General features: G+C 42.9%; 3 protein-coding genes across 16 annotated transcripts in view; 1 reads left to right on the forward strand and 2 right to left on the reverse strand.

The window, feature by feature from the left end:
* The window catches only part of HGS (hepatocyte growth factor-regulated tyrosine kinase substrate), a 13,615-nt gene extending 12,245 nt beyond the window's left edge, over positions 1 to 1,370 (reverse strand). For 3 of the 5 annotated variants that reach the window (XM_042452439.1, XM_042452438.1, XM_042452435.1), the window contains exon 1: positions 1,216 to 1,369. In XM_042452439.1, the coding sequence (XP_042308373.1) occupies positions 1,216 to 1,363 (148 nt within the window). In that variant the 5' untranslated portion in view covers positions 1,364 to 1,369. Of the gene's footprint in view, positions 1 to 1,215 lie in introns of all 5 variants that reach the window. The other 2 variants (XM_042452437.1, XM_042452436.1) reach the window with 1 other exon arrangement.
* Positions 1,371 to 5,121: 3,751 nt separating this feature from the next.
* Positions 5,122 to 11,627, forward strand: ARL16 (ADP ribosylation factor like GTPase 16). Its single transcript, XM_042452651.1, has 3 exons — positions 5,122 to 5,398; positions 6,558 to 6,673; positions 6,887 to 11,627. Exons 1-3 carry the CDS (start codon positions 5,351 to 5,353, stop codon positions 7,050 to 7,052), a joined length of 330 nt encoding a protein of 109 aa, XP_042308585.1. The 5' UTR covers positions 5,122 to 5,350; the 3' UTR covers positions 7,053 to 11,627.
* Positions 11,628 to 15,603: 3,976 nt separating this feature from the next.
* Positions 15,604 to 60,434, reverse strand: TMC6 (transmembrane channel like 6). 10 transcript variants are annotated; one of them, XM_042452367.1, is made up of 22 exons: positions 53,956 to 54,164; positions 53,763 to 53,845; positions 53,260 to 53,570; positions 50,396 to 50,520; positions 47,564 to 47,695; positions 47,200 to 47,358; positions 45,578 to 45,683; positions 45,084 to 45,177; positions 42,555 to 42,809; positions 41,159 to 41,352; positions 38,944 to 39,088; positions 38,315 to 38,470; positions 37,175 to 37,347; positions 35,099 to 35,180; positions 32,322 to 32,419; positions 31,306 to 31,401; positions 29,350 to 29,425; positions 28,702 to 28,835; positions 27,091 to 27,267; positions 18,364 to 18,442; positions 17,877 to 17,957; positions 15,604 to 16,348 (listed from the first exon to the last, which is right to left on the reverse strand). In XM_042452367.1, exons 3-21 carry the CDS (start codon positions 53,313 to 53,315, stop codon positions 17,901 to 17,903), a joined length of 2,394 nt encoding a protein of 797 aa, XP_042308301.1. In that variant the 5' UTR covers positions 53,316 to 53,570; positions 53,763 to 53,845; positions 53,956 to 54,164; the 3' UTR covers positions 15,604 to 16,348; positions 17,877 to 17,900. The 10 variants fall into 10 exon arrangements, with proteins under 10 accessions (XP_042308301.1, XP_042308304.1, XP_042308298.1 ...); XM_042452370.1 differs by lacking the exon at positions 18,364 to 18,442 and having other exon boundaries at positions 42,555 to 42,620; positions 53,956 to 54,166; XM_042452364.1 differs by lacking the exon at positions 18,364 to 18,442 and having other exon boundaries at positions 53,966 to 54,165.
* Positions 60,435 to 63,766: the final 3,332 nt, after the last annotated feature.

Below are 63,766 nucleotides of genomic sequence, written 5' to 3' on the forward strand. Positions count from 1 at the left end.
CACAATAAACAAATATCTCAGCCCTTGTTCAGTAAAAACGCCCTTCATCTGTCTCTCTCTCTCTCTCTCACACACACAAAAATAACTGAAAAACTCCCCGAGATCTTATTTCTCTTTTTGGCAAATATCCAGTCTAAAACCAAGGGAAGTGCTGCCTTTCTGGATGGACGCAAGGCTGGCAGAGGTCAGTGAGGGTCAAAGGCATTAGACAAGCCAGCTTACAGACGGAAGAATGAATGCACTTTGGCACCGCTTTAACTATCAGGGGTCCATCCGTCCTATGGATTTGTAAACCTGAGGGCAGGGAAATGTCTAATTAACCATTAGTAAACCGCTCTAAATAAAAAACAATAACACATTAGTAGTTTGCTGGGGCACCTGAGCCCCCTGAGGAGGCTACATCCTCACTGCCAAAAACGACCCACCACCAACTGCCGCAGCTCAGTGCTGTGGGGTTATGGGGCTTGTAGTCTTGTGAGACATTTAGCCTTCTCCATGGCAGTTAAAGTGAAAAAGCACTCCAGTGTGCATGCAGCCCAAGAGAAGGCCAAACAGCTCCCCAAACTACACATCCAAGAGTTAAACAGTACTGAGTTGTGGAAGTTAAAGCGGGTTCAAACAGGATGCTTTCTGAAGCGTGGATGCACCCAGAGGAGGCTATGGGCCTGAACAGACAGACAAAATCAGGCTGCTTGGGGTCACTTTGGAGGTGTGTTGTTTAAATGACACACGCCTCTTAAGAGGCCAGAAGCCACGCCAAAGCCACTCTCTAGTCCTGAGGACTGAAGTGCAGCTTTGGCACAGCCTCTGGCCTCTTAAGATGCGTGTGTCATTTAAACAACACACCTCCAAAGTGACCCCAAGCAGCCTGATTTTGTCTGTCTGTTCGGGCCCTGTACAGCTCCCCAAAACGTCAAACCCCAGGTTTCCCGGGCGCGGAGCCTTGGCAGTTGAAGCGGTGTCAGCCAGGGTTAATCCTGCGGTGCGGAGGCTTCAGCCTGGCGACGTCTGGGAGGGCAGAAGGGGAGTGCTGTGAGCCCCGCCCCAAGGACGCCGATGTTACAAAGGACGGCGGGGGACGGAGAGGAGAGGCAAGCAGCCGCCTCCCGAAGCCCCTGGGAAGGAGGGGCGCTCCCAGAGATCGCGGCCTCGGGGCAAGGAAACCAAGGCCGGAGCCGGAGGGCGCTTCCCGGGGCCTCTCTCCCCGCCCGGTACCTAGAAGCCGCTCGAAGGTGCCGCCTCCTCGTCCCATGGCGCCTCTCGATCCCTCTCTCTTTCTCAAGCTCCTTCGCTGACTCTTCTTCGCAGCCCCGAAGCCGTTTCCGCAACCTAGGCCCCACTTCCGGCTTCCGGGGCGGGACATCCGGCGCCAGGCGCAGGCGATTGGCGGGCGTGCCGACGACGAGGCAGAACGTTCCGCAGCGCCTCCACCAATCACGGAACAGCGGGCGGGGGGCGGGGACTGGGGAGAGTCGAGGAAGGCCCGCTCTCGGTCGGCATGGCAACGGCGGCGGGACGAGGCGGCGGCGGCGGCGGCTCCTTGTACCTGCTTTTGGGGGCTTCTGGGGCCGGGAAGACGCTGCTGGTGAAGCGGCTGCAGAATATCCTGAATGTTCTCCACTGAGGGGAAGGGGATGAAGCCCAGAGGCGGAAGAGACATCCGCACTGGAGACATAACCCGGTTTGGCACCGCTGTAACTCTCTGTCGGGCTCAAGGCTGTGGAATCTGGGAGTTGGAGTTTGTTGTGGGCCCAGAGCTGGGGCACCAGAGCCCCCCGAGTTAAAGTTAAAGCGATACCAAACCGGGTTATGTCTCCAGTGTGGATGCACCCATGGTTATGCTCACAACGGAGGGCATTTAGGAACTCCTCCTGGGCAGAAGGTTGAAATGTAGGATGTGTCTGGGAAAAGGAGGACATGTCCTCCTGAGGTTTTTGGGCTTCACTTTCCATCTGGCCAGAGCTGATGGGAATTATAGGGAGAGGTAATGGAAGGCCCCAGTTGCCCTCCCCAGCTCTACCCAGCCAGGCCCCTCGTGTGTTCAGTTGTACTGAATTGTATTGTGTGTTGTTGTTGTTGTTGTTCTGAATCCAATAGAGCCCCAGCACTGCCTTCCTTAACGCTCTCCCTTGCACAGCTGACCTCCAAGAATGGCGCCAAGGAGCTTGGGGAGCCACCAGCCACGCTGCCCACGGTATTGTGTACCTTATTTATATCCTTACTTCTTTATTTGTAGAGGAGTTATACTCTGCCCTTTGATCCAAAAGGTCCCCAGGTTTGCTTGTCTCTCGTTCAGTGACGCCGGGTTAGTTAATGTGGTTCAGTGGTACAAAAACACATGCAGGTCTCCAGTGAGGAAAAAGGAATAATCCCGGGCAAGAACTACTCATTCAGAGTAGAGCCTGGTGTCGACGATACTGAACTAGTGAACCATTGCCAATAACATCCAAACAATGATACTTTTACGGGGCCAACCAAAGAGCACATGCTGCAGGCTTTGGAAATTACACTGGTTTCTTCGTCAGGCAAGCAGGAGAAATAAATTGCAGATGTTAGCCGTAGGCCTGCATTTTCTGTTTCTGGTCTTCTGGTAGGGAGGGCTATCTGGCACCTCCACCTTTGGCCATGCAGTCACTGGTAGGTTTTCAAATGGCTTCACAAAGGGAGGAGACATGCTGGATTCCAAGGAAACACCTTCTTTGAATTGCCAATGGACATTAAATTTCCTTGACTTTGAAAATCTCCCAGTGACTGCATGGCCAAAGGAGGAGTGCCAGCCTGCAGATAGCACTCCCTACCATCTGAACTAAGGCCAGAAACAGAAAATGCAGGCCTATGACTAACATCTTCAATTCTTTTCTCCTGTTTGCCAGATGAAGAAGAAGCCAGTGTGACTTCGAAAACTTGCAACTTGTAATTGTGCATTTTGGTTGGTCCAGTAAAGGTATCATTGTTTGGATGTTGTTGGATTTGCTATATGGCTACCCCTAGATGGTTATTATTATTATTATTATTTCAAGATGCTGCATTTTATCTGAACCATTGGTTTGGCTCAGTATAAGGCAGTTCCTTTTGTGCAGGATGCCATAGACCCATATTAGACATGACTGGGCCACCACTGACTGGTGGGTGCATCTGAATCTGTGATGGAGACAAATTGTGGTAAAGAGAAGGGTATTGCCATTGACAGTGGTTGTTACCCTTTTTGGAGGAAGTTGATAGTCACTAATGAAACCACATTTCATTCATAATAATGATTTTTTGTGTTTACAGCCTCTTTCACAGGTTGTTGCTTGAACACTAGATGTTAGTAGTGGGCCATTGGGGACAGGTTGTTCTGCCTATAGTAGAAAACAACAGAAATAATCCATCCTGAGACTGTTTTAACTGCCCTGGTTCAATGCTAGGGGGTTCTGGGAACTGTAGTTTTGTGAGACATTTAACCTATGTGTCAGAGAGCTCTGGTGCCACAATAAACTATAATTCCCAGGATTCCCTAGTACTGAGCCAGGGTAATTAAAGAGGTCTCAAACTGGATTATTTTTGCAGTGGGTTTTGGACCTTGGTAGCTCTCCATAGAGGATCACTTCTGCTCCCTTGTCTCTGGGCCAAAACACTGCAGAAATAACCCAGCCTGAGACCTCTTTAACTGCCCTGCCTCGGTGCTAGGGAATCCTAGAAATGTAGTAGTTTTATTGACAGCCTCCTCTGTCAGAGAGCTCTGATGCCACTACAATTCCCACGATTCCCTAGCACCAAGCCAGGGCAGTTAAAGCAGTCTCAAACTGGATTATTTCTGCAATGTTTTTTGGACGCCTATCTGTCTGCTGGAATTACTTTCCATTGCATTTTCTCATTCTATTTTATTTACTTGATTTATTGATTTATTTGACTCTTATTGGTGCAAAGGAACATCTCATTAGTGCATGTGTGTGGGTGTGGCCTGCCATGGCTGCGTGTTGCTGTTTCTGCTTATGTTCTCATTGAGTATTGCAAAGGAATATTATGCTCCCTCCCAAGCTGTCTTTTTTCAAGTATTTTTAAAATTAACCCTAGCGTTTTTAAAACTGGCTCAGAAAAATCTAACATCTGGAGAAGCAGACGCTGTAACATTTAAAAATATACTTAAACTCCATGACATGTATAGCATAAGACTAGTGTAAGGATTGGAAGTTTTTACCATCAGGGAAAACTAAAATCCCTTGTGGCAGCTTGAAAATGCCGGATTTAGACTATTGGGACCTCCTTTAGCATTGAGGGCTGAGACACATAGAATATCCAGGAGCCATAAATAGAAGCTAAGGCATAGCTATCTGTCCATATACATACATACAGATTTTACTTTCCAGTTCTCTGTTGGAAGTTACACTCCTCCTTTTAAACTATCACACTGCAATATTCTACATTAATCCAAGAAAAAAAAACCCGCATTAAATAGGTGCTCTCAATTACAGTAGTAGTGCAAATCCCAGCTTCACCATGTGAATTGGAATTGTGTTAGCATCAGACTCTTTTGGCGTCTTAATTTTAGATATAACATAACAATAGCTACTGAATTCTGCTGGGATTTTCTCCCAAGAAAATATGCATAGGACTGTGCTTTCAGGATAAGTCAGCTTTATGGATACGTAGTGATATTGGCTGGATTTCACTGAACTGTCTCAAGCTAGTCAGCTTTTTCTAAAGTATGAGTAGAAGATTGCCATTCATGCTTAGCTCCTGCACTATGTACAAGTCTCCTTCTCTGGAGGTCTTTAAAATAAGGTTGGATGGCCATCTCTTGGGGGTGCTTTTATTGTGAGTTCATGCATGGTAGCGAGTTGGACTGGATGGCCCTTGTGGTCTCTTCCAACTCTGTGATTCTGATTCTAAGGCGGGTTACATACCGCGAGAAAGTACGCACAGAGCGCGTACTAGGGTTAGGAAGGGGCAGCGCTTCCACACTCCCCTAACCCTAGTACACGCTCTGCGTGTACAAAATGGCAGCAGCCGTTCTGCACGGCCGCCGCCATTTTGACGTCTTGGACGCATAGCGTCCAGACGTGTCGCAGCGGAAGTGACACTGTGAAAGTGCGCCTTGCGCTTTGCGGCGCCACTTCTGGGGCCCAGGAAGGAGCGCAATTTCCACGCTCCTTCCTCGGAGCATCCGGGAGCCCCACGGTTTGGCCGCTGCGGCTCCTGGACGCTGCAAGCGGTGGCGGCGGGAGACCTCTGCAACCCAGCGGTTTGTAACCCACCTAAGTCATCACTGTAGCAGTCTAATTGATTACTATCTTTTTTTCAGGTGGGCACAAATCTTACAGACCTCTCATTAGCAAAGAAGATCACTTTGCGGGAACTGGGGGGATGCATGGGTCCCATCTGGTCTAGTTACTACAGTGACTGCTGTTGTGTCCTGGTAAGAGCTCCATTTGTATGCATATTTCACTCCTACCTATGTGATTGGCCCCTTACTTTATTTCAGATAAGAACACACAAACTTTATGCAAGCCTGTTATGTTCCGAGAATGTTCTGCACTGATATTGACTAGTTCTTATACTTGCATTTTTACACTGTTGTAACTCTCAGTTATTCCAGAAATGACAGGATCTAGACATTTGTACAAGGAGGATACCACCCCGCCCCCATGCAAACCATTTTCCTATTTGTGGAGCACTGTTCCATCCCATCCAAACGAGAATGGCCACCAGAACATTCTTGGAATGTACTTTGCAAAATTTGGATAGTTGCCTCTGTCTGTTTTAACTAGTGGAGCATTATGCTTCACTAGTGTTCGTCAGGATCTCAGTAGGTGCTTTCACATTTACAAAAGAACAAAACAAAAATCCTCAGCTTTTAGGAAAACCTTCTCTGGTTCTAGAAAGAACTAGGTTGTCCACAGGCTGTGCTACATCAGTACAAAGTACACCATACAAATTGTGCATTTCTGCCTTTCCTTGCTGTGCTCAGAACTGGGAAGCCATAAGTCCCTTACTGCTTGTTCCTTGTATCTGAGTCTCTAATAATAATGACGACGATGATGTTTATAACACCCTTTCCACCAAAGGGAGGAACATGAAACATATATAATCAAAAACAGACAACAAAATGCTAAAATATTAAAAGAATATACAGACATACTAAAAACAAACTCATCAGTCACTACTCATCTCAGCCACTTTAGCAACTCAATCTGGCAAATCAAAGAGGAAGGCCTTCAAACCTTTATGAAAGTGGGTAAGGTCCTTCTCTAGCCAGAGGTGCAAAGGAAGACTTTTCCACAAATGTAGAGCCAGATCCTGAAAGACTCATAGTCTTGATAGAGCTGTACGCATTGGTAGCACAGCCAGTAATCCTTTGCCTGTAGATCTTAAGTTCCTAGATGGTACATACCATGCTAGCTGAGCTGCCAGATACTGGGGGAATTAAAGCACAGGGCCTTATATACCAGGACCAAAAGCTTGTAATGAGCCTTGGCCCGAACAAGTAGCTAGTGGAGGGCTATATCCACTGTCTGTCTGTCTGTCTGTCTGTCTCTCTCTCTATAGATATATATAATATCTCTGTTTTTCTGCAGTATATGATTGACGCTGCCAGGCCTACCCAGATTTCTTCATCCTGTGTTCAGCTTCTGTCACTCCTTTCTGCTGAAGAGCTAGCATCCGTTCCTGTCCTCATCATTTTCAACAAGATGTAAGAAATGCTTAACTTGCATTTCCATGCAGGAGATGGGAGATTTGGGAGGAGGGGGAAGAACAGTATATTAGGTTTCAGTAATTACTGGTAGGAAAACCAACCCCAGAGTGATGGAAGAGATACTTCAATGTTCTGTTGGGTCTTCTTTTCAGAAACAGTTGAGCAGGCTGATGGGAGTGTATGACTATTCTCTTTCTCCTCTGACTCTAGTGATCTACCATGTTACATGTCCCTCGTGGAGATGAAGTCATTATTCCGAATCCAGGATATCATTAGCTTCGCCAAACAGCCCATCACTATTTTGGAGACTAGTGCACGTGATGGCACAGGCTTGTCTAATGTGTTGGAGTGGTTGAATTCCACTCTGCGTGATTAAAACTGACTCTCCCAGGAGCTGGAGCTAGTTCTCAACTCAAAGACCTCAGTTACACAAAAAGTAGAAGAAAGAGAGCTGATCAATAGGGCTGCATCTGCAGAAGTGAATAGGAAGTACAAGCCAAAAAACAAACCAAAACTCAAAAAAAACCTCACTGTCCCTTGAAGGCAGTGGGAATAACATTGCTGCCACAGACTGATAGTTTGAAACTGAGAATGAATATTTTTCTATTGAATCAATATATTTCATCTTTTGTGTGACACATTGCTACTAGGTATCTGGAACAGAATGTTTTTATGGAAGGGAAGACCAACTACCTCTGTATTCATTGTTTTATTTAAGGATTTCATCTCTCAGAATCTAAGTGCCCACCAGGTCAATACCCATCTCAGTTTTTTCTTAGATTATGTTTGCATGATGTTTAAGTCATGCAATAGTATAGTTTTCTGTGGTATCCAAAGTTCTTCCATTATTAGCACTTTGTGGTTTCTAAACAGTCTAAGTGCAATTATAACAGAATATGCAATTGTTCCTTAATTATTAGCAGAATAGTTGCAGCAGGCACATAGATTGTGTCACTTGATTAGGGGGGATTGCACATTTTTAGAATGTTGGGGCAGAACCACTCTGCTGACTTTCCTGAGTTGCAGCATAGAGTATTTAAGAAAGAACATAAGTATGTAATAACTGACAACAGACATACAAATATGTCTCAAAGGAATGGTGGTCTGAAAGCAACTGAAACAAATCAGAACTAAGTAAGGTACACATGTATACTTCTCTGTGCTGGAATAGACAGGAAGGTTTAAACCTTCCCTTCCTACCCACCAAGTTTAGGGTAAGGGGCTCAGATCATTGTTGCCTTGCTGATATTATAATTAAAGAAACAATGATCAGGAATCAGAATCACTAAGAGGCGGCCAAAGGGCCCCCCTCCCCCCATTTGCCAGCTGTTATGATATAAATTGTTATATCCTTGCTGCTAATAGCTAACAGTCACTTCAAGGAGGTATATCTTTCACCTCTCCTGTAATTCTGATGCACATTGCTGTTTCCTGGCTGCTAATAGCAGCAGGAATGCCAATCGATATTCCTGAGCCTCACCAGTATTTGTGCTTGTGCTATTACTCTCAATAAGTCTCTCAGGTCCTAGCTGGGGTATTCACTTCCCCAGTTCGTGCCTCTTTGCTTTCTTCAGAAAGAGATGATTTTGGCCAGAGAAGTCCACATTATTGTTATTCTGAATCACTTGTTACTCCCGTTCTCAAGGACAAAGATGGTGGACAAGGCCACTGGAACTGTTTTTAAGGTGGGGAGGCTCAACATGGGTAGACAGTTTGTTATTAATTTTGCCTATTTGTAAGTATATTTTTTGCAAAGGTCAAAACACAGAATGCATTGCATTACAATGCCCACCACCAGGTGAAGCAGGAAAAATTCAACTACCATGAAAGCAACAGCAAAATAAAAGTTACAAAACTAGGTAAATAAAATTAAGCAAATAAAAATGAAGTGAATGCAAAGGTGCCTATAAGATCTACATTTGTCTCTCTGCTTTGCTACTTTAAAAGCAAAAATTGTGGAGATAAGATTGCACACATAATGTTCTTAAAGCAAAATGCAAAAATATATACGTGTACCAAGCCTGAGGTGCAGATGTGTAGAACAGAAATAGAAAGAAAATTACTTCTTCCATGCATTATCATGTAACCATTTTGTATAATGTGTACTTAGATGTCACCCTGATGTGTTTGGCTGTAGCTCACTTGCAAGCAAGAATGCATAGGCTCAATTACATGCAACCTGTTATTCATGGGAGAGCTCAACTGCAATAGCTATCTCAAATTGTGTGTGTATGCTATTTATCATTGGGTATACTTGTGATTGGTAATTGACTGATTGATAATCCTGAGATTTATAGTTTGGTGAGGTATTCAGTGCTCCACTGCCTTACCAAACCACAAATCTCAGGATTCCACAGGATAGAGTCATGGCCATTAAAGTAGTGTCAAACTATTTATTTCTACAGTCTATCCCTGAGTTAGGAAGAGAATCTTGAAATGGTCCAGCTGAAAATTTTAATCATTGCTTGATTTTATTTGATTGCAGGTTTAGTTGATTGTTCACTTTGCTGCTGTTGTGTGCCTTCAAGTCATTTCTAACTTATGGCAACCCTAAGGTGTCCCCATCACAGGGTTTTCTTGGCAAGATTTATTCAGAGCAGGTTTGCCTTTGCCTGAGGGTGAGAGAGTGTGACCTGCCCAAGGTCACCTAGTTTGGTTTTTATGGCTGAGCTTATTTAACCTAAAATATTTTTCTCAGAAATTACTTATCTAAAACTAAAATTTAATATGGCTTTAAGTTTAAACACACAACAACAACAACAACAACAACAACAACATTTGTTTTGGGAAAAGTATTTGAAGCCTTGTTGGTAACTCCATGTATAAGTGTCATGCCACATTAAGCAGGCATAGCTAGAGAGTTGTCTGGGTCAAGGGCTCTTTAGTTAAAACCAGAGGAAATAAACATCCACTTGATGGCAGCAGTGAGGAACAAGAAGTAAAGCCTCTGATGGTGTCCATCCTATCACACTTACCGGTTACACTGATAATTTCCTCTCAGCAGTTCCATTCCCTACACACATTAATCAGGCTTTTCAGGAAGAACAATAATATACATTATGCTCAGGGATATATTGGATTTTTGACATTCATCTAAGTTTTAAATTAAATCTCTGCCTTTTAAACATATCTTGGATTTCTTTTACAAGTTCTTGTTCATTCTAAAAGAGGAGATAAACTTTTGATAGATAAACAGTAAACAATGGAATATGCCTAGTAAGGATGTAGCAGAAAAAGTCATTCTTAGTAAAACTCTGCTGTAAGATTATTAAACAGTATGGAAGCCATTTATTTCTATTGAGTCTTATGTCCCTTTGGTTTGTTCATAGTCCCACACAGAAGAGTTCACACTGGGAAGAATGTGAACTGACCAAGATTATTTTGGTCACTTACAATGAACAAAAGTGGACTGAATAGTGGTGCAGTAAATAAAGAAGACAACTAGGATTTGGAAGGGCAGTGATGAAGGAATGTGACAAGATTATGAACTGTAAAAACATACTGTATCTTTGAATACTAAAGTTAGGATTGTCCATGGCATCATAGTTCCAATTTCTATGTATGGTTGTGAAAGCTGGGCAATGAAAAAGCTGGTAAGAAGAAAATTAACAAATTTGAAATGTTTTGATGTTCTATGGATACCATGGCCTGATAAAAAAAACCAATATGGGTTCTAGAACAAATCAAGCCTAAGCTCTCCCAAGAACCCAAGATGATTACACTGAGATTCTCGTACTTTGGACATGTCATGAGAAGACATGACTCACTAGAAAAGAGAATAATCCTTGGCAAGGTAAAAGGCAGCAGGAAAAGAGGAAGACTGCATTCCAGATGAATAGATTGAATCAACAAATTCACAGCCATGAGTCTGCAAGACCCGAGTTGATAATGGGGTGACCTGGAGGTCTCCGATTCATAAGGTTGCCATAAGTCAACATGATGCCAATTTACAGCAAATAAATGCCAGCTTACACATTTTATAAACTGATGTGTGTAATGGATGGATAGGCAATTGTCAAAGTTCTACACTGGGGCCACTTGCAGGAGTCCTGGTTGGCTGAGCCAGTGATGAGGAATGCTGGAAACTGCATTCAACAACATGTGGAGGGCTTCTTAATTCTACTCTAGTCTACAAGGTTCCACCAAACAAATATTCTCAATAAACCAATCTATTTGTAAACATTTCAAGAAAGAGCAGAAGCACAGCCCCATTAGTACTCAATAAATTAATTAATTTTTAAAACTGAGTAATTAATTCAACTCCATTACTTCTCAAAAAAGAGCAGTAGGACAACCCCATCCATTCTAATTTTACATGCTATGTTGAATGCCTTCAAGCCCCTTCTGACTTATGGGGAACCCAAGGAAAACCTATCATCAAGATTTGTTCACAGGGATGTTGCCATTACCTTTATCTGAGGCTGAGAAAGTGTGGCTTGCCCAAGGTCACCAAGTGGGTTTCCATGGCTGAGTGGGCATTCAAACCCTGGTCTCTCAGAGTCCTCGTCCAGTACTTAAATCAGTACACCACAGTAGCTCTTTTATATGCTATGCCACCCTTAAATCTCCACCTGCCAGGCTCCTTTTTGTTGTTTGTTGTTAACTGCTATCAAGTTAGCATTGATTTATGAATGAGACACCTCTAAGTCATACTATCAGGTCTTCAGGACTGTGGTTTCCTTCACTGAGTCTATCCATCCAGAATGTGATCTTCCTCTTTTCCTACTGTCTCTCACTTTAGCAAGCATTATAGTATTTTCTAATTAGGTATGTCCCATCATGATATGGTCAAAATAGGGTAGTCTCTGTTTATCTTCTATCTTCCTGTTTTTCCAGTTCTTACTACCACAGTATGAATAAAAAGTAACAATGGCCTGATACAGACAGGACAAAATAAAGCTGCTTCGAGTCACTTTGGAGGTATGGTGTTTCAATGATGCATGCATCCTAAGAGTCTGAAAACTGCACCAAAGCTGCACTCCAGTCCTTACCTCCAAAGTGACCTGAAGCAGCTTTATTTTGGCCTGTCTGTATAAGGCCATAGATACATTAGCCTCCCTTATTCAAATCTCTTAGAGTGCAGTGTACATTCAAACTACAATCACACTGTGATAAATAGATACTGTTAAACACTTGCAGTCAGTTTTCAGTGAATAATAGAAGCTCTGTCTTCACTGAAACATGCAACATTTCTCTGAAAGCTAAGAAGAATAATGTATTGTTCCATAGTGCCTGGCCATATTTCACTAGATGACTTCATAAGGCCCTGTTACCACTCTAAACAGGGGAGGGGAGGGGCAGGGAGACAGACAATTCTTTCTCTTACTACGTTAAATAATAACTTGTTAACAGTTGCAGAGTGCTAAATATGTCTTTGTTGTTGTGTGCCTTTAAGTTGTTTCCAATTTATAGCAATCCCAAGGTGAACCTATGATGGGGTTTTCTTGGCAGGATTTTCAGAGAGGTTTGCCATTGCCATCCTCTGACACTGAGAAATTGAAACTTGACCAAGTTTATCCAGTGGATTTACATGAGTGAGCTGGGATTTGAACCCAGGTCTCTAGAGTTGTAGTCCAGTGCTCAAACCACTACATTGCACTGTCTCTCTAAACATGTCTACTGAGATGTTATTTTCATTTAGTTCAACTGATCTTATTTCCAAGTAGGTATATACAAGATTACAGGTAACAAGATAACTTGTTGCTTCTTTCTCAGAAGCATTTCAGTTCTGAACTCAAATTCCTCTTGGTGGGCAAGAGGACTGCAGGGTTGGGAATCATGTGGCCCTCCAGATGTTGTTGAGCTACAAGTCCCAGGAATTCAAGTCAGCAGAGTCAACGATGAGACATGCTGGGAGTTACAGGTCAGCAACATCTGGAAGGTTAATTGGTTCCCATCTTTGCTACTAAGAACATATTGTCTAAAGACACACACCCCGCAGGTGATACTGTCATTGTTGCTTTTCCTCTTGTATGATAGACTATTACTCTGTTACTCTTTGAGTCCAAAATTGGTAATTTCCTTATGAAGACATTAGTTTAGTTAGACTAGCTGGAAAACCATACAAACTATCCATGCCTGATGTTGTTATTGTTAATTTACCTGCCTCTTCCCATGGATTAAGGCAGGGAACAACTACAATTAACAACATCAAGTAAAACACATTAATTAAAAAATGCAACAGTTCAAAAGGACAAATAAGACGTAGCACATTTTAAAACAGTCTACATTTAAAATTCAACATCTTAATTCACAATTTAAAATTATTTGGATAAGCCTGCCGAAAGAGACTGATCTTCAAAGCTGTTTTCAATTTGGGCAGTATATTCAGCTGTCAAATCTCTTCTTACAGTCCACAGTCTAAGGGCAGCGGAAGAAAAAGTCCTCTGGGTGACAGTTGCCAACCTCTGGAGTAAATGTCCCCCTGAGGATCTGAGTGTATGGAGTGGATTATATGGGAGGAGCAGATCCCGTAGGTAACCTGGGCCCGAACTATATAGGACTTTAAAGGTAATAACCAACACTTGGTACTTTGCCTAAAAACTAACTGGTAGCAGAGTGATTTTAACATCGGTGTAAGAGGGTCACTCTTGTATGTCCCAGTAATCAATGTGGCTCCTGCGTTTTGAACTAACTGATATTTCTGAACTTGGTATAGAGATAACCCAATGTACAGCGCATTGCAAAAGTTCCCTGTTGCCTCCATTTGCCAGTCCAGATCTTGAGACTGGGATAAAGAGGGAAAACTTTTCCAGCTTCATGCCTGGAGGCTGACATATACACCACTGTAGAGCTGGAAAACCTCTTCAGTACATATATTTGAAGTAAATGTGTAAGAATCCAAGAGGTAGTTTTAAAAGTTTCTTATCAGCAGGCAGCCCACACCTGACCAGTCAGCTGAGGAAACTGCTTCAACATGGTTTTTTGTGGGTTTTTCGGGCTATGTGGCCATGTGGCCACATAGCCCGAAAAACCCACAAAAAACCATGGATGCCAGCAATGAAAGCCTTCGACCTCACTGTTTCAACAGTTTTCATGGAGCACACAGACTTCCAATACCTAGACTTAAACAACGCAGACACCATAACCCTTCCTTATTCATTGAATTTTGCATGCCCCTCACTGTAGTCCTTCCTTGTTTTTTCTATAGCATCTTTTAGAAAACTGACTGTAATCAGTAGAAACAGATGGGATAGTTTCACACTGGCTTCTAACTGGAAGCATGAGATATCTTCCCTCTGCAAATGTCTTAGGCACAGAGTTTGTTTCAATGCAGCTTTCCCTCTCTTCCCACTTCTGGGGCAAAAACAGGAATGCTCATTAGAATAAAGAGAGAAATCCAAGATTTTAGCATATCTGTTACTGAGCTACAGGATATTCACCCACTAATAAAAGGTAGCAAGAAAGACAGGCTTTTCTATTCCATTCTACCGGTTTTATTTCATTTTTTGGGGGGAGGGGGGGCTAGGTCAGACATTTAAAAATGCAAGACAGCAATATAGAAATCAGAGTAGCACAAAGCTTCTGCATGTGCACTGGTCTTCAGCTGCAAGAGGGATTTCTGGGAACTAAAAGTTAAACAAATTAAGTACTTTTTCACAAGCACATAATTAAAGCTGCAGAATTCATTTACCACAAAGTGTAAGTGTTATTACTAGCTCAGATGGCTTTGGAAATTGATTAGAGGACATAATAGCCAATTGACACCTTCATGTTTTGAGGCAGAACATGTCTGACTACCAGATCTGGCAGCTAACCAGCTGACGATAGCTTTCATTATCATGTTCTATTTATGAGCTTGCCAAAGCCACCAGAGCTTCCTAGAGACCTTTAAAACCAAGTAAGAAGCATATATATTTGAAATAAATAAAAATCTAGCTGTCCATATGTGAGTTAGAATCCTGGACTAGAAAGCCCTTTTTACACCAGGAAAAGTAACTCTTATGCCAAAATCCAAGTTGATTCAGCCAATGCTGAGTCTGGATTATGTGGAAAGAGGTACACTGACTGCACTACCTTTCAACAAGCTCATTTTGCATGAAGGACAGTGATCTATGTAAATGGCACAGCACTCTGAATTTTACCATGGAGTCATCTTAAATAACATTATCCTGGATCATAATAAATTTGACTTGCAAATAGTGTGATGTTGTGGTTTGAGCACTGGACTATGGCTCTGGAGACCAGGTTTGATTCTACACTCAGCCCTGGAAATCTAATGGGTGACCTTGGGTAAGTCACACACTCTCAACCCCAGAAAATCCCATGATTGGTTCACCTTAAGAGTTGCCATAAGGGAGAACCAACTTGAAGGCACAAAACTACAGTGATGCTGAGGCAAGGCACTCATTGAGACAGGAATGTAGAAGTGTACTATGTTCTGACACTGGATAACATCAGGGCTTAACTGAGGTTTGCCAAGGTCCAAATCCAAACACGTAAAATGCTAAGGAGAATTATCTCTGACCACACATGGGGAACAAATCCATCACCACAGAGTTACATGAGCCCATGCAAACCTAAGTACACAAAAGATGATAGGAGAGAGCCACATCCAGTAATCTTAAGCCACACATCTTGTATTTTAAAAACAAAATACTGGGTTTCATATATGCTCCATGGAAATTGGTGCGATGGCTAGTGAGAGAGAAGGTACATATTTGAAATTCTGTAATTCATAACCCCAGCCCCACAGTAAAGAGTAGCTGGCCCTGACTCAACATGTAAGAAAACATAAGGTAGGAAGGGTTTAAGCCATTCTCTATGGCCTGTTACAGACAGCCAAAATAAAGCTGCTTCGAGTCACAGTGGAGGTATGATGTTTCAATGATGCATGCGTCCTAAGAGACCAGAAGACACACCAAAGTCACGCTCTAGTCCTTAGGGCTGGAGTGTGGCTTTGGTGCGACTTCTGGACTCTTAGGACACATGCATCATTGAAACATCATACCTCCACTGTGACTCGAAGCAGCTTTATTTTGGCTGTCTGTAACAGGCCTATATGTGAAATGGTGCTCAGTGTTGAAGAACAGTCCTGTTCACAGCTATGAGGTAAAATGCAGATACATCCATGTAACTGACTTGATTGTGGTGTTCTTCACAAGAACTTCACAAACCAAATCAATATGTATCACTGCTTAGTCATGATACATCACATTACCAGCAAAGGAGAAAATGAAATGGGAAAAATATATAGATGGGAAGTTTCCGGAAGAGTGCTTTAATAGCGTCAAATCATGATTTCTTTGATGGGTGCTTGAGCAAGCCTCTTCCAATTTTCACATTGTATTCCCATGACTCCATAAGTCCACTATAGGAAGCCCACGGGCCATTTTGCCTCTTAAAAGTTCCACTGGTTTGGTTATTCTCTTTTTAAAAACCCACTCACCATAACTTTCAAGCAGTTTAGGATCTTTTACTCCAGCGCAAGGGAAATGTCCACTTGTTTGTCCATGGAAGCTGAAATTGCTCTTAAATGTTAAAAGCAAATGCTCTTGCATTGAAAGCAGATGACAATCCTGTGTAATCTTCTAAATCAGCCTACTATGAAAGCTGATGTTTTCAGAAGCATGGGGCTGTTCCTCAGAGCAGGCCTAGCAAGTCCCACATATATTCTCCATCTCCAAAGAATCTTCTTGAGCAGAGAATAAGGATTCACCCTCCAAATATAAACTATTAGATTGAAAGAAAAATCTGAGTTGTCATTTTTATTACAGAACTATTACAGAAGTATTTTTCTTTGCTGTCTGGATTCATTATTCACATTCATTATTCTGTGCCAAGAACCTAGGTTTTCCCAACCTTTCTATTGTTTCCTTCATATTTCTCATTCCATAATGGATGTGAATGAAACACCCTCCACCATTATTCTTGTTTGTAAAATTTAGTCTCAAGAGTGTGCTAGAAAGAATTAGTGAATCCTGTGTTCTGTTATCCTGTTCTGGGAACACAAGAACTAAAATTTTCTAATGTGTAGGGCAAATAAGATGTAACAGTGGCATCATCCTGTTATTGTGAGGTTTATGCTTTTGGGCCAAAGTCATTTTAGGCAGGTTGGCAATGATACAGGGGTAGAGCAGAGATGCTGAACTCTTTTCCTTCCTGTTCTTCCCCAAATTACAGTACCTGTATCTTTTTCACAGCCACTTCTTTTCTGGGACTGCTTCCAGTCTCAGAACCTTGTCAAGAGAAAATAATACCGACGGGATACTTTGGCAGGAAAGGAGGCATGTCCAGAGTTCAGCAACCCACCCACTTGCCTATAGTGCAGCTGTCACTCCTTCACCTTACTTCACAGAAATTTGTCAGCAGTCAGATTCTAACCTGCAAATCTGTCATGTTCAGTTTACTCCCTCTTCAGATATACAACTTGCATCAAGAATATTTTTAGCAGACAACTTTGACATAAAAGTGGGATTCCTTTCCTTTCTATGTGTCTGTGCAGATGTGCTCATGCACTGGGAAAAATAGGGACACTTGCAACAACATGACTCACAGTGAAGTTTGCTTCTTATCTTAGGATTCTCAGAGTAAAGTGAGGGAGACTCCCTGGTACTTACTCAACTGCCTTGGGGAGCCTTTAGCTACTGTTAGTATTTTCTTCATTGGAAAGAAGGAGCAGGAGAAGAAAGAACTGGTGTCTGAAAGGCTCATCACTGTGTCATCACTGAAATGCTCCTCTTTGCCATGGAAGCAGTCAGGCTCTCAGGATTTAACAACACAGGCAGAGAGAGACACAGGAATCATGGACTCAGTGCTAAGGCTTTTGTTCAGGACTGGGGAACTGGAAGCCTTACAGGTGTTGTTAAACTCTAGTTCCCATCAGACCCACTCAGCATGGCTACCAGTGAAAACTGATGGTGAGGTAGAAGCCTTGGTGGTGCCATGGTTAAATGCAGCCACTCACAGCCACAACATTGTGGGTTCAATCCCAGCCAGGGCTCCAGGGTCCATTCAGCCTTCAATCCTTTCATGGGTCAGTAAAATGAGTACCCAGCTTGTTGGGGGCAATTAGCTTACACATTGTAAACCACTTAGGGAGTGTTAATTCACTGATAGGCAATGAATTAACACATCCCAAGCCTCCTTTTGCCCATACAGTATGGCATATGATAGAATGCCATGTATTCTCCACAGCCTCTCCTTCTCTGAGCTGCAATCTTTTCATGTAAGTCTTCATTGTAGAGCTCCAAGGCCTTACCTTATCTTCTGCTGCAGGGCTCTCTCACTTCCCATATATAGTATGAAGTTTCTGAATGAGAAACATCTTGTCTTCTCCTTCCTGGAACAGAGATATTTAAGATGAATAACAGGAAAGTGCTAGTGATGTTAAGGATAGACCATAAGGGTGAAATTCATATAATCTACATTCACTTGATTTTTAATCTGTTGTTGAAAGCGTCAGTGCAAGAGGTATTTTTTTGTTTTTTACTGTTACTGAAATGCCTCGCTACAGCTGGCAGAATCTGTGCCAAGAGGGTTTAAACACTGCACAAATCCAGCATGGAAAGTGCCTTGTACCTGTAGTGGAAGGTACCACCAAGTGCATCCCTGCTGCAGTATTTTTGCTATGTGCAGTTGTTGGACTGCAGCCATTTACTTTTGTTCCAATAAAACCCAAGGTTTGAGAGCTTGATGTTCTGTAGTTCTCAGTGACAGACTGGCCCTGTTTTGCATTTAGCACTCACGTTGGCAATCTGCTCCTTCAGGAGAGTGATGATTCTACGTTGCCCCTTCACTACTTGAATGTTGAGGTAGATCACAGCTCTGCAGATCATAAGGGTGTAGAATATAAAGATTATGTTGAGGAGTTGAGCGACACATGCTCAAAAAAAAAAACAAAGCCAATGTGCACATTAAAAAGGCTGAATGGATCACCAACAGAAATAATGTTTCAGTCTGAATTCTCACACAGAGAACACAGGAAGGTAGTGTTCCCCAGATACTGAGTACACCTAAAATACTCGTTTGGATTAGTATTTCAGATTCTCAGCCACTGTGAGCTACATGAAGGCTATTCACATAAGCTTGTATAACTGGACATAAAGCTACACTATGATGAGAAGAAACAAATATGGATTTTTAGAACAGCCTAGGTGGCACTGAGCAGACTTTGGGTTTGCAGGATCTACTTAGGTTTTCAAGAACTCCCAGGATCCACCAGCCCAAACCAAGTACAAAATAGTGGATGAGGAAGGTGGGAAAGGAATTGTACAACACCCTGAGCAAATATTTGGTTGGTTTACAGCACTAAGAATATGAGTTCACTCAGAGATCAATCATGCCTTGTTGCCCTCAAACCTTGAGCATTCCAATATAGGAGGGGTATGGCAAGGATTTTTTCCCCCTGAATTTTTGTTGTGTGAGAGTTGGAAGCACTTGCTGTGCTATTGCAAGCCATTCCTATCAGTAGATCAAGATCTACTCTGTTCTTGACCTTTGGCATTAACTGTACAGGTGAAAAGCTTAAAGTACCGGTATGCACCTATCTTCTATTTACTGGCAATACTTCCTGTGTCAGTAAGAAAAACTTGTTTTAGCAAGTTCTAGTCTAATTAAAATCTGCCACCAAATACAGTGGTGCCTCGGGATACGAAATGATCGGGTTACGAAATTTCCGGGATACGAAAAAGTTGGATTGGCAAAAACTGTTTCGGGTTACGAAATATTTTTCGGGTTACGAAATTCATTTCGGCGCGAAATTCAAATGCTGCAAAGTGCAGCTATAGGCTTTCCAGTGCTAACGGAAAAGTGTTTCGGGTTACGAAATTTTCGGGTTACGAAAGGAATGGCGGAACGAATTAATTTCGTAACCCGAGGCACCACTGTATGGAAAACTAAACAATGACCTACAGATTGGAAATGATCAATATACATCCCTATCCCCTAAAAAGGAGACACAAAAGATTGCAGTAACTACAGGATTATTGCATGAATTTCCCACACAAGCAAAATCACACTCAAAATTACGTAGCAAAGGCTCCTTCCATATATGGGACAAGAAATGCCAGAAATGCAAGAAAAGGATGAGGCTCTAGGGACCCACTGGTCTAGGGACCACTGGGTTCAGGAAAGGAAGAGGCTCTAGGGATCACATATGCTGGATAATGGCGTACACCAGCGAATTCCAGAAGAAAATCAGCATATACTGTGGGTCCTTGTTATCCGCTGGGGTTTGGCTCCAGGATCCTCCGTGAATAACAAAATTTGTGGATGCTCAAGTCCCATTAAATATAATGGCAGAGCAAAATAGTGTCCTTTATACAAAATGGGAAATTAAGGTTTACTATTAGGAATTTATACTTTTTTGGAATATTTTCAAGCCGTGGATGCTTGAATCCATGGATTAAAAAATCTGTGGATAAGGAGGGCTGACTGTACTGTCTAGACTACAGCAAAGTCTTTGACTGCACAGATCATGAAAAACTATGGGTTGCTTTTAAAGAACTAGTAAATTTGACTGTACCATTGAATGAAGTGTGCCATCAGAAAGGCTACCATTAGAAAAATATTGAGAAACAGAATTGCCTCCAACTGGAACAGTAGCCAAAGGCAAGGCTGCATTCTATCACCCTATTTATACAGCTTGTATGCAAAAAATGTCATATGCATAGCAGGCTTAAATTCAGAGGAAGGAGGAGTGAAGATCAGAGGAAGCAATATCAACAGTCTAAAATATGTAGACGACACCATACTACTAGCAGAAAATAACTAAGACTTGGAACAATTACTAAAGGCAGACAAAGAATAAAGCGCAAAGCAGTGCTTACTGCTCAACATTAAGAAAAGAAAAATAATGACCACAGAGGACTGACATAAATTCAGTATGGACAATGAGGAAATTGAAATAATTAAAGATTTCCTATAATTTGGATCAATCATTGATTAGAATTTATTTTTTTATTATTATTAAAAAATACTCTTTACATATATATATACACAAAAGAAAAAGAAAAGCAACATTGATACATCTCAATCGTAATCTTAGTTACATCTCTTCCCTCCCCCCAAAAACAAACAAACAAAAAAAGCCTCCGGTATCGAATCCCTTTGCTTAATCACATAGTAATTTGTTCTTCTATCCAGCTTATTAATTTATAATTTCATTCCTCGGTTCATAGCTTTCCCTACTACATCTCTCTACAATGTTCCATTATCCATAACTGTTTGATTGAACGGAACTATGGTTTTCACATCTCAGTCCTATTGATTAGAATTTAAATTGTAGTCATGAAATCAAAAGAACACTAGGACTGGGAAGGACAGCTATGGAAGAACTAGACACAATGCTGAAGTGTAAAGATATAACATTAAATACTAAAGTAAAGATTGTCTAAACCACTGTGTTTCACATCACCATGTACAAATGTGATAGCTAGACAGTGAAGAAAAACGAAAGTTGGTACTTACCTGTGATACGTTCATTTCCAGCAGACAAGGGTCCTAGCATCCTGTATTCTGGGTTTAGCTCCTCCTATTTGCTCCTGTAGGCAGGGACAACAAACAAAAGACCGGCCCCTATATAACCCCCCTGGGCCTCAGTCAATAACAAGCCAAGCGACTAGTAAGGTAAATCAAGGAATTGAACTTTAGTAACATCAGCTAAGGGTTAACTAGAACACCTTAGAAAAAACTAGCCCAGAACAAACAAGAACTCAGAAAAACCAATCCAGCAACAAGAAGAACAAGGCAGGTCCACCAACAGGCAAGCAGGGTCAGAGGCCGCAGGCAGCACCCGGGTGGGCAGGATGCTAGGACCCTCGTCTGCTGGAAATGAACGTATCACGGGTAAGTACCAATGTTCGTTTTCCCAGCAGACAGGGTCCTAACCGCCTGTATTCTGGGATTTACAAAAGCCCTCTCGAACTGGGAGAGAAGTGGTGCTAGGAGACTGTGGCCCCCGACACAATCTGTTGGAGGACCCTCCTTACAAATGACGCCTCAGCAGACTGAGACACGTCCAGTTTGTAATGTCTTATGAAGGTTGAAGGCGACTTCCATGTGGTCGCCCTGCAAATGTCTGACAGGGAGGCGCTAGTGGCCAGGGCCGCAGAGGTCGATGCACTCCTGGTTGAGTGCGCCATCACCCCCTTGGGGGGAGTGAGATCAAGAGTTCGGTAGCTCTCTTGAATACTAGACCTGATCTACCTACTCGAGGTGTCGAGTCGAGGCAGATACCTTGCACCCTAAAGAGCCCGGGAGAAAGGAAATGAACAACGCCTTGGATGACCTGAAGGTTGAAGTCCTCTTGATGTAGATTTTGAGGGTTCTGCGCACATCCAATGTGTGTCAGGTCTTTTCCAAGTCCTTCTTAGGACCAGGGCAGAATGAAGGCAGGAGAATGTCTTGCGATACCTGAAAGGCTGAGTTGACGTTAGGCGTGAAGGTAGGATCTGGACGAAGGCACATTGAGACTGGCCTAAAAATACACAAGTCTTTACGTACTGACAGGACCCCAGCTCTGACACCCGTCTGATGGAGGTAATGGCTGTGAGGAATATGACCTTGAGGGAGAGGTGTTTGAGGGAGGCCCCCGAAGGGACTTGATCGACCCAACCGTCAGCGCCTTTAAGACCGTGTTCATGTCCCAAGATGGAAAACGATGTCTGGTGGGCTGGCCCTGTTGGAAACTCCCCTCAACAGCCTCTTAATGTGAGGATGGCCACCATTCTAGCTGCTCTCATATGGAACAGAACCGACGTGATGGCAGACACCTGCCTTATAACGATGTTGGGTCTTAGTCCCTTTTTAATGCCATCTTGGATGGACTATAGCAGGTCAGCCACTGAAAACCTGAAGCAGTCGATGAGAACTTGTCTAAAAGGTGGATTATGGTGGATTATGTGATCAATCAGAATAGAACCTGATCTAATCTGGACCTATGGCAGCTTCCACCCTATCACTGATCACCTGGTCAACTGGTTATAGCAATGAAGGTGATATTAAGGTGATTTCATGTGTAGCAATTAAGACTTACCACTCTGAAGGAAGAATGTTAATGTCTGACCACCAACTAATATTTCAAAACAATGTGCAGTTCTTTACTGGAACATCTGTGAACCTGTGTAAAAATAAGACTAATTCCATGGTTAGGCAAGGGAGACACTGGATTAACCTTTACCTCGCAGACATTGGTGAGTCCATGCAGAAGCATGGATGCACTCTGTGTTAACAGGGCCTGTGGTCAGAATTAAGTATGAATTCATCTGAGGATGAACTTGTCTAGAGGCTTCAAAAATCACCCCACCTCCATGTAGCAGGCTATCATCACCCTGTATGAAGGCTGAGGGGTCTCCCGGCTGAATGAACAGCTGATTAAGGAGTCAAGAAATGGGAACAGAGGGCTTGGCAAGGAAAGCCCTCTGGTATCTAATTTCGAGGAGAGGATTTTCTCCACAAAAAGGATCTGTCAAAGGAAAACAAACCTAAATTTTAAATAGTATAGTGGGCCCTTGATATGTACTGGAGTTGGATTCAGGACTCTGCATGGATACCAAATCCATGGAAGCTCAAGTCACATAAAATATAATGGCATAGTAAAATGGAGTCTCCTATATAAAATAGTAAAATCACAGTTTGTTGTTGTTGTTTTTCTGTTTCTGTTTTTTGCTTGTTTTTGTTTTTTGGAACACACAGACACACACGCACACACACACAAGCTGTGGGCATATAGGTGCCTGGTGTAAGTCTATGGTATATTAAATCTGACAACATGTGCTAGCAGAAAACAAGGCATAGGCACTAGGAAGTCCATTTTCCCAACCTCAGAAGGCAGTGGACAATGGTGTTGTTTGGACCAGACCTTGGCAACTACAGTATTTAGAAAAAGTTAAGAGGTAATTGTGATCTTTGTGGCAGACTCCTCAGGGCTCTGTAGGATGTCTGAATGGGATTTGAAGCAACCCCTTAGCAGAAAAACCTGATTACGTATATTGTTTTAAAACACTCATGGAGAAAGGGGGGTTTCTCCTCCTCCCCCATGGAGAGTAGGCTGTTTGTTTGTTTTTGATAAGAATTTTTCTTAACCCCCTGTATTAGTGAGAACCATCTCATGGAAGAAACTGTATTTTTTTTTAGTTTCTTCCCTTTAGCAGACATCTCTCTCATGAAAAAAGGGGAGGAGAGCCACCTCTCCTGAGGCTAGCTGACTGAAGTTCCCTGGGTTTTATAACAGGAACATAACCCTTTTTCCACTAAAGTGGAGCTTGGTTGGTCACCTTAATCCAATATAACTATCACCTCATATAAGATGTTTTTACCAAAGATCCTCAATGCGTGTAAGCATTAGAGGTCTGCTGAGTGACCAGAGGCCTTCTCCTTGCTTGAGTCACCCTGTTTATTAGCATTTAAATGAATCTGTATTGTTAAAGCTTATGCTCTTAATGAGAAGTGCTAGGGCTGATAACATTTTGCACAATGGAGGTAGAACCATGTGCTCATCTTATGTCTTAGGCTGTTCCAGCTAAGGCAAAAAGGCTCTGGTCCTAATGGAGACAGGGATGGAGGCCCATGAGGAAGGAAGAAAAGTCATCATGTTGGCTTATGGCTAGCCCCTTCCCTTGTTGAATTAGTTTCCAGGCATCTTCTCTGGCCTGGAAAAAAGAGAGGGGGGTGGGCAGAAACAGCACAACTCAAACCTCATGGGCTAACAGTAATAAAATGAACACCAGAAAAAGTTAACCAGTATCTCTTGTAAATCTGAGCCCTCAGACCTGTTGCTGTGGGGGCTCTCCCCTCCTTTATTTGCCCCATCAAGGGAGGCTGCCTGGGCAGTAGCTTCTTCCAAGCACTGAGGAAACTGTTCTTAAGTTAGCAGTGACTGAAGACCATTTGTAACCATGGGTAGGTAACTGCATATGGCCTGTAGTGTAGTCCTGATACTCACAGGGCACTTTGTTTTATTTATGTTTGAGACAGCCCCAACTTCAAGCTGGGGTTTACAGCTTAGCCCTTTAATCTCAAGCAGGCTTTATAGTAACCTGGCTGCATGATAGAAGCTAGCTTGGTCCTCAACTCCCTTCCCACTTGCATAGGAAGCTGGGAAGGGCAGAGGGGCTGCTGTGATACATGGCTCTACATTTACCTGAGGTATATCTGTGTCCAGAGAAAGGATAATCTCTGATGGAAAGGAGAGGCCAAGCGCTCAAGCTGCTCTCTCAAGAGTGCCATAGTTTGGGGCAGCCAAACACAATTGGGGGTGAAGGGAACTCTCTACCCATGATAGCCACAAGTGGTTTCCTCCTTTTTGTTGTTGTAAATTTTGGGGAGAGAACACAGGAGGATTTGTATCCATGTGCTCTCTCATAGAATCCTTGGGTTGGAAGAGACCCCAAGGGCCATCCAGTCCAACCCCATTCTGCCATGCAGGAACTCTCAATCAAAGGATACCTAATAGATGGCCCTCCAGCCTCTGTTTAGAAGTGGGTGGCAGAGGCCATGCTCTCTCTGGGGAGGACATGAAGCCACTTTGTGCTTTTTTATGGGATGCTCTGTGGCAGCCAAAAAAGACCATTTTAGAGTTGGAAGCTTCAGCTCCTGCTGGGCCAAGTCCAGCTTCCTTTACAGTCATGTGGCTGTACAACATAGAGGAGGAGTCCTCTGCTTCCTTACACACTATCTCATTATAAGACTTCAAAAGGAATGTGCAGGAGCCCTGGCAATACCACCATGTGTTTCCCAGTCTGCAAAAGGATCCCCCACACCTGTTGGGGTCCTGGGTGCCATTGGGGCCAGAGATGAGAAGGAAGGGGGAGACCAAGGTTATATGTCTCCATCTGCCCTCCTGGCAGAGTCCCAAACCTTATGCTAGGCATAGTGCCTGCAATGGCCATGGCAGAGGCCTCATGGCAATGCCTGCCCTGAGCGAGGGCATTAGATCTGGCAACGGTTCCTTGCTGGCTAGAGAGGGCCCCTGGTACTCACTTCTTCTCCTGTGTCTTCTGGCTGGCTTGCCTCTCTGACCTTGGCCCTGTTTCAGGCTGTGCAGAGGTGATGCAGAGAAATCCTTTGCCATGGCTTTTGGCTGGCCTGTCCTCTGAACTCTGGCCCAAATGGGCTGAGCAGAAATGCTGAGAAGGGAAGTTTCCATGACTTCTGGCCAGTTTCCTCACTGATCCCTGGCCTTAAACAGGCTGGGCAGAGGTGATGTGGAGAAACAGAGGCATGGAGGGGAAACCCCTCACCATCTGTTCCCACGGCTCCCATGTGCTGCAATGCTGTTTGCAGAAATCTCCTGTGCTCCCACCATGAAAGGGGGGCAGCTTTGGAGGAGAGGGAGAGTCATTGGCAAAGCCAAGACCTTTCTCCAATCCTGGGAGCCCTTGCCATATTAAGTCTTTCTTCATGCTTCCAAGGCAGCAAGAGAAACAAAGAGAAGAAAAGGACTGGAGTGGCTGTAGTGAAGAAGCTGCAGAGCAACAGCAAACCCATCCCAATGGGTCTCTCTCTGAAGCCAGCTCCTTCTGTTGAGCTGGCAGACCCTGAGCTAGGGAAGCCTGAGCTAAGGATGACCCTTCGCCAGTGCTCTTGGGGTCCTCTGCCATAGCCACCACCAAGGAAGGGGGGAAAGGCAGGAGAGAGGAGAAGAAGGGAAGGCCAAGAAAACTCTCAAACCGCTTTCGGAGAAAGGAAAAACTTTGCTGGCTCGAAGAGACACATCCTGCTAGGAGCTTAGGCAGGAACAAGACTGAGGCCCAGGGGGGTTAGCTCCTCCCTATATAGGGGCCGGTCTTTTGTTTATTGTCCCTGCCTACAGGAGCAAATAGGAGGAGCTTAACCCAGAATACAGGATGCTGGGACCCTGTCTGCTGGGAAACTGATAGAAACAAAATCAGCTCATTTTAGATGTGGTGCTAGAGAAGTATACTGTAGATGACTAAAAAGACAAATAAGGTTCTAGAAAAAATTCAAACCTGAACTCTCTCCAGAAGCCCAGATGATTGAAGACCGTACGAAGGCTGTTGTAGTCCGGACTCTCCCTGCAGATACCAAAATTTGTGGGACCTCAAGTCCCATTGTCCCCAATGGTGGCACCTGCACGTAACCACACCACCATTAGGGACAGCCCCAATTGTCCCCAGTGGCGGCGCATGGATGCAGCTGAACCACTATTAGAGACAATGGGAAAGGGTTTACCTGAAGTCCTGTTGTCTCTAATGGCGGTGTGGTCGCATGCATGCACCACTACTGGGGACAATGGGGGCTGTCTCTAATGGCAGTGGAACCATGTGCACACAACACCATTGGGGACAATGGACAGCTTGCCATTTGCAGATGCTTAAATCTGCGAATGGCAAGTCTGTGGATACGGAAGTCCCACTGTAACTGCCAAACTACTCTCTACATTCTAGACTGTGATAAGAACACTGTCTATGACTTTTTAGGTGTAAACAAATAATGGAGTTCTTTCAACTTACAGCAAAATGCCAGAGATTAAAAACAGGAAAAAGCTATTTTGAATCAGATGCTGATGAATCCAAGTAAACCAGGTGAGATTTGGGCTGGATTGCTCCAACTCCACTACCCACGTTTTCCCAGAATCATAGATGGTCTCAAATGTTTGAAAAGGCCCACAAATCTCTGAAGGTTTCACTCTGGAAAGACAAAGACCAGATGAGATCAAAGAACTAGTCAAGAGAAGTACTATTCTATTTGGCACAGTTAATAAACACATCATTATCCCTGCTATTTACCAAAATCATGGTACTATTGCTTATGCACAAAAAGCAATAGCACCCACACATAAGAGAGAAGCGTCATCAGACCTGGACGGAATCCAAAGATTAATACAAAATGCATTTGGAGAGGAAAATGAAGGGGACCCCTTCCAATAGCCATACGGGGTCTGAAAATACTCTGTAGTCAGAAAATGAAGATTGACTTTTGTTGGGAGAAAAACAGAAAACTAGGTGGTAGAATGAATGTAATGGAGTATCCTAGGGGAGGGCATGGTTGATTCACTGATATAGTGAACAGGATAACTCCATGCTATGGCATTTTGTTGAAGATTCTACTTGTATATTAACCAGTGTTGCCAAGTTCTTAAAGTAGTAAAAAAAAAGAACAATGAAATCCATGGCATACAGGGTTGACAATCAGGAAATGACTATTAACAAGTTTGTGTTCTACCTAAATACCTAATGAAAACACAGATTTCAGTTAACCTAGCCATATATTTCACTGTAAAATCAATTTCACATCCACATTAATAAATTATAATTTTCTATTTTTATGAAGGGCCCACAGCCCAAAATAAAGGACTTTTGACATTTTGTTCAGTATATATAAAAAGAAAAGTTTTCCAACCATCAAATAGGTAAACTGATAGAGTAGTCTTAGGGTTGCCATAAGTCAGAAATGACTTGAAGGGAAGCAACAACAAGTGATGGTGGAATTAATTTAGCAATACAGAAACATGCCATGCATGTCACTATAGGCCATTGGAAAAGAGGTAAAGACCTTTAAATACAGAAAGGTATGGGATGAGGGATTGAAAGTATTCCCTGTAAAGCAAGGAAGGCTTTATGACACATTCTTCAAGGGAACAAGAAATGCCGTGTTAAAAAGCATACTATGATAGTCTGGCATGCCACCCTGAATCGTGGGCTGGGAGAAAAGTGGGATGTCAAATGAATAAACATACATGGATGCCAGCTCACCATAGCAGAGGTTTGATTCAGACATTATTGACCTAATAGCAGGCCACAACCTCAAACAGTTTCAAGTTCTGCTAAAGGAGAGACAATTCAGACTGGTAATGGTGCCTTTTTTGGCAGCTTTGCAGCCGAGATGGGAAACCTCTGGCCCACCAGAGGTTTTGGCCTACAGAACCCATGGTCCTTTACCACTCAACATGCTTGTTTGGTTCTCCACCCCACTATACAGTAAAAAGGAAGGGCAAGGTCCAAAATAAAATAAATTTGTAGGATAGTTTTACAAAAGAGGGTTTCAGTGATCACAAAACCAGTAACACATTATGACTAGAAGGCAGATGCGGCAGGTGACATTTGCACTGAAAATCTACTCACGCCCATATGGTGTAGGAGAGGAATATGGAGGCACCCAGGAATGAAGGGAAGCACAACAAGGTGATAAAGATGGTGTTCATGTGAGATGCACGCCAGGGTTTACTAGGAGACTGACAATTTCTCATCAAGCTGGCCTAGGAGGGAAGAATATGGAACACTGGAATTAGATCACCTCTAAATGAAATTACCATTGGTCACACAGACACCATACTTGGCTGCTCTGCATACCTGTTAAAGAGTAACACACACCTAGACTACTGCATTAGGTAAAACAACCTTGTGGTGATTCTGGATGGGGAAATTCACCAGTACAGAAAGGGTTAAGCGCCTCTTCTCTTTGTCATTGCATCTCTGCTCAGAAGTGCAGCTCATCAAGGTTGCTTTTCATTAAAACAACAACAACAACAACAACAACAACAACAAGGTTTTACTACAAAAGCTCTCCTCAGCATACACAAAGCTGCCAAGGACTTCTGATGGATTTTTACTTCCTTTAATTATCTTCTAGGAAAATCCTAAGGTATTCTTCCTCCTGTTCAACATATTTTTTTCCTACCCTGATTCCTTGGTCTCACAACATACTAGTCATTTCTATAATTCTTCCTTCTACTCACATAGGCTGCTTGGCTGCAGTGGAAAAGGCATTACCTTCTTAATATAAAACAAGAGCAGCAACTTGATGATTTGAACAGCGGGGAGGAGTGGGGCAAAGAAGACCCCCAGCCTAGAAAAAGAAAAGAGAGATGGCTATTATTAGATAAATTAAGCTGTCCTTTCCTCAGCTTGAGAAAGACTGCCAGGTTCTAGTTTTTGAAGAACCTGAAATGCTTTGGAAAGGGGAGGGAGGGAGGGACGGATGGAGAAGGACAGAAGAAATGACAGGAACAGAGATGGGGTGAGGTGCAGGGTCCAGTGACAGAATAGCTGTGTTGACACTGAGTGCTTACGCTATCTACATGTATTTAGCACAACAATCTGATAGTCTATTTAAAAGAAAAACAAAATAAAACACAAAACTGAGAATATACTGATTGACCACTTAAGCAGCTTAAAACATACACTTGTTTATTTTTTAGCTTCCACTGGACTCTTAACCAAATATTTTCAGGCCTCTATCTATTGCTGATTTTAAAACCTGTCAGGAAAAAAAAGTCTTGTTCAATTTTGAATTCCATATTAGACTCTGTTTGTATTGTACTTTGTGAATGCACAACTCTACCTATAGATTATCCTCACCAGTTGAACATATCACAGATGAAGATATATGTGTAACCTATTGGTCTGGACAATCTAGTGTAGCTGGGTGTTATAGGCAGTGCTATGGACTCTGTTCTAAGCTATGCACCAAAAGCTTTGGAGGAAAAAAACAGAACAGGCATAAATCATTCTGAAATTTTGCATAGGTAGCTTCTCTCTTTTAACCAATACACAGCCAGCTGATATACCATCTGTTTCCCTTTCCTAGAAAGCTTGGAACTTTCTGCTATCATTTACGTTTCTGTAACCACAAGGAGTTAACTACTTATGACTCTTCTTGGAGATAGCTTGAAAACAGCAGATAAAGCAGCATGTTACATCTTGCCTCTTCAGTGGCATGAAAAGAGGACATATTACAGCAACTGCTCTGTTTCTGCTCTGTTGTTGTTGTTGTTGTGTGCCTTCAAGTCATTTCTTGTTTACGGCAACCCTAAGGCAAATCTATAATGGGATATTCTTGACAAGAGTTGTTCAGAGGTTTGTCATTCCCGTCCCGAGGCTGAGAGAGTGTGATTTGCCCAAGGTCACCCAGAAGGTTTCATGCCAGAGTCATAGTCCAGCACTCAAATCAGTCCCAAGGTTCAATTCAAGGTCCTTTAAAGTCTTTCACAGACTGGGTAATGAATATATCAGAAAATGCCCTCTCTGTGCATAATTAGCAGATTTCTTTCAGTTAAAGTCTCAGGTAGGGGAAGTGCAGGGCACTATTGAAAGATCTACTTAAAGGCTGTAGGAAGAACTCAAGCAGTACCCTATGTTCTGTGGTAGTGAAGGGACTGTAAAGCAATCCAATTCCAAAGTGGCTAAATCAGAGCTGTTTAATTCTAGATATCTGAGTAGTATTGCTCTCTGGAAGGCAGGGGTGGGGATGCTGTCAGACGTCAGCTCCCATCAATCCTTGTCTGCCTAGAAAATGGATAGGCCTAGCGGGAGTTCTAGTGCAGCCACATCCCAGAGGTGATCAAAGCCACAGGTCTTTGTAGAAATATAAGAGCTGCAGTTCAGTGGTACTGCACATGCATTATATACAAAATGTCTCAAGCTCACTTGTTCCAGTTGGAGCTGGGAGAGACCTCTGCCTGTCAATGTAGGAGACAATAGTGAGCTAGTTGGACCAGTAGCTTGACTCCAGATGAGGCAAAATCTTATGTTAATTTGTCTCAAAAGCCATCTTGAAATCTTTATATGATAGGAGATACACACGTTTAGAATAAATAAAATAATATATACTAAACATCCTTAGCCTTCTCTAAAAGCAGTTTAGTGTTTCTAACTACAAATTAACTACACAGATGGCAAAAGACAGGGGTTGAGACTTAGCAGAGAATGGGACTGAAAATTTCTCACCAGGTCAGGGTTTGTCCATAAATCAATTCCAGTACATTTCTAGCAATGTCAAACTCAGGTTTTCGTTTACTCTGCAGCTTCTTCTCTAAAATCACTCTGAAGAGCAGAAAGACAGACAGAGACTGACTTGTAAACAGGACTGTTAACAATCAAATTTTCACTGACCCACTGCAACTAATCAATTAAGAAGCTCTCCTTATGACAGAGGTTCAATACATAGATGCTTTTCCACTGATGCCTTTTCATTCCCATTCCTTTTTATTCAGCATCTCTGAGAAAGTCATCCTATTGCCAGAGGGCTTGTCTACCAAGCAGCAGAGATGCCTATCACAGCTCCAAGGTTCTGACTGTGAGATTCAATCCACCATATCATTATTCTGCTCCAGAAAAAGCCTTGTATTAGTCTGAGGCTTTTTCTGGAGCAGAATAATGATATGGGGGGGGGGGATCAGCCAAATAACCCATGTTCACTCCAAAGGAAGTCCAATAGACTTCAACACATCCAGTTTTAGGATTGCAGCACAGTGGTACAATCTCCATATCTGGCAGTCAACAGCTAACTGACCCATCATCATCCAAGAGTCCTAAATGGCCATATGCGAAACATGATGTGCTTCATTAATTCTGCATTCAAAGATATACCTGTGTTAGAATCTGTATGTAGAGAGATCTTATAGCACCTTAGAGACTATCTGAAAGAAAGAAGTTGGCAGCAGCAGCTTTCATAGACTACAGTCTCCTTTATATGCATCTGAAGAAGTAGACTGAAGATTATGAAAGCTCATGCTATCCAACCTCTTTATTTCAGTTTGTCTCAAAGTGCTACAAGATCTCTCTATATATTAATTCTGCATGTAAATGTGTATTATGTGGTTGTGGGAAAATCTTACCAATCTTACTAGTCCTCAGATTTTGGGCTACAAGTTCATTTTTTCTGCCCAAAGTGGCACTGTGTATAGACTTCAACAATCTTGGAGAAATGAAGTTAAATTTTGGAACGGTTTCCTGAACATTACCTCCACATCAGCTCTCCAAAGAAGGTGTCCAGAAGGGTGAAAATGAAATCCATCACCACCAAGCGATACAGCTCCTGCCCTACAAATGTTTCCCAGCACTGTGAAAAGATAAAGCACCCTCTTCATTCGAACAGGCAGAAGAAAGAGCCTCTTCTCTTTCCATACCCACAGAGCCCTTTCCTCACAACAGGCAAATGGGCACCAAATGTGGGCATGGAGTGGTGAGAATGTTGGACAAAGACTTGGGAGATCTGGGTTTAAGCCTCCCTTGAGTCATCAAACTCTCTGACTGGGACTTTGGGTAAGTCATACACCCTCAACTTGTCCCACTTCAGAAAGTTGTTATTGTGAGAGGAAAAAAAGGAAGTATTCCATTGCCTTGAGCTATATGCAATGTATTGAAAAAAATTGCTGAAAGAATGTTATTAGTTATTTATTAAATAATAACAACATAGTGTTCAGACTTTTGGCTTACTTGGTATCAGTTCTTTGCAACAACCCACAGCTATATGAAGCTAGCAATACTCAAATGAGATATCTCACTGAGCTTTTTGTGATACAACTGCACAGTCTTTATAACCTAAATAGTAGCCGTTAAATTGTGACAGCAGCATCCATGCTTTGAATTGAGCAAAGTTTGAAGGGCCAGCTTTCTCCCAATTGCCATGAAGGGAGACCATAGGCAAAAGCCTGTTCAGTCTCTCCTGTTCAAGGTGAGTGGCAATGAATCTAGCATCTAAAGTTATAATTATTCTTTGGCCTGGGTCCTCTTGGACTAAATGTAAGAAAAGTGTGCTGGAGAGCTGGGTAAGAGCAGAACTCTGGTAGAGTTTTCACTTCTGCTTCTACTGAAAATAAATGAGCTAAAGAGCCCTCTCCCAGTACTCTGGAGAAAGTGGACAAAGAGCTTATTATAATGCAGGTAGAAGTGTGCAGGGGGGAAGAATGGGATCATAATAGGAAGCCCTTGGGAGCCACTTTGGACCTCTGAGACATTTAGCTGCATGTTTCCATTTTATAAATATATATAAAAGGATCTTAGGGGTATTGCTAGGGGTGTGTTTTGATGCTTCTCTCCTGTATGTTCAAGTGGCATCAGTGATGCAGCATCAAAACACAACAGGATGTATGTATAACCAGTAATGTAAAGTTATACCTGCTGACACAGAAAGAGCTGGGATCCTCCCTCAAGAGCAGGAAGGAGGGCATGTGCCACCACCCCCCGCCGCCCCCCAAATGTGTTGCTGAACTTCAAGATCACAAGATTCTTCACTAATGGTTGAGCTTAGACTGATGGGAAGTGCTAACATCATCTCTCCATACATTCTCCCTCTGTTCTAGAGCTCTCCCCCAACTGGTTTCTCATGGGAAGGATGCTGTTGCTTTTAAAATCACTAACATAAAAGCCTGTGTCGAGTCAATCCCAGCTCAGCAGAAAGAGCTTTATTGATCTGAGAGGTCTTTCCACTTGACAGAATGGCCCCATTCCCACTGGGCTATAAATCGAATCAAGAATTGGATTACAAGAACATCATTCCCATTTGAACTCCCGTTCAATCCTTGTTTAAGGAAAATCATTCCCATTTTGATCCAGCTTTGATCGATTTCTCCAGTGAAAACCCGAATCAGTGGTGGATAACCTGGGTTATCCTGACACCACTTTTCCAGAGGTTTTTTTTTTTTGCAGCTGCCATGTCGGATCTGCGGAAAATTAATGGGAATGACAAGGGTGTCTGAATCGGGGGAGGAGTAATCTTTGAGAGGCTGTCCCGGGGGTGTCACCCACTTTGTTCTCTTTCCTGGCATTCCTGGCGCCATTTCCCCCTGTTCGCATAGCCTTTCCCCCAGAGGTGTGTAAAACTTTTTTTTTAAAAAAAAGAAAGAAGAAAGTTAAACTGTTTTTTTGGAGGTGGAGGGTATATACATTTTTTATTTTTATTATTATTATTATTACTATTATTACTAATCACCTAAGCGCTTGATTGATAGCTTTAAAAAAATGGTTCCAGAAAGGCAATGGGAACGTGGAACAAAAAACCCCCGCATCAAAATACAACAGAGAAATATCAATGGGAACGAGAACATGGGTCAAGAAAAACCAAGTCCGTTTACTACCTTTTGTAATGAGAACAATGAACCTGATTAGAATATGACTCAGAAACTTGATCCGATCCAAACGTGCAGCGATATACATCGCTTTATATGCCCAATGGGAATGGGGCCAATGAGAACATTCTATCTCTTGCTTTTGAAGGGGAGGGTTGCATTTGACTGACACAAGAATAATGACCAGCCCTAAATTATTATTATTATTATTATTAACCTTTATAAAGCGCTGTAAATTTACACAGAATGAGAAACTATCTAACTAAGTGTAAATTAAAGAATGAGAAACTATCCTTTTGTTCCACAGATATATCACATTGTTTAGTTTAGCACTTCCTCTGCAATGGTTTGATTACAGATCTTCATCTTCAGCAGAAGCAGGCTTTACTGACAAGAAATGCTATTCGCTGCAGTGCCCTTTTCCCTTTCTAAAAGTTCCTTTTCTCTTATTACAGCTGGCAGCCATGAGCAATCTTGGGTGATGCTATTTGCATGCCCACAGTAGCCCATGTAGATCTGATTGGGCTGGGGGAGCTCTTTTGTTCCAAGTACTCAAAATTGCTTTTTGTGCCTGGCCTATTGTTTAATTGGATAAAGTCAGGAAGGCCTAGTTCTCATTGCTGGAGCTGTACCAGCAGCACCAGGCTTAGTTGTTACAAATACCCACTGACCTGAATCTTTGAAGATGTCACTTTCCGACTCAGCCAGTGATAACACAGCAGGCCTAGAATAACCATCTTCAGAATTAAGTTCCTGTAAAAGAAAGAAAAGAGCCAGCATGATGTAGTGATTTGAGCTTTGGATTATGGCTCTGGAAACCAGGATTCAAATCCCCCTTAACCATGGAAACCCACTGGGTGACCTTGGGCAAGTCACATTCTCTCAACTTCAAAGGATGACGATGGCAATGGCAACCCCCCCTCTGAAGAAACATGCCATGAAACCCCTGTGATAGGTTTGCCTTAGGGTTGCCATAAGATGGAAATGACTTGAAGGAATACAACAGAAGAAAGAAACAATTTTCAAGTCAAGGTGACTGGTGACCTCAATTTCATCACACAAAACCCCTTTCTCTTATTATTAGGAGCAGGACAAGCTCTCCTGTATCCTCTTTTATCCCTGCAGAACTGTAAAAGAGAAAGGAAGGCTCTCTGTGTTATGAACTGGGAAACCTGTAGGGCTCAGTGCTGCAAACCATCTCATATATTTTACATAGTCACACTGCTGTACTTAAATACCCTAAAAGCACCAGATCCCACCTGATCTTGGAAGCTAAATAGGGTCAGCACTGGTTAGTACTTGGATGGGAGATCACCAAGAAATACCAGGTGCTGTAGGCTATATTACAGAGAAAGGAACTGGCAAAACGACCTGGGAGTGCTCCTTGCCAAAGAAAATCCTATGAAATTCACAGGGTCGCCATAAGTCGACAGGTGACTTGAAGGCTCATCCACACACAATAGTTACATTTATATCTTTTCTTTCTACAAATCAATCTTTTCCCTCATCATGTTATCCTCACAAGAACACAGAGAGATAGTGAGAGGCCCACGATCAACCAGTGAATTTCATCACTCAGTGGGGACTCAAATTTGTACATATCTCCCAAATCTGAGTATAGCATTCTAACCCCACCAGTTCCACTCTACAAGTTACTTTTCTGCCCTTTCTTGTGTCACACTGTGTTTTGTATTGTCCAGACTGATGATTAGTGTGAGAGGGGAAAGTGAATGGTTCTCCTTCCCAACACAGGGTTGGAGAAGGTAGCTTTTTTGGTTTCTGAAAGCCAGAGAAGTAAAAATGTAACAATGGAACCAAAGCTATGAACTCTCTTAGACTGAGAGATGCAGTAAGCAGAGGATACCAGATGGATCAAATATGTGTCATTAAGAAATAAGAGTAATATTCCAGCTTGATTTCTTCAAAGTAATTATTTGTCAAGTCCAAAGTAGTAAAAGTCACCAGCTCAATAGATGGAAAGCAAGCAAGCCCTAAGATACTCATTTTCTATGAACAGTCAACCCAATCAATATGATGTTTAGCTACTGACTGACTCATCAGCTTTGCAATCACACACAGAAAACCAGTAAGGATTGGAATGTTGCTTCCATGTCTTACTTGCTAATAACAATACACCTGAGTGTATGAAAGACGTCAAGAGTCAGCTGGGCAATAAATCATTTATTGAATACAGAAGTTTATCAGTCCTTTTTGCTGTCTGTCCTAGGCAAGATGGGCATGAAGCACTGACCTTGTGAACCCACTTGTGATCCTTAATTGGCTTCCTCATTCCAAACCACAGAAATCCTCTGCAAACAGAAGCTTATCTACACAGTATTATTATTTCCTGCCTGTTTTCTGCAAGACCCAGAAATGGGATGGCTCCACCATACAGCAGCTGCCTTGATCCCTGATGATAACATCCAGGTCCCCAGCAGTAACTGTTCCTCAAATCCCTTTCTGAGTACAGCAGGAATGTCATAAACGGCCACAAACAAAAAGGTAAACACAAGCTGTGATGGACCTTTCTTACAAAAGAGGGGCACTGAGGTTATCTTGGAAAAGGGATTTGTCAGTAAAAGTAAAGAGGAAGGGAAAAGGTCCACCAGCCTATTCAAACCAGAGAGCCAAGTCGAGTACCTGGGCTTCTGCTGCCACCACCCAGCACATAAAGCCTAGGAAGGGCAGAAGCAGCAACACAGTCCTCCCCCCACAGACCCCATTTCAACTCCCAGGCTATGGGTTACCTGCAAATAGCAACATACACCTCTAGGACTGGAGACTCCTGCTTCTCCCATGCAGCCAGGAGGTTGTACATATAGGGGACCAACAAGTTAATCAAAGACACCAGCAGTGGTAGGGCCAGGAGTAGGGCTTCTTTGCCAGCACGACTGCTTGTTGAAAGCTTCTCCTGGTGAATCTGAGGAGGAGAAAAAAGTGCTCTTTGGGCTGCTGTCTCCCACCACTAAAAAGCAAGGAGCAGGGAATTCTTGCAGCTCCAAGTAACATTTGTTGACTTGCTCACATTTAACAGAAACTGAGGGTGCATCTACATTGTAGAAATAATGATACCACTTTAACTGCCGTGGTGCCATCCTACAGAATCCTAGGATTTGTAGTTTTGCAAAGCACCAGCATTCTGGCAGAGATGGCTAAAGACCTCTTAGAACTGCAAATCCCAAGAGTCTATACAGCACTTAAAGTGGTGTCAAACTGCATTATTTCTGGTGTAGCTACACCCTGAGTTGTACGTAACAGAACACGATTTAAACATTGGGAGCCTTCCCTGTGACATCACAACAGCCATGGCAAACAACTATAGGATGTGGTGAAGGGCACAGCAGTACTGTAGTGACTAAAGAGTTTAAGTTTTGGGGGGAGCTGGCCATTTGCCTCCCAGATATAGCACAAGAAGAACCCTTTTGCTGCTGCTGTTATTGTGGCTGACTGTAGACTGTAGACAAGACGCTCGTATGCACTTCATACTAAAACAATTTAAACATATTCAAAAGAATCCATGCCTGCCCTTGGTGGAAACCAGAGTCTAGAAATCCTGGATCTCTGTTACAATATAGAAGAGGGTAGCCTATTGTTACATTAGACACCAAGGGAAACAGCAAACCTTCTGTTTGAAGAAATCTAGGAGAACTGTAGTTCTGTTTGTAAAAGGCAGACCTTCCAAAAATAACTCCTACAGAAATACCTGACACTATCTATTCATACGACCAGACCCTTGGCCTTGGCCTAGTATTGTTATCAGCCATTTGAAGGACCTCTTTCCCAGCAGAGGACAAGAATTCCCTTTCCTGAATCCAGCAAGCTAGAGACTACAACTGCCACTAAGAGTAGATGAGGCCCCTGAATGGGTATCTTCTAAAATCACTCACATGGTGGATGAATTCTGAGAAGTAGTAGACACCAATGACACAGCCCAAAATGGCACCCAGGGATAGAGTCCAGGCCATCAACAGGATTACTAGCCTTTGCAGTCTCTTAAACAAGTTTAATGGGTGTGATCTGGCCCAGTGGTCAGCCAGACATTCCTGAAAAGGCCAAAAGAAATGATACATGAGGGCTCAACAGGACTGCCTAGGAAGTCAATTAAAAGGAACACAAAGAAACTGAACTGCATCTTTGTGTGATGGTAGCGAAGACACACTGTCTGTGGGATTCTGGGAATTAGAACTCAAAAAAGTAACTTTTCCAAGTTCTGTGAAACTCGGGCCCCTAAGATTTTGGAGGCAATTATAATGTGTTTCTGCTTAGAGGGAGATTACACACACATGTAGAGCTATTATTATTTTCATCACTTAACAGAGGTCTACATGGTTTGGAGCATTATCAGCACCATAGCCTAGCATGCTTTTGAATGTGCTGCCTTTTAACTTCTCCTTTCTATTTTCTGGAGCCCTCGAGCCAAAAATGCAGACATTTGATTTCTAGAGTCCCATTATTCTGGCTACTCAGGAAGATCGGTTTCCCACTTAGCTTAACTGTTGAATTTCTACAGCCTTGCCTTCAGCTGAGTGCAGATGTTCTCACTCTGAAGTCGGATGGAGCGCTTCTGGATCACCTTGTAGTCCCAAGCACAGAAGACTTTAACAGCCAACTCCCCTGATGTACTGCCCACACGGTAGCTCTCCCCAAAGGAGCGAGACATGCTACAATGAGAAGATATGATTGTCACCCAGACTGTTTGGTTAAGAATGCTATTAGCAGGGGGAAGATCCAACAACCACAGGCAGCTGCCTTCCGATGCAATCCCTGTGAGCTGGCTAATGCCACTGCTCCAGGCGCTGAGTCCACAGGGATGCTCACTGGGACTGCATGGGAAGGCAGCCATCCATGTAGTCACCACATTTTTCTCTGGGTTTTCTGGAAAACCTGGAGCAAAATGTATCATATATACTTGATTATAAGTCAACCTCATGTATAAGTCGAGGACAAGTTTTGGAGCCAAAATTATGGATTTTGATATGACCCGTGGATAAATCGAGCATAAAACTTAAGGGCATGTAACAAAGGATCTCAAGGATGAAGTAAAATAAAATAGTGTCAGAGAACTTACAAAATTCCAGCAGACATAACTCTTTGTGCTTCCTTTTAAGGCTGGATGGATGAGAGAATACAGGGGCTCAGTCCTTCCAGGACAGATTATAGTCTTGCTTTTCACCAGGGGATGGTTCCTTCTTTTAAATAAGAATTAAGATACAGTACTTACATTGACCCATGGATAAGTCAACTCAGTTTTTTTGGGGTCAGTTTTTTGACCTTAAATTTCTAGACTTATACATGAGTGTATACAGTAAGTCTTTTCAATGCAAGACAACAGGTGGAAACCTCAAATTGGGTCTGAGCACTGTGTTAAACATCACCAGACCCAATTTGGGGTTTGGGAAATGTGCAGTGTATGTCCCTTTAAAGGAGAAAATTTCTTTAGTGGCTGAGACCTATGGAGTATCCGTTCTACTCCCTGTCAAATTAGAAGCCACCAAAGGGACTGAAAGTAGCATAGCTATAAAGGAGCTGTGAAGTGTGTCTGGCCTTTTAAATTATATTAAATTATATTTTTGTTAAGATTACGGATGGGGTCAGGGTTCTGCTTTCAATACTCCCTCCCTCCCATTCCTTTTACCACCAGATAGTTAATATCCAGTAAAACAGACTGACAGTTTTGAGTAAGTACAATGGGACTTACATCCAGCTAGAAATGCACAGAACCAGAGGTGTAGTGGAAACAGAACTCGCAGGGTCACAGCCACTGTACTTTTTGATGAGCAGAGACAATGATATGAAGCCCTCCCTCAGCTTTGGGTCATCTTCTTCCTTTTGAGTTTAGATGCAATCCCACGGTAGTTGAAGGGGGAAAGGATATTCTCAGCAATGGTATATTGTTGTGAGTTGTCCCTGTTGCAATCCAAATGGTTGTGGAGCAGGGAGGAACTTGATCTTGAATGACACATTGGCTTTACAAAAGAATTGCTTCTGATTGAGATAACAACTGCAGAACTGGTCTGTTGATCTGGATCAATGCAGCCATCTGTATTTTGGACTTCTCTTTGTAGTGTACTATCCTGTACTGTCTTTATAGCAACTATCATCATGAGGACCTTCCCCTCAGACTGTACCCCTGGACGATTGTAAAGGATTGTATCCCTAGGAATACTTTATATGGTTACATTTACAAATTTGATTAAATTCTCCAACAGAAGGGAAGAGTTAATAAGATCAGGGCAAACTATGAACATCTGAGCAGACCTCTAAACCTGTGGAACTGACATCGTATAATCAAGGAGTGAACTATTCTAATATGGCTTCTACCAAAAGCTATTACTATCTAGGCTTGTTTTACACTCTCATGTTTGAAATCTAAACAGTATGATTGAACTATCCTTGATTTTCATTGTTGTTACTGATAATATCTTAGTTGTTTGTTTTCTTTAATGTAATATTTAAATCAGAAAAGATTTTTTTCAGTATTATTTCTGTGCATGGCTCCTCAGAAGCAAGACCCATTAAGATCAATGAACTTAATTCCTAGTTAATAGTAAATAAAATACAGCTAAGAAAAAAGAACTCTACCAAGGAAAACAGGAGTTGTTGTGAGGGGATTACTATTATTTCCAAGCAGATGTCCAAAATTAAAAATGGTAGATGCCATTATGTGCCTAGAGAGAGGGTGAAGAAAAATGCAAGTTCCCTGTGTAGGGTGAGCAGAGGTTGCATCTCACCTGTATACCAAAAGAATGCATGTCACAAAGAAGGAGACCCCAGTGACAAACAAGTAGGCCAGTGGCATGTTGTAGGGCATTCGGACGTGCCTGTGCTGCCCACAATGTGAGGCATTAGAAATGGAAGTGCAGGGGTCATTTAGTGTGAAATTACTATAGTAGCCATAATACAACAGAGTATGAGTGAAGAAGCCCTGTGGAGAGAAGAGAGAAAATTATGCCTCACTTTGGGTACATCTACACTGTAGAAATAATGCAGTTTGGCGCAATTTGGGATCTGCAATTTTGTGAAGCACTAGCACTCTGACAGAGAAGGCAAAAGATCTTGTAAAACTACAAATCCCAGGATTCCACAGGTTGGAGCCACAGTACTTAAAAGTGATGTGAAACTACTATTTCTACAGTGTAGATGCACCTTTTGCCAAAAGACAGGGGCCTTGAGGTGGCTCTCACATGCAGTTTTGAGACTTGACTGCCTTAACACAAGATAATTGGCTCATGTCAATGGTCCATCATAAATGTTAACATCAGAAGTTCCATATCTTCTGAAACCATCTTGGATATCATGTGTTTTGATGGCATCAGTCCACATACTAGCAGCTAATTGGTGAACATGGTCATGAAAATAACATGACATTTTGGGTTTACAATTTGCAGTTTCATTCTGGTGGGTTTTATGATTTGAAGCCTGACTCTCCTAAACAGTGGTGTGCGTGTGTGGTTCTGCATGTAAGAGTGAGAAAGACGAGCAAGTATATATTTATGATTTATGAGGCAACGTCTAGGGTTGTGAGAACTGTACTGGCTCCTCCAGAACCAACTGGTGGCTCCACAGCTAAATATCAGCAATGGTTGGCCAAAAAACAAAACAAAACAAAACAAAATACACACACACACACACACACACACACAAAAACAAGCAGAAAAACTTTGCAATTTTAATTTAAAACAAGGAATGTGGAGAGTGCACAATTAGATTTTTATTTGAGTTACACTTCCAGGAGGCTTTCAGGAGCACCATTTAGCTTGAAAATATGGAATGTGTTCCCCACTCTTTTTGGTTTAAAGGAAAATTGTGCCCTTTGTTTAACTATCATGGTATCAAATTCAGTATATTTGAAATTTTCAGACAATAGGCAGCCTGCAAAAATGTGGATGGAGATGATCTACACATTCTTCATTCCATCTCACAACAGAGGAGTCTGGCTTTCATTTGAATTTTTAAAAAAAACCTCACAAACAATTCTGCTGTACAATTGTTTCTTGGCCCATGGTGGGAACAGGGAATAGGAGGAAATGCATCTCTATATCATTTAGCACATGCCACACCTGGAAGCATACCAGATTATTCTAGCCGTGATGGAAAACAAACACGATTGATTCAATTAATACTTACTGCTCCAGTGAAGGGCTCAAGCCCTGTAAAGGCTTCTCTGTTGGGTATGGCAGAAGGGTAAGCAGCCTGCATGGCAACCACGAAAACCAGCAGAATCAGAAACAAGAAGAAATTAAATGTAAGCAAAGTCTTGAGGAACTGGAAATAGGAGAGGATGCTAGATCCAAAGCGGCCACTGATCTGCTTGAGGGAATAATGCCATGGCTGGAGAACATGAAGGAGGGACAGCAGGCTGTACCAGAGATTCCGGAAACCCTGCAAGGAAAACAGGACATGGACAGGGAAGCTCTTCAGCTCTAAAGATGGTGAATTTAAACACTATGCACCTGAACCTGCATTAATGAGCTCTTTGAGAATTCTTCCTATTACCCTTGGCAGGATACTTTTAAGTCCATGTATTCCAGTAGCATCAAGCACACAGTCTGTGCTATCGCTTTGAGAAAGCTACCTCTTTGTAGTTCCTCTAATTTCTAGATTCTAAAACTATCTAACTCAAAGGAGTAAATTAGTCAATATTTTGCAAAGCACTTATACAGAAGAAATGCCACAGCAGCTGCTTTCTCAAGTTCAGCTTACTATAAGCAGAGATGTTAAATCCCTCCTGAGAGTGGCTTCTCAAAACATCAAGAGAGCCTAAAACACACCCATGTTGAAGACAGAATTGCCATACTTTTCCCTCAGCTTGCACTTAAGAAATGGTTGCTGAGAAGCACTTGCCTCGGCAAGGTAAAGAGAAATATCAACAGATTCTACTTCAGATGAGGAACACTTTGGACCAAACCATCCTTTGAGTAAGTACCACAGATTACAGCTCCATATTCCCAGAAGTTAGGGGCACAAGACCCTTCTGAAAGTGGGAAAACTGTGAATTTGTAGGGGAAGGCAGGAGGGGTGTGTGCACATTCTTCTCTTTCTCACAAGCACACACCCTTCCCACCTTCACTCATGCTTTGGCCGGCTGAGGGAAGCTGGTCAAGGAAGGGGGAGAAGGCGGGAGGTTATGTGAGTGCCTTCCCCAGCTGCTCCCTCCCTCTTGGGCTTTTTCTCCCAAGGGAAAAAGCCTGGGAGGTAGGAAGATGCTCATAATAGATAAGATGAAGAGATGGCCCTTCCCAGCCATGCCACAGACAATATTCAAATCCACCAATGTTATAGTGGAGGGTTGACTATATATTTATTTGAATAGCAGGAGAGATGCTTCCTAGCAAGCCAAAATGTGACAGTCAAGGAAGGCCACTTTTCCTATTTTCCCAAATTATCAGCATCAGTTAAGCAAAAATTTGTTATGCTCATTTTTCTCATGAAGTGAGCCCACCTCCATACCATTCATTATCCCTCTGCTCCCCCTATACCATTTGTTATCATGGCAAGGGATGAGCATTTTCTTTTGTACTTGGTGTAATAGCTTAGAAAGATTTTCTTATTAAAGCATTTTAATATCTTGCTGAAATCAAAAGCAACTCTGTGGCTGGCATCGGCCAAAACTTCCGGTAATAGTTTTTTCAGCTTTTAAAAACCCATGGAAATTTTCTTTCCAACATTAGTTTAAGGAAGACATAGGAACCCCCAAGCGGCCTTCAATTGCAGGTGGTTTCGGATTGGAGGGGGGAGGGGACTGCAAGAAACATTTACATCTTACACTTTGTTCCTTGCCCTATTCCATAAAATCTCTCAGCAGTTTACTTTAAAACCATTTTAAACCACAAAATAATTTAAGCATCCTAAAAACATACTGAACAATCGCACAATTTAAAAAGTTAAAATGGTTTAAATCCATGGATGAAACCATTAGGCCACAATGGTTTAAAAATAGTATTCAGTTGGTGCTGGAATGAAACCAATATCAATGCCAGGTGGGCCTTGAAAGGCAGTAGCATAACTAGCGGGGGTGCAGGCCGCACTGGGTGACACCCCAGAAGAGAAGGGTGACACCCAGTTGGGCCTCTCACCTCGATGCCCTCACCTCGGCGTGGTGCATGGCAGTGAAGCAGTGTACCCAGCCTCCACTCCTTGCTGCATACTGTTCTACACGTGGGTAGAATGGCACATAACAGAGAAGAGGGGCACGCTCCCTTTTTTCCATGCAGCGCTCTACATGCTACTAGAACGGTGTGCAGCAGGGAGAAAGCGTGCCTAGCACTCCCTCCCTGCTGCATGCCATTCTACTCACGTGTAGAGCGGTGCATGGGGGGGGCTTTTGGCCCCATCCATGGAAGCCTTGCCTAGAAGCCCTGCACTGTTGATGCCACAAAAAGGCTCTTTTCCATATCTTCATGCAGTACATTTTTGTCTCTCTAGCACAATTTGTCTTTGCGCAGGCATATATGGGTAGAGTTGCTAGACAAATGAGGGATGATCTTATTTGTGTGAAAGGCCACAACCAGTCAGTCCTGGCAAGAGGGTAAGGATAAAATCTGTCCCTCTATTCACAGCACTGCAATAGACATAAACAGAGAATACTCCTCTTTGTTCTGGGACAGAGGGTGCTTTGCTGTACTACAAAGGCAGAAGTGATGGATCATGGCTTACGATGATGATGTGATATTTAAACCGGCTGCACTGTGATAAAGGAGCAGTAGTTTTGGGTTTCCGCAAGGTTCCTGAGTAGCCACTTGAATCTTGCCTACAAAAGAGACAGACAGGAGGATTTTAAAAGCATTGCAGAAAAGTTGCTGGATAGAATTATGAACTCTCCATGCTGTTTCAGGCACAATCCCTCATCTGGTCCCTACATTGTCTCTTCCTTGTCCAGTAAGAGCTTATGACCAGAAGAAATAGAGTCTAAGGGCCTGTACAGACAGGCCAAAATAAAGCTGCTTCGGGTTAGTTTGAAGGTATGCTGTTTCAATGATGCATGCATTCTAAGAGGCCAGAAGCCATGCCAAAGCCATCTCCAGTCCAGGTGGTGCAGCTTCTGGCCTCTTAGGACACATGTATCATTGAAACAGCATACCTTCAAAGTGACCTGAAGCAGCTTTATTTTGGACTGTGTATGGACCCTAAGTCTGCCTAAAGGCACTGACCTGAGTCTGCGCTTTTCAGACAAACTTAGAGGCATTGCTTGCAGCATGTTAATGCGTTGATTTGCTGGTAAGCTCCGGAGTTCTTTCACCAACAAGCAGCGCTTGCCTAGGAAGGGAAGCACACAGATGGTTAGAGGTCAGTGTTGGAAGAGACAGAAACAAATGATTTTCCCAATTACAAACATGTTGGCAGCAGGAAGAAAAACAACTCAAGGGGGTTTTGCACCTCTGGAACTGTGCCTCATTAAAGCAAAGATATATTAATAGCTATAGAGAAATAGTGGTTGGCAGCAAGGAGAAAGAATGTTTATGGTGAAGTGGGACAGAAAACTGAGGACCAGCATTTGAAATCTTGAAAAACCGTGACTACTGACTACCAGGGATCTTCTGGGCATCATTTATCTGGAAAGGTATATAAACCCCTACCTCCTCTAATGAGGAAGTTCAATTATTACAATATACCAGTAATACCTGGAGAGGAGGACAGAGTGATCAAGAAATTTAATGAGTGGCTTTGTCTGGCCCTCCAGATGTTAAATTGTAACTCCTATCATCTTTCACCATGGCTTATACTGACTAGGGCTGATGAGAATCACAACCCAACAACATTTGAAGGACTACTTATTCCTAGCCCCTAATAATCATAGAGTTGGAAGAGACTGCAAGGGCCATCCAGTCCAACCCGCTGCCATGCAGGTACAGTAATCTAAATCAAAGCATACCTGACAGATGGCCATCCAACCTCTATTTAAAGATCTATAAGGAAGGAGACTCCACTACACTCCGACGGAGTTTGTTACACTGTCAAACAGCCCTTACTGTCAGGAAGCTCTTCCTAATGTTGAGGTGGAATCTCTTCTCCTGGAGCTTGCATCCATTGTTCCGGGTCCTGTTCTCTGGAGCAGCAGAAAACAAACTTGCTCCCTCCTCAATATGACATCCCTTCAAATATTTAAACAGGGCTATCATATCACCCCTTAATCTTCTCTTCTCCAGGCTAAACCTCCCCAGCTCCCTAAGTCGTTCCTCATAGGACATGGTTTCTAGACCCTTCACCATTTTGGTCGCCCTCCTTTGGACACGCTCATTTCTCAGTGTCCTTTTTTAATTGCGGTGCCCAGAACTAGACACAGTATTCCAAGTGGGGCCTGACCAAAGAAGAATAGAGTGGCACTATTACTTCCCTTGATCTAGACACTATACTTTTATTGATGCAGCCTAAAATCACATTGGCCTTGTTAGCTGCCGCATCGCACTGTCAACTCATGTTCAATTTGTGATCTACTTGGACTCCCAGATCCCTTTCACATATAGTCTCTTTCAGCCAGGTGTCCCCCATCCTATATATGTTCATTTCATTTTTCCACCCTAAGTGCAGTACCTTACATTTCTCCATGTAGAAATTCATTTTGTTAGCTGTGGCCCAACCTTCTAATCTATTAAGGTCATGCTGAAGTTTGATCCTGTCCTCAGGGTAATGATCACCATCATTTCTGTATCATGCTAATCATTCATGTTAGTTATATACAGTATGTATTTAGTAGCACTGGATAGACATTGATTCCTTGGAACTTCCTCCTTTCCCAAGAGAAACATCATCCTAGCTCTTTCAGCAGACTTACTGTCCTCTTCCTCATGACCAGAGTCCAGCTCTATATCAAGCTGCCGAATACTTGGCCGTGCGGAGCGGGACACTTCCTGCAATGGTGCACGGCTGCTCCTACGGCGCAGCCTGGCAGTGCGATTATAATATTGGGACAGGATGACTCCTCTGCTGCGGCCTACAAGCAGAATAGAGAGACACAAAAGAGATGGGGGGAAAGGATGAAGAAGACATGTTATCCAAAGGACTGCTTCTTCTTTGCTCTGCTCCTGAATATCCAGGTCCCTGCATTTTGGTTTGGGCCCATAATGTCTGCTTCATGAAAGGAGTCTGAAAAGACCAGGACTGCCCAAGTGCTTCCAGGCTGGTTCAGTCCAACTCACCAATGGTTCGGCTGGGCATGCTGGCAAGGATCTGCAGTGTGGCTGAGCAGAAATCAGGATGCTCTGCTATTTCATCTGGTGATTCCCAAGCCTCAGTCTGCCGGGGAGGAGAAGCCACGTAGGCCACATTGTCTGGATGGGAGCAGGAGGAAAGAGGCCTAATTACTGCACAGTTTTGGCTGAAAGGTAACCAGCTTCCTCTGAGCTGCCCTGTCACAGCTAAGATCCTCTATATGTACCTTTTATCTCTGGTTCTTCTTCCTTCTCCACCTCCACCACCATGACCTGAACATCAAGCACTATTTCTTGAACCTTATTCCCTTGATCCCATCTCATAGTTTGTGTCCTCCATCCCAATTTGGGTTAATATAAGGGGTGGCTTAAGGTCCCTGGATTATTGCAGACTGTCCAACCCTCACGCCTCTGGTAAAGGAGATGATGGTGATGCTGACTCCAAAGAGAGAATTTACAACTAAATATGTTCTATCTCTATGTCAGAAATATTTTACAACATTTTTTTGTCCAACAGATTGTGTAGGATCTAGGAAAAGAGGGATAGTAACCTTTTGCTGGTCCTTTTTTGGCAGGAGGAAAATTATGCCCATGCAACAGATGGCACAAATTAACTTTGTTAAAATAACGTGCTTATCTGCAGATGTGTACAAATTGTTTACATACTATGTAATTAGGTTGCCAACCTTGCAGCTGATCAGATTTTGCACTGTTACAAGAATCTGTTTTTGAAGAGACAAAAGGGGGATAGATAAACAGACACATAGTTCTTAGGGTTGTTGCTTGTTAGCACAGCTTTTGAGATTTGCACAGCTTCAGTACTGTTAACAAATTAGGTTTCAGGGAGTTCTTAAGAATTCATAATAATCCAATTAGTTTACACAGAACATTCTGCCACCTAATCTGATTCCTCTATGCCCATAAGACATCTCCCCAAGTGATTTCTGCCCAAAGTCCCCAGAAGACAAATTAACAGAAGAAAACAAATACTCAGAAGTAATCAAAGAAAGCAAAAACTAATTTTCCACACCTTTGAGAATCTCACAAGTACACTGCCAAATTTGTTTGCTAATTGGTGAACTTATCAATTTTCAATCTTCTTCTTTAAACTGCATTCTGCTGGGACTAATAACTATGCAGTATTTCATTCCTCTAGTGGCTGAAGTTGCTTAACAGGAAAATGCTTTATACACTGATGTATAAGTTTAGAAATTTAGGTCAAAAAACTGATCCAAAAAACCTGAGTGGACTTATCCAGAGATCAATGTAAGTACTGTACCTTAACTCTTATTTAAAAGAATGAACCATCCTCTGTTAAAAAGCAAGAGTATAATCTGTCCTGGAAGCACTGACCCCCTCTACTCTCTCATCTATCCAGCTTTAAGAGTAAGCCCAAATAGTTATGTCTGTTGGAATTTTGTAAATTCTTTGACATTGTTTTGCTTTCCTTCATCCTTTAGATCCTTTGCTATATGCCCCTAAGTTTTACCCTTGACTTATCCACAGGTCATAGCAAAATCCATAATTTTGGCCCCAAAACTTCTCTCAACTTATAAATGAGGTTGACTTATAGCTGAGTATATACAGTAAATTATGTTGCCATGGTTGCAATGCTATGCCCCCTAAAAGGGCATTTTGATAATTGGATATAATGGGGCTACCTCTATAGGTCCAAGGAGAGAAAACCAAGGATACAGAAGATCCAATCTTGGTATGCTCCATACACTGGTAGAATGGTCAAATGCAAGTTCATAACAGCAGAGAGGGCAAAAAGGAATGTTCCCGGGTGGAGCAGAGGGAGCTTTGGATTCATAGGAGCCAAAGTTCTTCAGTGCTTCAGATGTGCCCCTGGAATGCTACAAGAGTTATGGAGTTGATGTAGTTTCTTTGGGATGGGAACTTTCAGGGAGTCAACTTTTTTGTTGTTGTTTTTAATCCCTTCTTGCTTCCATCTTCTGTTCTGCTAAAACAAGTGCAGCAGGCCATAGGAAAGTAAACTACACTGGTATGCCTGTTATGCTATACCACAGGTTGCAATGCCACTGGATATAAAGCCTGTGGGAAAAAGCAGTGCAAGTCAAACCCACTGATCTTTTCCAGATGCTGTAATTAACCCTGGGAGATGGGGTTGTGTGTGCATCCACAATAACCTCACCCTAGCAAGTGCTGGCACTGCAAAGGATACAGTTACTAGTATTACTGTACTAACTTTTTTTGCTGCAAAAATTGGCGGTGGTGTTTTTTATTATAGCATATGCAAGCATATGGAGTGTTCTCTGGGAGCACCCTTGTGGTTATGTCTTGTGTACCATTGCTGGATGGTGCTTGTAATGCCATTATCAGGCACATTATAAGTCCTTCCTATGGCAAGTCAAATAATTTTGAAGCAAATTTGATGCAAATGAGACTTTTGTGGGGGGGACCCCACAATCATTAAAAAAATATCTGTGTTTTAAGGCCTTCTTCATGTTTTGATTGTTTTATTATCTTGTTTATGAACAAACTCTGTTAAATGTCCACTGCAATGTTTAGAACAATCCAATGGTGTGGTGGGAAGCAAGAATCTGTGATAGGTATACTGTCACGTTTTGCCAATCCTGATTTTGTAAGTAAGAACTGGAGTTCCATTAGAAGAACTGCTTAGTCCTTCCCCTAATCTGTAATCATATTGGCCTCAGATGAAGTAACAAGGAAAGCTACTGTAATTTCAATAAACATTTGTCTCACTCCACCAGCTATTTCTCTGTTTTAACTATATTCTTGCAATGTTCCTGGAGAAAAGATATCCATCCCTTAAATCTCAGATGTGGCCTGTCTAACCTTTGCCTCTGGTAGCCAGATCCTGCATTTCCACCATCTCCTGTTCAGCCAGCCAACTCTGCTCCTGGATTAGCTGGTGGAAGGAATCATGTACAGCACCTTCATCATACGGACTTGTGTCCTGGCTGTAGGGAACAAAGAAAAAAGATACAAAAATTTTCAACTGGTAGGTTTCCAAAGAGGGCACCATCCTTGCTTGTATCTGATTCATGCTGGATAATACTAAAAGTCAGGTGCATAGATAGAAAGAGAGAGATTAAGTTTAAGAGGAGAGAGATTCTGCCAGATGTTTCCGCCCTTCCAGCCATTACAGTTTCCACTCTGAAAAATTATCTTTAGACTGCAGCAAGTAAATACAACACAGCTATGGGCTTGTGTGTAAGAATGCAGCACACAAATACAACACAACACACAGCAATGGGCTTGTCAACAAGAACAGGTCTGGGCCTTGAGAAGCAGTTGCTTTGCAGGAATTAAAGGCTACTCCAAATATTATAGTAAAATCAAGCACAAAGTAGTGGCTTCTAATTCAGTATAAAATCAGTTTTGTAGTATTTTACTGTTTTAATGAGGTGTTTTAAAAGATATTTTGGTTTTTGATAAACATTTCAATGTGTTATGGAAGCTGCCTTGGGTCCCAGCCTGGAAAAATGGTGACATATAAATAAAGCAAACAATAAATAAATAAATAATCCTGGTCGTTGCTGTTACTTTTTTATGTCCACATCCACAATATGGAGAAGCAATGCCTATTGCAGCCCACATGCTTCAGCACTGCATATTCAGTAGGGAGAAAGGTGCATAGCTGCCTGACATGTTTTGGGATAGGAAGTACCACACAGCTGGTCTCACTTCTTGAGTAACATGTGAAGCAGCTCCTAGACAAAATAGAAGCAAGGACCTCACAGACTCCCACCCCACAAGCAAGACATAGGGCTTTCTTCCTTCAACCCAATGAGATCACTAGCTGCCATAGGAGACAGAGTGAAGAAAAATTAGCCCATGATGAGCCTCGAGGTCTTACAGATACTTGCCTACATTATTTTACAGATGAAATTGGATCCTAAAAAGCCCTTTGCATTGACCCATGGAGATATTTGAATGCACACTCTTCATAAAAAAGGGCCTTGTTTTTAAAATGAAAAATGATGCTTTTTTCAGGACCATGGCATGCTGGAAGAAGAGAGGAGACCCTAAATATGCAGCTGAAACTAAACCAAAGGCAGTGGGAACTAAGCTAAAGGCAGTGTCACTGCCCCCTTATCATTTAACCAAGAGAATGGATCTTTACATGTAGCACAAGGGCTATCTGTGGTGGAGTTGCCAGTGTAGGATTATCCCAGGACCTCAGGCTTCTGGACCAAAACCTGAGACTTAGTAACAGCCCCTGGTGGTGTCATTAGACATTATGCATTAAGTTCCCATCACAATTGCTCACAGCTTGCTATTCAAGCACACACAAAGACAACACATTTTCCTGTTTGGGCATTAAAACAGAAATCTGATCTAAAGTGGCTGTTTGGAAATGAAGGGGGATTTTTGCTTCTCACTCAGTTAAGGAGAGGAGAACGAACATTTAATCTTGTCTGTTTGTTTCTAGACAGAATGTGGATGCAGAGCAGAACAGAGGGTGATCTCTTGTGCTACAACAACTGGGAGGAAAGGAGGAAACCAAATAAATAAATACCCAGATATCCTGGATTGTAAATTGTATCAGACTGGTGTTCTACTAGCTAAGATGGAGATTTGCACATAACACTTTCTTTTAGCCCACAGCTAAACCCAGAAAAACAGGAGAATCTGCACATGCATTTTCCACAAGGAGATGATCCTGAAAACTGGAGACTCAGGGCAACCCGAAGGTGAAGGTTTTTCTCAAAGCATGGGGTATAGCCCCCAGCCACATGCTCTTGGTGGGGTGGACAATGTCTTTGAAGCTTGGTGAGCATAGACAACAGGCACACTGGAGACCTGTGTAGAGACCAATTTAGGCAACACAAATGCAAACAAATAACAGAGGAAGCATTATGCGAATTGCCTTAGTCTGATTAAGTAAATCTCTAATAAAACATTTATCTGTGTGTTGCCCTCCAGAGTCCACAGTTCCAGAAATCCTCCCAATTCAGAGCTTTACTATTTACAGGAACTGTGGAGCTCATTGCCTCATAGGTCAACAATCTTTCTTTCTCTCATCGAAAGATCAGAAAGCTAGTGAAAGAATAGGACAATTTGAATTGTTTGGTATCAGCATATTCCTGATGACTGAGACACCCTGAGCATAAACCTATACCTCTGGGAGTAATTATTATCAGCTTGTATGGTTAGCTTTGGATGTACCCTGCCTGATTTGTTGGAGACAAGGTATTAGAGCCAATTTCAGTCGGCCCTCCTTATCCACGGATTCTCCCCCCCCATGGATTCAAGCATCCATGGCTTGCAAATATTCTAAAAAAGTATAAATTCCAAAAAACAAACCTTGATTTTGCCATTTGATATAAGGGACACCATTTTACTATGCCATTATATTTAATGGACTTGAGCACCCACAGATTTAGTTATCCACGTAGGGTCCTGGAACCAAAGCCTAGCAGATAACAAGGTCCCACTGTATTATTATTGTCCTGATCTGGCCCAGTAAAGATTTTTGGCTAGAAATACTTTGGAGCCCCTTGTTTTAAAGGAAAGAGGTAGTACAATGTTAGATTCAGGTGTTCTAGTAACTGAGGTGCCTTGCATTACATATATACCAAATTTCAGGGTTCATAGCTCATGAGAAAGCAACCTTACAAATTCAATACTTATATGGTGAATGAGACCTAAGTGCATTTAGGCTTGTTTTTATATTAAAATATTCTCACACTCACCTCTTAGTCTCCTTGTTCTCAGGGGCATGAAAGGTGAAAGTCACTGTGTGGGACATCCTGAACTCTTCGCTCCACAGTTTTTGCCTATTGATTTGTTTGCCTCCTCATTTTTTTTCTTTTTGAAGATGTCTCTCAACGCAGGTTAAAGAGCAAGCCCATCATCACCAGACAAAAGTGCTTCCGCTGAGGCTACCGGGGTTCTGCATCATCAGAAGTTTACTCAATCCTGAGGCTAGGACGCCTGCTCTAACCACTTTTCCACTCCCTCAGTCCACTAAGAAGGGTTGGGCTACCATCTGCAACATTCAAGCCTATACATGTTAGAAGAAAGGCAAAGCTATCATCAGTCACCTCTCAATACAACAGTTATAACAAGTCAGATGTCTATCATAACGGAGATCCAGCCAGCTGTGTATGTGTGTGTGGGGGGGGGGGGGGGTGTGGAGAGGATACTACGAAAAGGAAGGAAACAAGCGAGGTTGAGATGGCTATAGTGCACTGACCTTGTTCTGCATTTCAGAACTCAGACAATACAAACATAGCGGCTGGAAACAGGATGTTGTTTCTAACCCTCAGGGTTGAAGAGCTGAAGGGAGGAAAGAGGAGATTTCTGAATTTCCAAAAATGAATGGGCAGCCAATGGCTGGTAGGAAGACATGCACAAAGAGCAAGACCTGCTGCAGGTGCCTCTCATACCTCCACTCACATGGCTCCAGCCTGAAGACTAACCAAGTTAGGCAAAGTTTCTTGTGACCGTCTCAGCCCCAGCTGTCACCACATGTTACCAGGGAGATAAGGGCTGTTGCAGTTCAATGCACAGGGGCTGGCTGCTTAGCGCTGGAGTTTAAAGACTGTCCAGCCCCTAAATTCTTGTGGGTGGTAGAGGCAACGGAACCCTTCACTACTCTGGGAAACAGTTTCCTCATTACACACTGCACTTGCCTCAGTGCGCTCTCAACTGCAAACAAACAAAGCAGCTGTTGTTTCCTGGTTAATAGGAAACTCGCCTCCACCTCAGTCATTCCTGCTGCAGGTTCCAGGAAAGGGCTGTAGCTATCGGCAGGGTCTGGAAGGCAGAAGATGGTTTGGATGCCTGAAGTATAGTATATACCAGACTATTTATTTTAAAAAAAATCTATGTTGTCTGGAGCCAAGAAACCACTTAGTTCACGCTACAGTGCTCCATTCAGCAAGAGTTGAAACACATCTTTATTCTGCAGGACATCTTATCTGAGAGCTTTGCGCACGGAACACTCATTATTTCACAAGTCAGACTCAGAGGACAAAGAAAATAACTTTGTGGTGCCTATTTTTTTCTTTGCTTTGAAAATAGTAAGGCAGCCCAAGAAGAAGCAATCCAGAGGTCTCCAGATGTTATGGACAAGAGCTCCCACAGTGGCTGGGACTTTGAGTCCATAAGACCTTGAGGTCCAGACCACCTGTCCCTGGTAGCAATTAAAGCCAGTTATAAAATATAAACAACATAAAATATTTTTACAATAAAGTTACAGCAACACTATAACAAAAACAGTCAGGAAGTATAAGAATCATTAAACTATGCAGCAGATAGTTATCTAAACAGAAAGGTCATAACTCATCACAAATGAAGTTTCAATATGCATATGGTCAGTCTATTCACTCCTCCAGAAGAAATGTTAAATTACAAAGAAACTTTTTTAAAAATTCCATCAGTTTGCAGAAATTATGAGTAGACACCTATTCTAGAAGCAACTGTATAGAACCTTATTCTGTACAAACCTAAGTGATAGTTTTGTTTCCCTTGTATGAAGTACAAGGAAAATATTATAGCTGGTTTTTTGTGGGTTTTTCAGGCTATGTGGCCATGTTCTAGAAAATTTTATTCCTGATGTTTCGCCAGCATCTGTGGCTGGCATCCGAATAGCCTGAAAAACTCACAAAAAACCATGGATGCCGGCCATGAAAGCCTTCGACTTCATATTATAGCTGGCACAGCCTCAGTTAAGCATTAAGGAGTTAAATGTAGAACATCCACCTGCCCCTCCCTAAGCCCAGGAGCAGGAATTTCTGAGTGCTTTGCTCATCTACCCTGCAGGCAAGTTTAGGCAGAAAGATGGGCTGGGCTGGATTTATTCCTACACATTTTAGAAACAGCTTTGTATAGGAAGAAAACACACAAATCCCTCCAGATCCACTGTTGTGCAAATTGCAGAATGATTCAGAAACACTTATTGGGAAGGAGGATAAATCCTCCAAGTGTTCCAGTGTATGCAACTGTAGATAGACTTTACATATACATATGGCAAGGTTTTAGGCTTTCTTATGCAGAAAAATGCAGTTCACACATCACCTGTTTCACTGTGTATGTATTTTATAGTAAAACAGAAGGGTGTACAATTGTTGTATAATGACTGGCACACAATTATAAGCTATTCTGTTTAAAAAGGGCTTTCCATGTAGGAATTCATAACTATGGGAAGGATGCTTATCCTTCTAAGGGCCCTTTCACACTACACAAATATAGCACTATTATTCCACCTTAATTGCCATGTTCCATTGCCATGGAATCCTGGAGTTTGTAGTTTGGTGAGGCACTGGAGCACTCTGGCCGAGAAATCTAAATCTCCCTCCCTAAAAGGCAAATCCTGGGATTCTATAGAATGAAACCAGTTAAAGTTGAATCATAGGGCCCTAAAAGCTTGAAGGGCTAAACAAGGGAACAGAATGATTGCTTAGCTGCAACAGGTTATATGTAGGGAGAGAAACAGGACCAGACCCTAACACAGAAAACTAAGCATGGTTAATAGTAAAGGACTGTCGGAGTTGTAACGTAAAACATCTCGAGTCGGTGTATGTATGTGTCAAAGCAACAGTGTGTGCGTCAGGACAACAAAAACAGCATCGGGGCCACATGTTGCTCACCCCTCAATCAGGCATGCAGACATGGCTCTCGGAGTGGGGACTGCAGTCAAGAAATAATAAGATGACTAAGAATGAGGGGGGCAGCAATGAAAAAACTAGAAAAGATCCTAAAATGTAAAGATATACAACTGAGCATGAAGTTAGAATTGTACAAGCCATCATATTTCGTATTACCATGTATGGATGCGAGAACTGGACAGTTAAGAAAGTGGATAGGAAGAAATCAATTCATTCAAAATGTGCAGAAGAATGCCGAGGATACCATGGATAGTCAAAAAGTTCTAGAGCAGATCAATCCAAAAATCTCTCTGGAAACCAAGAAGACTATGGCCCGTTACACACGGGCTTAAAAGTATGCGCGGAGCGCGTTCTAGGGTTAAGGCGGGGCGGTGCTTCTGCACTGCCCTAACCCTAGTGCGCGCTGTGCGTGTACAAAATGGCGGCGGCCGTTCCATACGGCCGCCGTCATCGATACGTCACGGCCGCGCCGCCTCCAAACGAGGCGCTGCGGTTGTGACGTATTGGGGTCGCGGCAGGGCGCCTAGGGCGCCCTTTCCGTGACCCCGGAAGAAGCTCCATTTCAGAGCTCCTTCCTCGTTTGGTTCGCTGGGCGCAGTCTTCAGACGGCTGCGCCCAGCAGACCAAAGGAGAGAGGGGCCAAACGGCCCCTTTCTCCTTCTCCCCGCCGCCGCGGGGTGTCCTTGGGGCTTGAAGCCCCAAGGACACCCCTTTCCAGGCTGCGCGGAAGGGGCCTTTTGCCGCTTCCCCGCAGCCCAGAAAGTGGTGGATTGGGGCCTCAGCGGCTGCCGCTCTGGCTGCAGAGGCCCCGATCCGGCGGGGAAAGGTGCGCCTACAGGCCGCCCCAAAGCGCCGGTCTGTAACGCGCCTTAATTAAGGCTGTCATACTTTGGCCATATCATGAGAAAGCACAACTGGGAAAAAACAATAATGCTAGGAAAGATAGAGGGAACCAGAAAGAGAGGAAGACCACATGCTAGATGGATGGACTCATTAGGGATGTCACAGGTATGAATTTGCAGGAACTGAGCAGAACAGTAGAGGACAGAGAGTTTTGTAGATGTCTCATCCAGAGGGTCACCATGAGTCGAGATCAACTCAAGGGTGGATAACAACAACAAAAACATGGCTCTAACTAACCCCAGGTATCACAAACACCTCTCTGGTGCCTTTTAACTTCTACACACCAGATATTTTGAGTGGGGGTAGTTTGGTTTGAGCTGATTGCCAGTCAGGCAACATGGGCAGTTTAGCAGAAAGGCCTGACCTCCTGCAGTGAGTGGTGTGTGATCCCAGAAAACTGATCCCTGCCTCTTCCAAAGATTATACTTCCCCTGCCAGCTCAGCACAACACTTAAGGAGAGGTGTAGAAAGAAAGCTGGCAGGCTTTTGCCCTTAGTTTGTGATTGGTAGCTCCCATTCCCCAAACAAGAAGCTACAGGGGTTAGGTCTAACCTACCTGTCTAGAGCAATCCACTAAGGGCAAACTTCCGTGATACATCATTATACCCTTCCTCTCCCTCTCTGTGCAGCTGTGACCCTGGCCATTTACTCAGAAGCATATTTGTTGACAGCATATTTATTACTTTTACTTTAAAGTACATTGGCTTTGGACATGGGCATTATTTTAAATTGTTCAAAAAGGGATCCAGAGTGGGTTAAATTTCAAGCACAGATACCTCTACTAATCAGAAACATTCCATGCAAGAGAAAACATGTGAGTCACTTCAAAAATCATAATTAAAATAAAAGGTTTCCCAAGCTTTTTTTTGTATGAGTCTTCTGTATAATCAGTAAAGCTATATTTTTCATCATAATGCACCCATGAGATATACTGTATTTAAAATACCAAAAACATCACCCCTTCCTTGGGATTTCTTACTCCAAGTAAAAAAATGAAATGGACCAGCATAGTGTAGTGGTTCAAGTGTTGAACTACTAGGACTCCAGAGACCAGATTTCGATTCCCCGCTCAGCCATGGAAATCCACTGGATGACCTTGGATGAGTCACATATTCTCAGCCCCAAGAAACCCAGTGATACATATAGGTTGGCATAAGTAAGAAATGACTTGAAGCCACACAACAAGAACAACAAATAATGCAAAAATTGGGCTGAAATAAGTGAAGCTTCACTAAACTGCAGTGTCAGATTAAAAAAAACTTAAAGTTTCACATTTGCAATGACTCTTTTGCAAAAGCCACTCTTTTGCCTAACAGTATGCAAAGAGATCTTGTAGCATGTTTGAAACTGACTGAAAGAAGTTGGCAGCATGAACTTTTGAAAACTTAAGTCTACTTCCTGAGATGCACCTAAGGAAGTTGACCTAAATCTACAAAAGCTCATGCTCAGGGACGTAGCCAAGGGGGGGGGGGGGTTTTGGGGCCGGACCCCCCCCTCCATTAGAAAAAAAAATGGTGCATGCTGCTGCGCCACCGCACCCAAGCCCCATTATAATGGTGGCACTTAGTCTGGACCCCCCCTTCCTAAAATCCTAGCTACGTCCCTGTCATGCTGCCAACTTCCTTTTCTCAATTTAGTCTCAAAGGTGCTATAAGATCTCTCTACTTACTGACTTTACAGACTAACATGGCTGTATCTTTGAATTCTTTTCCCTACCATACACTGCTTCTGAGAGCCAGCGTGGCATAGTGGTTTGAGCACTGGACTGTGACTCTGGAGACCAGGTTTGGATCCTGGCTTGGTCATGGAAACCCACTGGGTGACCTTGGGTGAGTCACACTCTCTCAGCCTTAGAGGAGGGCAAGGGCAAACATCCTCTGAAGAAACTTGCCAAGAAAACCTCAGGATAGGGTTGCCTTATGGTCGCCATAAGTCAGAATTAAATTAAAGGCAGACAACAACAACAAAAACATTGCTTTGGTTCTTCCAGAAAGATGTTCTATCTCACAGGAAGATGTGAGAAACATCTTTTTTTTTCTTTTTAAAAATACACTCCTAGCTGAATCCAAGTAGCAATTCCCTTGGGAAGTGGTGGTTTTATCTCCCTGGGCAAGCTAAACTCCTGGCCCTGCTGCAAAGGCATCCTTAAGCACATCACCAGAGGCATCCTTTGGTTACTTTTGACTTACTTTCGTGAGACTACCAAGGACACTGTCTGGGAGTCAGCCATCCTGGTCAGATTATAGAGTCATACTGGAAGAGACCCCAAGGGCCATCCAGTCCAACCCCCTGCCATGCAGGAAACCTAAATCAAAGCATCCCTGACAGATCCAGCCTTTGTTTAAATACCTCAAAAAAGGAGACTCTCTCCAAAGGAGTGTGTTTCACTGTCGAACAACTCTTACTGTCAGGAAGTTCCTTCTAATATTGAGCTGGAATCTCTTTTCCTGTAGTTTGAATCCATTGTTCTGTGTTCTCTGCAGCAGAAAACAAGCTTGCTCCCTCCTCAATATGACATCCTTTCAAATATTTAAACAGGGCTATCATATCACCTCTTAACCTTCTCTTCTCCAGGCTAAACATCCCCAGCTCCCTGAGTCGTTCCTCATAGGACAAGGTTTCCAGACCTTTCACCATTTTAGTCGCCCTCCTTTGGACACGCTCCAGTTTCTCAATGTCCTTTTTGAATTCTGGTGCCCAGAACTGGACACAATATTACAGGCGGGGCCTGACCAAAGCAGAATACAGTGGCACTATTACTTCTCTTGATCTAGATACTATACTTCTATTGATGCCATCTAGAATCACATTGGCCTTTTTAGCTGCCGCATCACACTGTTGACTCATGTTCAACTTGTGACCTACTAGGACTCCTAGATCCCTTTCACACATAGTCTCGTTCAGCCAAGTGTCCTCATCCTATATCTGTGCATTTCATTTTTGATGCCTAACTGCAGTACCTTCCCTTGCTCCCTGTTGAAATTCCCTATGTCAGTGGTGGAGAACCTATGGCATGCATGCCAGAGGTGGCACTCAGGGCCCTCTTTTACTAGAAAGCCAGAGGGACGTGGCACTTTGCAATAAATAAGTGGGGTCTGGGTTGCAGTTTGGGCACTGGGTCTGTAAAAGGTTCACCATCACTGCCCTATGTGGTGGGGGTTGTATGTCTGCAGCCTGGGCGTGAGGGCAGGGTCTTGGCACTAACTGCCAGGAAGCAGACCGACTCATCTCTCATCCTTTTGCCCACTCCCTCCAAACTTTTGCCTTCGGGACCCCGCGCAGAGCATCCTCCCAGAGGCTGAGGAGGACGGGAAACCCTCGTGGAGGCTCACCAGATGGAGGAAAGAAACGGAGCTGGTTTCCCAAGCGAGGACTGGCTGGATCCGGAGCCGTTTCCACCGAAGAGCCAGAAAACTTGGCCTCCCAGAGTCCGCCCCAGCAGCCAGACCCCACCCTGGGCCTCACCTGTACTACTAAAGGACTCTGGGAGCTGTAGTCCTCTGCTCTCTGGAGCAGCTACCTGGAGCAAGGTCCTTCGGATTGGCTTGCAAGGTGGTTCCTACACTCCAGGTGGCTCTTCGACGCCGTGTTCAGACGGACTGAGCTGCTCCCCTCCTGCTCTCTGGTTCTTGCCAAGTCCAGTGGTTCCCAAATTTTGCTCCTCTCCAGGTGCTTTGGACTTCAGTTCCCAGAAGCCCCAGCCAGCTTGGCCAATAGGAATTCTGGGAGCTAAAGTTCAAAACAACTGGAGAAGCAAAGTTTGGGCATCACTGCAGACCAAGCTGGGTGAACACAACTCTCAGGAAGCAGAGCTGGAACTGGGAGAAGTGACAAGAAGGTTTATCATACTGGGTCTGCTTTTGGCATTAAAGAGAGATTAAAGCGCATTTAAAGCACCCCACAAATAAAGTGAAAATGGCGAGTAATTGCACAAATGATTGTCACCTGCAATGGAGCAAATAAAGTGATATTCGAAATGCATTGTCGCTGAAACCCCGCAAGTAAAAAGATGTGCATTAATGTTTCTTTGTGACCACTTTAATGGTGGGTTTTGTGCAATGTTGTGTGAAATTGTTTCACGTAGTTACGTGATTTTTCCAGGATATTCTCAGGATAAACTCCTGATCTCCTTCATGGGATAAACTCTTATGGGATGATGATGATGATGATGATGATGATGATGATGATGATGATTTTCTTATATCCTGCCTTTCTCCCAATATAGGGACTCCCCCTCCTTTGCTAAGGTGCCTACAAATCAATCACTTGCACCACCGATGGGACAACATTATTCCATTCTTGACTAGGTGTGTGCACACTTTGCTTTCCATATTTTTTACACTGCATGGTCAGTGAGCAGGGCTGGTTGGAGCAATGGGGCAAACATTTTGAAAATCCTAAAGCTTACCCAGGGAGTGAGCTCAGGGTGACCAGTGCTCATCGCCAAGGACAAGGCATCACAAAATGGAAGACATTCAAGAAAAATGAGAGATTTCTCTGAAGATGCCATCCGCTTCTGCTGTGAAACATCACAAATAAACTCTTCTAGAACATGGCCACATTGCCTGAAAAACCCACAAAAAACTATGAATGCCGGCCATGAAAGCTTTCGACTTCACATTAAAAATAGGATTTCTCACTTTGCAGGATGGGAGACTGATACCAGCATCAGAGCTTGGGAAAGTGGTGGGGGTAGTGGTGGGGGACTACAACGCCTAACAATCTCTTAATCAACATTGCCATAGTGGCTATGGGAATCTTTCAGTCATAATGCCCCCCACCAGCTTTTAGAACTATGTTCAAATGGACTGATCTATCCCCATCCTACCCCCTGGTTTTTTTCAAGTGAAAGGCTAGAGTCAGACCAATCTGAGTGAACACAACTCCCAAGAAGAAGAACTTGAACTGGGAGAAGTGATTTGCAGATCATTCTTCTTTCCCCCTCCATTGCTAAGCTGCCTCTTGCACCATTATCTTTATGGGATATTATTCCATTCTTAACAGGGCGTGCGCACACTTTGGTTTACCTAATTTTTAGATTGCATTAACCACCATGGGATCCTGGAAACCATACACTCCATCTCTCCCAATTTGGCAAGGACAGTCCTGATTCATCCTTTGTTATCTCACTGTTTCAGCTTCTTTTAAAATGTCCCATTTCCACTCATTTTTTTTGTCCCGAGGAGATGCGGGTCAAATCTCTTCGAGTCATTTTAACCCTATTATTATTATTATTATTATTATTATTATTATTATTATTATTACTTTATTTTCTTATATCCTGCCTTTCTCCCAAAATAGGGACTCAAGGCTGTTATTCTTACATGCCATTGTTTTGGGTTAAAATGGAGCCGCCTCCCTTGAAGGAACAATACAGAGTGATCCTAACTGACTAAGAAGCTTATTCACACTCCCAATGATCCAGATCTTTCAGGAAAAATTGGGGGGGAGGTATCAAATATCCTGGGTTAAGTGGGGGGGTTGCCAACCCCTCCCACCCAATAGCGTATCAAGTGCATTCAAGACATGTATGCACAAGCAAGGATTCAACGCGGATTCATCTTGGATTATTTTCGTAGTGTGAATGGACCAGTTTTTACTTCCTCCACCACTACCATCCTTCCCCTTTATCTTCTTAACAAATTGCTGCAAACTTCAAAATGCAAAAGTAGTTTATATATAGTAGAGGGGACAGGAGAGGAGGGGGCAGAATTTTGCCCTCCCCAGTCAGTTCAAGCAAAAGCAAGCTGTTGCAGCCTTGCCTACTACTTGTGTCCTTCCTCATTCATAACTTCTGCCATCTTGAACACAGTCTGATTTGGTATGAAAAGAGTGCTCACACAAGATGACCATTCACAAGGGTCCTTGGGAAGAAATGCGTATTAAACCAATTTAAATCTGCAACCTTATGTATGTTAACTTGGGAGTAAGCCGAGCTGAACTCAGTGGGATTTAATCAGAAGTAAACATCTTTAGCAGTGCACTCCACATTTCTAGTGTAATTATGCAGTATATGAAAAAGACAACATTAAGAATTCCTTCTCAAGTTGCATGCTGGGTTGAGCTCCCACTTTCATACCTTGTGTAAATAAAATTTAGACTCCCAGGAACACTTAGGAAAAGTAAGAAGGGGATTGTACATATTTCATCTTTTTAAGAGGGGAAATTCCAACATACTGTTGGCCAGGTACTTAACAACAGCTGCTAAAAAGCAAACTCTTAGGATTTTTTGAGTAGCTCTACCATTTGAGGATGCAAAATATATAGCAGGATCGTGCAATTTTGAAACAACAACCAAAGCTGAGTAAAGTGTGGATGTGAATGCATATATATCTTTCATCTGCAGGTATGCTGGCATTTCACATGGAATAAAGAACATGGCAATAGGGTTCTTCCAGAACTTGGATATGTTATGTTTTTGGACTACAAGTGTCAGGAACCTCTAATAGTATGGCCACTGTCTGAGGGATTCTGGGACATGTAATTTCCAAGTTCTGGCTTTTTTCCATGCACAAGTACAACTAAGGGTGTATCCACACTGCAGAAATAAAGCAGTTTGACACCACTTTAACTGGCATGTCTCTATCCTATAGAACCCTGGGATTTGTAGTTTAGTGAGATACCAGAGCTCTCTGACAGAACAGGTTGAATGCTTCACATGACTACTAATCCTAGGATTCCATAG

Source organism: Sceloporus undulatus, chromosome 2 (assembly GCF_019175285.1).
Source record: "Sceloporus undulatus isolate JIND9_A2432 ecotype Alabama chromosome 2, SceUnd_v1.1, whole genome shotgun sequence".
In the NCBI taxonomy this organism is placed as follows: domain Eukaryota; kingdom Metazoa; phylum Chordata; class Lepidosauria; order Squamata; family Phrynosomatidae; genus Sceloporus; species Sceloporus undulatus.

Coding starts and splice junctions, on each gene's coding strand:
- ARL16 (XM_042452651.1), top strand. CDS start 5,351: ATGGGTCCCATCTGGTCTAGTTACTACAGTGACTGCTGTTGTGTCCTG. Junction 5,399..6,557: donor GTGACTGCTGTTGTGTCCTG/GTAAGAGCTCCA, acceptor GTTTTTCTGCAG/TATATGATTGACGCTGCCAG. Junction 6,674..6,886: donor CTCATCATTTTCAACAAGAT/GTAAGAAATGCT, acceptor CTCTGACTCTAG/TGATCTACCATGTTACATGT.
- TMC6 (XM_042452366.1), bottom strand. CDS start 53,315: ATGTCCCACACAGTGACTTTCACCTTTCATGCCCCTGAGAACAAGGAG. Junction 41,353..42,554: donor TTGAGCCCTTCACTGGAGCA/GTAAGTATTAAT, acceptor TTCTCTCCACAG/GGCTTCTTCACTCATACTCT. Junction 37,348..38,314: donor TCTCAGAATTCATCCACCAT/GTGAGTGATTTT, acceptor TCTCCTCCTCAG/ATTCACCAGGAGAAGCTTTC.